This window comes from Carassius auratus, chromosome 3 (assembly GCF_003368295.1).
Source record: "Carassius auratus strain Wakin chromosome 3, ASM336829v1, whole genome shotgun sequence".
Lineage (NCBI taxonomy): Eukaryota > Metazoa > Chordata > Actinopteri > Cypriniformes > Cyprinidae > Carassius > Carassius auratus.
The window spans coordinates 26643259-26715347 of NC_039245.1; the positions used below are offsets into that span (position 1 = coordinate 26643259).

Below are 72089 nucleotides of genomic sequence, written 5' to 3' on the forward strand. Positions count from 1 at the left end.
AGTGATTTCAGATAGGCAGCCGCGAATATTTCATTTTCACACAAACAGTTCAAAAACATCTGAATTTAGCTCTTGGTGTGCTCTAATTGGTGAATTGTGTGATATCGCTGCAATACTTTATTTTAAATAGCTATAAAACAAGAATAAACTCGTTTTTTTCTGAGCTCATCATTCCACACGCTCCTGCTCAGAGCGGTGATTCATCTCTCGTGTTTCTCACGTATCACTGACCACACATCAATTATTAATGAGCCCTGACCTGATAATAATCATATATGTTGGTTTAGCTTGTCAGTGTGAATTAAATCCAAGTATTTATGTGTATTTTAACCGATTTAAAAGTGAAACCAAAAGACAGTCTCCTCCCTTTTTTAGTCCGGTAACTGCACCTGTAGGGGCGCATTTTCTCTGAGACAATGGAAGTCTAAGCACACACACTCAAACAGATGGACAGAGTGAGATGAGATGTCTGACAGTTTTTTAATTTTCTGTTATCCATACAGTGTTGTAAAGTCATGAAACTATGCATATTTACTCAGAATAACTTTTTTTCTGTATGAAAAAAGGTTTTGAAGTGTTTGGAATTTAAAAATGCAGGAAAATTAATAATTCCATCTTTATTGTCATTTAAAAAAATCCCCACGACAAAACCATCCAAGCTATCCAAAACCCATTCACAATTTAAGTTCCTCAATGTTTTTTCAACATGTACACCAAGTTTGGTGTGTATAGTGTTACTCTCCTCTGAGCAGTATGCATTAATTCACAGCTAAATGTAAAAAACAATCCACATTCAAATCAAAATAGCCGACTTCCTGTTGGTCGTAGCTGATGACTGTGAATTAGAAAGTTGTCCGTCTTGATAAGAACAATTTTTGTACTGAGTTTGGTGTCTGTAGCTAAAACTAACCCCCCCACTTTTGACAAAAGGTGGCGCTATAGAGTGCCTCTTCCACGCCCTCTTATGAAATTTTGCCAGTGTCTAGCTGTCACTAATACTGATATGTGTTCTGAGTTTGATGAAATTCTAAGCATGTTATATGCCTCAAAATCACCTGAGAAGTATTCCAGTTTGACATGTTGCCACGGCAACAATATTTTTAGATATCAATATCCCCCCAGCAGATTTATATCGGCTGTGTTTTAACATTATTCTGATGAAGTTTGAAGCAAATCGAGTAAAAATAAGATGCTGAATTCAAAGCATTTTGAAAATGACACACTTCCTGCTGCCACTTGGTGGCGCTATAACTTTGACTCCTAATAGTCACATATATGCGATCGACATCATACAATGAATAATCTGATGAAGTTTGATTAAAATTAGGAAATGTATGTGGATGGTATTAGACACTTCCTGTTTCTCATTTCTCGCCATAATTTCAAAGCCTCGCCACGAGCAAACCGTTTGAGATATCAAAAATCCCCTGGCAATTTTTCATCCCCAGTGTCTTGAGATCATGTTGACCGAGTTTGGCGGCAATCGTGTAAAAAACCTATGACAAGTATTTCAAATTCCAGAGCATGCGCTTTTTACAGTACTCTAAATAGCTGACTTCCTGTTGGGCGGAGCCTATGATATTCAATACGAAAGTTGTTCGGCACAATAAGATCTATATGTGTACTGAGTTTCATATGAATATTGGCAAGTATGTGTGAGCTATACATCAACATTTCTGACTGTGATCCAGGGGGCGCCGTAGAGCCCCTGTGCCACGCCCGGGTCCCAGCTTCTGCAGGCTCCTAAAGGCCACAGATTCCAAAGTGTGTGCAAATTTTCAAGAGTTTTTGAGTATGTTAAGGACCCCAAAAGCCCCCACAACTTTGACGAAAAATATGACTACTAAACCCAAAATAGCCAACTTCCTGTTGGGCGGAGGCTATGACATGCAGTACGAAAGTTGTTTGGTTTGATGTGATCTACATGTGTACCGAGTTTCGTGTGTCTATGTGCAAGTATGTATGATATATGGCCCTCAGTATTCCAGGGGGCGCTGTAGAGCCCCTGTGCCACGCCCGTGTATCAGTCTCTGCCCGGCCCTAATGGCCGCAGGTTCCAATGTGTGTGCCAATTTTCAAGACTTTTTAAGCATGTTAAGGACCCCAAAAGCCCCCGAAACCTTGGAAAAAAATTAGAAGAATAAATAATAATAATAATAATAACAAATAATCCTAAGGAAAACAATAGGGCTCTCGCCCTCCAGGCTTGAGCCCTAATAATAATAAAAAACAAAGCAGATACAAGAGGGTCCTCGCACCTCGGTGCTCGGGCCCTAATAAACAAAGCAGATACAAGAGGGTCCTCACACCATCGGTGCTCGGGCCCTAATAATAATAATAATAATAAACAGAGCAATTCCAAGAGGGTCCTCACACCATCGGTGCTCGGGCCCTAAAAACAAAGCAGATACAAGAGGGTCCTCGCACCTCGGTGCTCGGGCCCTAAATATAACTCTGACCGGATTTATCTGAAAGAAGAAAGTCAAATACACCTAGGATGACTTGAGGCTGAGTAATTTATGGGATAATTTTCATTTTTGGGTGAAGTAACTCTTTAAATTCATTGTATTTGTGACGACTGATGAATGATTGCACATCCATACGAACTTCTCCGCTCTGGCTAAACTCTATGTGCCTTAGTGGAAAACTCATGTCATACCATTTCAATAATCCCACTTTTACAACTCTTTCTGCACACTAGCAGCGCCAAACGAACCTGCAACTTTATGTTCTTCAAATACGGAGCAGTTCTCCAATCTACTATTGGTCGTGAGCCAATGTGTTGTGCTGGAATTGATGTGCAAACTAATTCAGAGCGATTTCTGATAACCACAGTGTTGACTCTATTCAGGGAAACCAACTTACCAAATAATATACCAACCTGGAGGAGGAGGAATGTAAAAAAAAAGGTCACAGCAATTTTAACCCCTTTCTGCATTGGTGACAAACCCGTTTAGCGACCTTGTTTCTCTATCATTTCATTTACCTGTCAATCCTTCATTGAGACAAACAGGAGCAAAGGTTACAAACGTACAGACAACAACTTTCATCTCTCCAGCGTGACTCCTCCTCTTAAGTTTGCAGACAAGAAATATACTCAAATAGATTATCAAATAACTAAAAAAGAAAGAAAGAAGAACCTGTGTCAGATAGATCACTCTTGTCCTACCTAAGACACAACTATTTAGTTAGAGCCAAGACACCAGACACTTACCAGCTTCTCCAGCTATGACAGGACACACTGATGCCACAGCAACACTTAGTGTAGGAAATGAATAACGTTGACGTGGAGGTAAGGAGTGGCTTGGTGAATGGACGGAAGGTACACAGAGTGAAAACAGGTACGGCGGGGATATTACAGCAATGAAGTGAAAGCAGTTAGCCAGTTTAAGAGATTTAGCACAATTCTCATGTTTAAAAAGCCCTAGTCTTATATATAGATAAGTGTGTTACTCCAACTGAAAGACTCTGTACTGAACCATAACCATGAATTTCAGTTCGTTAATGAATGTTTATCTGAAATGTTAATATTTAACACAGCTGAAAATCTGAAACACAACATTTTCTGAATCTACATGGAGGAAGGAAAGACTGTAAATGGTGTAAAGCTAAAATGACTTCATGAGGTTTGTGCTGTCAATCCAGTTTGTGAGCACCACTGACACTTTCCTATCTGGCCGTATTGTTGTAATTCACATACTCCATTTTACACTGTGTAGCCAGGGTAAATTACGCAGGTGTTTCCCAAGTTTTTAGCCACAAACACAAGCATATCAATGGTTTCTGGTTTAAGAAATGCTCTGTGGCATGACACTATGTTACCACAGGAAACTCAACAATTTTGTGTGCAATGCACAGCCTGTCTTGTGGGTGACAGTAAAGGAAAAAAAAATCATTGTGCCATGAAAATGTATTAATTTCATGTTCACATAGTGAAAAATAAACAAGTAGGGATAACTGCAGGCTGAATCAGTTGGGGTGGCAAAAGATTAGGGCGTGAATAAAGGTCTTTCTAATTGATTAGGGGTTAAGTGTTAGTTCAGTGTTACTACCCGTCTCGAAATAAACTATCCAAGTGTACGCTGTTGCTTATATAATTATCACACTACAATACAAAATGATTTGTCAAGTAAATGAAACACGATGAAACATTTGAGTTGAAAGTGTTACAGCTTACTTCTAAAGATGGCAGTGAAACATGACATGGTAAATACTGAATGAAAAATACTGAAAGCAGGTTAAGATGCATTTAACGTGGACCCTGCTTGCCTGCAAATGATCTACAAATGAAGAAAGGGAAATGAATATGAACATTAAAATTTATGTTGCCACCTCACTGTTCTCTCTAAAGGCAAAATGCAGTAACTACACCAACAACCTAACTGAGGAACTGGCTTCAAATTTATTTTAATTTTTGCATTTTGATTGATGTTATATGAATTATATGTCTCTTTATCTAAACAGTTCATTCAACCCAGCCGAAAAAGGAGTGGCACATGTGTATTCAGAAAGAGAATGTACTTAAATATTATTATTATTATTTTAATTATTATTATGCATCATATTAGTCTTAACAGTTTTGCAAAACATCTGTTGTCCCTTTGACTGTACACTTGTGTAAACCTCTTCCATAAAAGAAACTAGAAAATTAGGGGAGCACGATAAATATCGGCCGATAATTAATGTGCATCTCGTCAGTAAACTGGACACACTGGATTTGTGCAGCTTCTCAGTTAACAACGGCTCTGTGTAGTAACAGCTGCTCTATGTGAAATCACACTTTACTGACGAGATGCGCTTTAATTATCGGCCGATATTTATTGTGCACCCCTATAGAAATTTCTAATAGGCCTGTTCAGATTAGCATTTTACTGAAATAAAATACAACATTACTCTGATGTGCAATTAAATACACATGATTAGATTATTAACCCTTGTGCGGCCCTCATTTGGGAGTCACACTCAGGGTCTTCACGGTCATAAGTGACCGGACACCTAAAATGTAACTTTTTTGCCCCCCAGTAAAATCAGTGGAATATATTTTTATTCAATAATATTTTTTTCTTTTTTCTTTTGTATTTTGAGAAAATTTTAAGGTATTAATTCATATTTATGCAATAATTATGAACAATTTTTCTCATAGAAAATAGTACCTAATTTTTTTTTCTAATTTTTCTAAATTATTTTCAAATTAATGTTGTATTTCAGATTAAACCAGAGACTAGGCCTTTCAAATACATTTTTTTTGAAGATTTTTTAGCGCCACCTGGTCAGAGCAAAGAAAGAAAAACATGTAAGTGCATGGTGCAACCACTTATTACCAGTATAGGAATCTATAGAGAGGCTTGTGAATTCCCTTATTGTTTTTAGACATAATTGCTTACTCATATTAAGTAGTGGACTTGAATATATATTAATACATTCTAAAGAGTACTTTTTGTATATTTTTTTATATTTCTTCTGTTATAAATAATGATTTCATGCATTATTTGCATTAAAGTTTTTGCATTATGATTGCAATCAAACCTGAACATATTGTTCAGTGGCACAGAGCTCCTGCAAAAAAATAAAAAATAAGAATCCTCAGAATGGTGCAAAGGACCAAGTCTGAGTTTCTAAGTGCACTGACAAACCCAAGAGGCAGCGCTTGCTTCTCATCGCTGTTTTACAGACAGCAGGTCATAGGTGTGTGCGTGTGTGCGCGCGTGTGTGCGCGCGCGCGTGTGTGTGTATGTGATTATTTAGAGTGTCATACCTTCACTGCTGTTAGATTTTCTCTGCATTATGACTGAATTATTGAATGGATTTCACATTCTCAAAACTTTGCTCTGTGTTACAGACACAGTAGTTCATAGGTGTCTATGTGTAAGTATGTGTGTGTGTGTGTGTTTGTGTGTGTGATTGGATGTGTCAATATCACACTCTTGATGTTTTATAGTGTTATCCCTTCACTGCTGTGCACTTTTTTTCAGTTTTGTGATCGATTTGTAGATTGTGTACACAAATATTCTCTGAATTGTTGTATTTTTGTCTATTTCCCATTCATTTCCTATGGACGGTCATTTTTGACCGAAGACCATGAGTGTTACTATTTTTTTTACGCCCACTTAGACCGTTCGAATCATGCCCTCAATTTTTTTTGTGTGTTCACACCCCAAATGCCATGAAGGTCACCGCATTTCATATCATTCCTTCGGCAATACTGAATCTTGCATCCACTGATTCTGATGATCTCAAAGAAGTTATGGTGACAACAAAATTGCTAAATATGTATTTGTATTTCATTTTGTTTCCCATTCTTTGATCAGTGATCCACTGTTAACTGTCACTATTACACTGGTCTTTGTCCATAAATACCAATCAGTTTACTTAAGGAGCACATTTAACTTGGTCAATTAATTCTGAATCAGATGGCATGCTTTTGATTCATGCCTTTAAAAATGCCTATAAAATGTTTTTTAACAAAGTTCTAATTATAATAAATGTAAACAATCGCTGCATTATTCAGTAGAGTATAATATTGCTATTGACCTCTCTATATATTTAAATATTCCACAAATAATTACAAAGACTAGTATCTGTACCAATAACAAATCATGGATTCAATAATAAGAAACTGCTTAGGGCTCGTGAACTAATCTTTAGTCACGTGACGTAAACATTTAACGGAGGACCAATCGGACAGCGCTTCTTTCTACCTCTTTCATCTGGTATTTGTTACACAAATATATTATAATTATAAATAATTCTTATTCTCCATGTGTTCGGTCAAATACTTTGTCTAAAGGCGTTAAGCGTTATAGTATATTACACAAGAGTTAGTCTCTTGCACTACTGTTAACAGTCTCAGATCTTCGGTTACGAAAAGATCTCACACAAACAGAGGGCTAACTTATTCATCTGATGTCACATTTGCTTGGACTAGCTAACAGTGGCATGTCTAGAGAGCAACAGTGATTTTCTGCGTAAACCCGGTGCAGTGTTCTCACTGGTTCTCAATCCTGGTCCTGGAGAACCCCAACACTGCACATCTGAGACATCTCCCTGACGTGCAGTGCTGAGGGTTCTCCAGGACCAGGATTGGGAACCACTGCAGCTCAAAGTATTTATAAAGCGTACTAAACTTACAGTAGCGTGGAAAACAAGGTTCAAAATGAATCCGGGGCTGTTGATGATCAAACTGCGGCTTGTGAACTCTCATTCCTCACGGATCCATTCAGGCAGCTCTGCGCTGAGCATCCCACCCACTTCCGCAGTCGGGGGCGTGGTGCGCAGCGAATCAGACCTTTCCGCTCATACGTGCGTACATTTTACGCATACATTATAACTACGACAGCAATGAAAACATTGCATTTTACAGCAAGAGTGACCTATATTATCATTGCTAAAAAAAGTAATAAATTAGTACTTTAAACACAGCAGTGTTACAACCTTTTAAAAGAGGCTACATTAGTTGCTTTGAAATGATTTGTAACAAAGCGCTATACAAATAAACTTGAATCGAATTAAAAATAACATCTAAATTAAGAAATTATGTAAAATGTTAAGAGTCTAAGATGTGCACCAGGCTGTGCAATTATTATTGTTATTATTTTTACAGGAATAGTTAATAAAATCTGTAATTTACTCACCCTAAATCCTGTAGCAAACATGATTTGGCTTTCTTCTGCAGATTATACAAACTTTACTGTAATACTGTACCCCGTTGACTCTTTGAATTTTGAAAATTGAGACATCTTTATCTCTCTCCTTTTTTTTGTTGTTGTTGAAAATTCTCTTTTGTGAGTGTGTGTTTTGCAGTAGAAAGTCATACTATAGAGGGTGACTGAATAACCACAAAAATTAACCAATTAGCCCTTTATCATTCGATTTCAAACAGGATACAAGAAGACTGATATCAGTTAACACTGGAAAGAATCAAGTGTTTATTGTGCGGCATTTCCTTACAAAACCAGAATGTTGCAATACTTTCCTTTACAAAACAAACAGTTGCAAAGTAAATTAACAGAGACACAATGATCATGTGCTATTACAGAACTGTGTGAACAAAACTAGCATATTGAAAAGAGTTTCAGTTCGGATGATTATTTCTTCTAGTTTTTTTTTTATTCATTCAAGGGTAATGAAGAAAACGGTAAAAGTGGTCTAAAATAGTCGATGCAGAAATACACGAATAGAAATTCCTTCAGATCAAAGCCGATTGCTAGATATTCTTTTCAAAGATAAGGCACAATTTCAATAGTAAGAGGTAGAAATCTTCCAGTGAATTTGGCCTGACATAAAAGAACATTAAAAGCTAAACTGCTAGAAGTCATCCACAATATTACATTATATGATTGTTTAATACTTCAAAACTCAGGTGCTTAAAGTTTACAAAAAAATAAGGCTTATCCACAAAAAAGCCTACGGTCTGTCAAAAATGAAATTAAAGCACATTTACAGTAGTTTACTCATTTCTCACAACCTCAATCTCAGCATTCAACAGTTATCTTCATTAGACTCAAGACTGAAGTTAATAAAGCCTTTTGGCAATAGATTTAGTGCATACTTTTCATGTGATATATGGCAAAGCAGTGTTTTTAAGGAATCACTCAGTAATGTATTTGGCACAGAGTCTGTTCACTTTCTATTATCTGCATATGAAGAACTTCGTCTAGATTTTGGTTCTGTATATAGAAACAACTCTACTTTTAAGGCACGTCAGTTCTGTAGATTTTCATGCATTATCTGATTGTGCATTCGAAGACATTGGAATAAAGCAAATTCCATCGATTTCATAAAAACTGCAGCTGGTGTTAAATCTGTTTTTCAGAAACTAATTTGGAAAGAAAAAAAAAAAAAACCTAGCAAGATAATTCTGCAGATGTGCAAAGATCTTTTACAATTAGGGTCATGTTTAGAATTTGCATCAAAAACTAAATAAAAATAAATATGTTTTTCCAAACCTGAAAATACACACTAGCAAAGCATACCAAATCCCCGGTCACAATTCAAACTCTTATGAATAAGGAAAAAACACAGTCCACAGTGGCGAGCCTCTCAGAAGTGTTAAAATGCCTTCACCCTCAGTACTCTGGAGGCTTGTACTCTCCCTGTCCCGCAGAGCCGGCACTGAATGGGGACTGCTGGTAACCCTGTGGAGCACCAGCATATGCAGAAGGGTACGGGGAAGTTGGGTCACCCGCTGGATCATTGTAGCCCATGCCAATCTCGCCCATTCCTTGGCGGTATCGTTGGAATGCAAACACAGAAAGCGCGGCCTTGAGAAAAATGGTGAGACTTGTTTCAGTTTGATCAAACAGAAAGGAGATCATAATGCAGCAACAGGAAGTCTAACAATAAAGTGAGATGTGCTCACCCAGGTGACCGTGGAGAAGAAGGAAAAGGTCACCACAGCTCGAGCTGCATCAGCGATCACTGCGGTCTGAGTAGTGTAAGACCACTGATTGGCAAGGAAGCAGAAACACACAAACCACAGGAACGTCCACAGACCTGATAAAAAAAAAAATGAACCGAAAATGAACGTTCTTTCATCATTCACTCAATCCGACGTCATTCCAGAAACTCATAGTGCTTACCAGAGAAACCAAGATCAGCCAAGACGATGAATTTTCTCTCGTTGGCATTGCTTATCTGTGGGAAGTAGGCATCCAGCACAATAAAGACAACACAGGCCAGGAAAGCTAAAATCCCAATGCCAATGCCATAGCTGCAAGCACCGTCATTCTCATTGAACATGCATTTAGTGGCGTCTACATGTTGGTCGTTCATGTAGCCTTCAGAGAGGATGGTAGCAAACACCACTATGGAGAAGAGCTGTGACGGAAAGAAACAGACAACAGAAGAAGCTCTTTAACTAGGCATCCTCACAGGACTAAAAACACCAAAGAAACTGCTATCCAGGGGTGCGTTTCCCAAAACCATAGTTGCTAACTTGTTAGCAATAGTTGGTTGGCAATTGGAAATTGCACTGCAACCAACAAAGCTGCAAACTTAGTTAGCAACCATGGTTTTGGGAAACGCACCCCAGACCGTGTGTGTGTGTGTGTGTGTGTGTGTGTGTGTGTGTGTGTGTGAAAATGTGTTTCTTGAAATGTGTGCGAACACTATATTTCTTAAGAACATCAGTGTCTTTGCAGTAAATAATGAAATATAAAAGTATGCCAAACTGCTCTATCTGGGGTCATTGTAACTTAACAGTACTTTTGTAGTAAATGGTTAAGATTACATAAAGAAAGAAAGCAAGAAAGCAAGAAACGCAAACTAGCTGCACAAAGCTGTGTATTACAGAACTCTGCTATGTTCTCTTGATTTTAACCCTGTTGACAAGTCACATGATGCAGACCTCGAGATCAAACTCCCAAACTCCTGCTGCCATATGTCTGTGCTTCGCTGATTACGACGGCACAGCTCTGTTTTGCGTCTAAACTCTGTTCAGCTAACACAATTTGAGGCCAGTCAGAATAATACCACACACTTTGACCATCCTCATCGAGTAGGAGCACTAGCTCGATGAGCTAACGATGACTTAGCTCTCACCCAGCTGAGCAGCCGGACGATAGTCTGAGGTCGTTTCACAAAGCTCCAGATGTCAAAGGCTCCTCCGGCCAGCGATGCACCGTAAGCACTCTCCATGTCCGCTCTTGTGACTGTAGCCCCTCGTTATTATCGGTCAGCGCTTCGGCAGACTGTCCAGCTTCAGGATCTGCTGTTTACTTTCACAACTGTTTCCTGAAAGTGTTGCAGCACCACCCATCAGGGAAGTACACGTCACGTCAGAACCAACATTCACAGACCGGCAGTTATTACAATCATTATCAAACATAAACAGCCCTGTTTTTACACACGCCCTCTATCTATCTATCTATCTATCTATCTATCTATCTATCTATCTATCTATCTATCTATCTATCTATCTATCTATCTATCTATCTATCTGTCTGTCTGTCTGTCTGTCTGTCTGTCTGTCTGTCTGTCTGTCTGTCTGTCTGTCTGTCTATCTATCTGTCTGTCTGTCTGTCTGTCTATCTATCTATCTATCTATCTATCTATCTATCTATCTATCTATCTATCTATCTATGTCTGTCTCTCATATTAATAATTAATATAATACAGGCTGTCATTCTGTTGATCTAGTGCTCTAGATAAACTACACGTGGCTTGAGTAATCAGCAGCTGTCTGTTATATGCCATGGACATGTTTAAATATTAATGAGTGTTACGCTTTTCCAGTGTTGTGCTGTTTGTTGGTGTTTCAAGAGTTCAGCTCTGATCTAGGTGCAGAAGTAGGCCTTGTTGTTGTTTGAGGGGTGACCACGTGGCCTCAATCTGTAGAGAATTTAAACTTTTAACACCGAGATACTTTTTCATTTATATGTTTGTTTGTTTGTTTGTTGACCTTTTTTAATGATTCTCTCATAACTCTGGAGTACGTGTGTAAGCACCTATGAATATAGTCCTCTAGGTGGCGCTCTTAATCTGCTTTTAATTGAAAGGTTCGCCCAGAAATGAATGTTCATTATTTGAGTCATTCCTCGAACCAGGATTTGAGGCCCTCTGACCTTATTAAGTGTATTTTATCTATTGGGTCACCAAAATCTATTTATTTATTTTTTATCTTTTTGTATTAATTAAAATGTATTTTGTCATTTAATAAGGTCTAAAAACATGACATACATTTTATCTAAATATTACAAATTATCTGTTTTTATTTTATTAATTTTTTTCTCAGTGGACCCCACCTATTTTGCCATGTCCCTCATGGCCTCCTGTGAAAGTGTACTTGGGATATGAATAACACAATTCGAAAAAAGCCCATACATTTTTCCATTCTCATAAATAGTTATCTGTATTTTTTGGCTGGTAATGTTATTATTATTATTATTTGTTAAATTCATGATTATTCAATAAAATCATATTATTTAGTTCGGCACCTCAGTAACCCCTCAACCCTGTTACACAAATCATTCTCCCCCCATAAAAATAATGAACTGATCCTTATGTGACATCATTAATAGGAAGTGACACCATATAACTCAATATTGTGATTGTGAAGCTTAACGACTCAACCCCATTACATCAAATAAAGATAGAATACGGTAACTTGTGGAAATTATCTTTGTTATTTAACTATAATCATGATTTCTTAATATCATGTATATCATGTGCTCTCTTGTTATTCACTACATCAAATCACAACCCCGTTATTTATCAGATCATAACTGGGTTGTGAGATTGTGATGGGGTTGTGCTTTTAACACTTTGGTTCTGAAGTCATCCAGAAATTTAAATTAATTATTATATTTGATCAAGAATCTTATACCACATGTATATGTTGATTCTAGTAATCAGTGTTCAGTAATACCCCATAATGACAACATGAACAAAGTTTGTTTGAAATCTTTGCAAACTTAATAAAAAGAGAGAAAAAAAAAATCACATAAGTATTCACAGCCTTTGCTCAATACTTTGTTAAAGCACCTCTGGCATCAATTACAGCCTCAAGTCTTTTTGAGTATGATGCTACAAGCTTGGCACATGTATTTTTGGACAGTTTCTCCCATTCTCCTTTGCTAGACCTCTCAAGCTCAATCAGGTTGGATGGAGAGTGTCGCTGCGTCAGTTTTGAGATCTCTCCAGAGTTGTTCAGTCAGGTTCAAGTCTGAGCCATTCTGGGACATTCACACAGTTGTCTCATAGCCCCATTTTTGTTATCTTGGCTGGGTTCTTAGGGTTGTTGTCCTGTTGGAGGCGAACCTTCTGCACAGTCTGAGATTCTGAATAATTAGCATTAATGCTATCTCAATATTTTGGTGCACTGAGCTTTTTTTCTACTCTAACGAGTCCCTCAGTCCATATCGCTGAAAATCAGCCCCGCGGCATGTTGCTGCTAGCAGCACACTTTACTTTTGGAGAGCTGGTTTCCTTCAAACATGATGCTTGAAATTGAGGTTTATCAGACCAGAAAATCTTTCCTGAGGTAGTCTGATGGTTCTTTAGGTGCTTTTTTGCAAATCCCAAGTGTGTTTTCATGTGTCTTTACTATAGAGACTGTGTCTGTTCCCCGAACTAGAAAATACAAAAAATGTCCAAATCAATTCAAGATTAACAATTTAATTGATGTTCAACAGATAAAAAACAGATCCAATATGGATAAACAAATGATACAGCATTTCCGTAAATGATATGATCACTGATTATAATCTAGATGTGCTCTGTTTGACAGAAACCTGGCTAAAACTCGATCATTACATTATTTTGAGTCCAACCACCCAAGATTACTGTTATAAACATGAGCAGCGTCTAAAAGGCAAAGGGGGAGGTGTTGCTTCAATTTATAACAATGTTTTCAGGATTTCTGAGAGGGCAGGTTTCAAGTATAACCCGTTTGAAGTAATGGTGCTTCATATAACATTATCCAGAGAAACCAATGTTAATGATAAATCCCCTGTTATGTTTGTACTGGCTACTGTGTACATGCCTCCAGGGCACCATACAGACTTTGTAGTTTGGGGATTTTACATCCGAGTTAGTTCTGGCTGCAGATAAAGTTTTAATAGTTGGTGATTTTAATATCCATGTTGATAATAAAAAAGATGCACTGGGATCAACATTTATAGACATTCTGAACTCTATTGGTATTAGACAACATGTTTCAGGACCTACTCATTGTCAAAATCATACTCTAGATTTAATACTGTCACATGGAATTGATGTTGATAGTGTTGAAATTATGCAGCCAAGTGATGATATCTCAGATCATTGTTTAGTTTTGTGCAAACTTCATATAGCCAAAATTGTAAATTCTACTTCTTGTTACAAGTATCGAAGAACCATCACTTCTACCACAAAAGACTGCTTTTTAAGTTATCTTCTTGATGTATCCAAATTCCTTGATGATGTAACAGAAACTATGGACTCTCTCTTTTCTAGCACTTTAAATACAGTTGCTCCTTTACGCTTAAGAAAGGTTAAGGAAAACAGTTTGACACCATGGTATAATGAGCATACTCGCACCCTAAAGAGAGCAGCCCGAAAAATGGAGCGCAGCTGGAGGAAAACAAAACTAGAGGTATTTCGTATTGCTTGGCGGGAAAGTAACATATCCTACAGATACATATATATAACATATCCTAGCTAACTGCTAGATCTGGTTACTTTTCATCTCTTTTAGAAGAAACCAAACATAACCCCAGGTATTTATTCAATACAGTGGCTAAATTAACCAAAAATAAAGCATCAACAAGTGTTGACATTTGCCAAATTCACAGCAGTAATGACTTTATGAACTACTTTTAAAATCGATACTATTAGAGATAAAATTGTAACCATTCAGCCGTCAGCTACAGTATCACATCGGACAGTGCACTATAGACCCACTGAGGAACAGTTCATGCCACTCATTCTGTACTATAGGAGAGGAAGAATTGTATAAACTTGGTAAATCATCTAAACCAACAACATGTATGTTAGACCCTATACCATCTAAGCTCCTAAAAGAGGTGCAAAAAAAAACACAACTTGACCCCAAAGAACTAGTTAATTATGAACCATCTTGAATCTCCATTTTCTGTCCAAGATACTAGAAAAGGTGGTATCCTCACAATTATATTCTTTCTTAGAGAAATATGGTATCTGTATGGATTTCCAGTCCAGATTTAGATTGTATCATAGTACTGAGACTGCTCTCCTTAGAGTTACAAATGACCTGCTCTTATCATCTGGTCGTGGTTGTATCTCTCTATTAGTTTTATTGGATCTTAGTGCTGCCTTATTGATCACAACATCCTTTCGCATAGAATAGAAAACTTTGTTGGCATTAATGGAAGTGCATTAGCATGGTTTAAATTGTACTTGTATGATCGTCATCAATTCATAGCAGTGAATGAAGATGTATCATATCGATCACAAGTGCAGTATGGAGTACCTCAAGGCTCAGTACTAGGGCCGTTATTCTTCACACTTTACATGTTACCCTTGGGAGATATCATCAGGAATCATGGTGATAGCTTTCACTGTTATGCTGATGATACTCAGCTCTATATTTCTTTGCAGCCCGGTGAAACACACCAATTTGAAAAAGTCAATGCAAAGTCGATATGAAAAAAACTGGATGACGATTATTTTCTTTCTGCTAAACTTTGAAAAAACAGAGGTGTTAATTATAGGACCTAAAAACTCTGCTTGTAATAACCTAGAACACTGTCTAAGACTCGATGGCTGCTCTGTCAATTCTTCGTCATCAGTTAGGAACCTAGGTGTGCTATTTGATCGCAATCTTTCCTTAGAAAGCTATGTTTCTAGCATTTGTAAAACTGCATTTTTCCATCTCAAAAATATATCTAAATTACGGCCTATGCTCTCAATGTCAAATGCAGGAATGTTAATCCATGGATTTATGACTTCAAGGTTAGACCAGAGCCATATAGAGTGAGAGTTGCGACAACTCCATTGACTCCAATGGAACGCTTTTTTTACAGCAATGGCGGCTCGTGGAGCCTCTCAATAGTTCCCGGAAGTAGCAGCAAACCGATGCCGCGCCGTAGAGATGCAGCCTTACTGTCTATGGATGCAGCAGAACAAACCGTTCGCGACGCACTTTTAACAGGTAAGACGTTTAAATAATAAGATTGAATATTATCAGTACATCTTAATAACAATAAATTGCAAATTAAAACCTTCTAGTAGATTATCACTCATTAAATGAGTAGATTTAAGGTTTGTTATCAGATAACTAACAGATTAGGCTAGGATTGGCTGAATAAAGTTAGTAACGAACACCCTAATAATTGTAAAATCTGTTCTCATAATTCAGTTTCATCCATCGTGTTTGCAATTAGAAAAAAAGTAGTATAAACAAATTTTTTTGCAGGGTGGGGAAAGTTAGCTAACGTTACATAGCCTATTACGTTAGTTCAAGATAACGTGTGACAGCGGTGAGTGGAAGTGGTAAAAATGAGGTTATAAAGTTTGTTCCTTATTACACGTATTAAATTACTTAATAATAAAAGGCACCCTATTGATATACATTTAGAGTGAATTGAGTTTGCAAAAACATGGGTGGAGTGTTTTTAGTCATTGTGATTCATTTACTATTACCTGTCTATATTATATAATAATACTGTATTATATACTTAAACTTGTTAGTGTATAAAAGTAACATACTGTAACATTCTGTGGGTGCTGGTGGGTGGAGGATTAGTGGTGCCACTGAAGTGTTCTGGGATGGAGCATCAGTGAGGATGCAGGTCAGGAGAGCTGAGGGGACCTTTTTTTTTGATAGCTGAATTTTCATTATTTTTCTTAGTGCTGCCTTTGCATTGTTTGATTTTTTTTTTTTCTTGTCTCTTAAATTTTTTTAATAGACCCAGGTAACTGGCTGATGGTTCACAGGAATGCTGACTTGCTGCTGGTTGACTGGGCAGTGTCACCTGTCCCTGTCTCTCCTCTCTAGCCATGTCCTTTTTCTTCACTCTCACTTTCCTTTCTCTGAGTGTCCTCGTTCTTTTTTCCTCAACCTTTGAAACTGATCGAGGTAGAATACATGGTTTTGCTAATTTTAAATATTGAAAATATCACATCACTTTACTTCAACTAGTACGAGTTTGTACTTATTATATATGAATCACCTGAAATAAAATAGCTGTAATCAGTAGCCATTTCTTGTATGTTCACAGGTCTAGGGGTGCATCGTGGAGCAGGGCCCTCCACTTTTTGACCACAGGACGATGTACAAAGATTGTGGGAATAGCATCTGACCTCAGCCTACTCTTGAATTTTTTGGTCATGACAAATTGCTTTGCCGTAATTTGTCTGCATACTGACTTCAGTTTAGTTTACACACACACCTTTTTTTTGTCTACCCACATACAGTACATATCACATGTGGTTAAAAGCACAGTTATAGGTAACACTGATGACTCCCTGCAATGTCTCACCCTGAGTCTCTGCTCCCTGGGTTTTGCAAGGGTTTGCTTGTTCCTTATTTCTAGTAAAACATTGTCAATGTAAAAAAGTGCAAATAAATTTAAGTATAATTACCTAACAATTTTTTGTTGTTGTAATTTTTATTTGTATTTAGATTGCTCCTGCTGACTTGAGCCAACCATTATTTTCTCCTCTCTATGTCAGCGGGGAAGCCATACATTCGCACACCTTTCTCTGACTAAGTGGAGCATCCCCATGCAGCACAGCAAACCACGGTGGAGATTATGCAAGGACAACATTAAAGAAAGGACACATACAAAATGCTTGTCATGCTATTAAATTTATTAGAAATGTATTCATGAATTGCTGTAAATAGTTAATTGTATAATTACAATTTAAAATAACTGTTTTCTATTTTAAAATGGAATATACTCCTGTGATGCCAACCTGAATTTTCAGCATCATTACTTTTGAATGGCAGTGTACATGTTTATATACGAGTATGCTTAAGTTGTTTTAAACCTGAATATATTGTGTACATGAATAAGTATTGTAAGAATTATACTAGATATAATAGGTATATTATTTATAATACATAATTATATTACTATATGTAATTGTAAGAATTATAAACAGTAAGCTTCATTTTACATTTATTTAACATGCTAATTACTGCTGCTAACAGTTAATTGACCCATAGTGCGGTGTGAGCTGAAAATCACCCATCACTGGGTGTAGTCTCTGTACTACCTGAAAGTCATCAATATGACATGAGTTAACATTAGATCAGTGAAAAAATGGACAATATGTAACGTAAAAAGGCAACAGCAACCCGTGTTTATAAAACTTAACGTTAGCCTGAAATACGTTTTTAAAATAACGGTAATTGAACACTAATCCTCAAATATTACCCGATTTGATATTTTAAAAACAACATCGCTGTAACTACATAATCATGCTACATACATATGTCAGTGTGTTGTATAAATATATAAAATAAATGCATTTATTGACTCCTTATTACCAGAAATCGCAGTTCTGTCACTCTACTCTATCAGTTTGAATGGCCGCCAACGCACTTCCTGGAACTATTTGAAGTCTACACGAATCACGTGACAACCAAACATTTCGAACTTCCGTTGTCGCAACTCTCTCTCTATATGGCTCTGGGTTAGACTATTGTAATGCTTTATTGGGTGGTTGTTCTGCACGCTTGGTAAACAAACTACAGCTAGTCTAAAATGCAGCAGCAAGAGTTCTTACTAGAACCAGGAAGTATGACCATATTAGCCCGGTCCTGTCAACACTGCACTGCCTCCCTATCAAACATCATATAGATTCTAAAGTATTGTTTATTACTTATTAAGCCCTGAATGGTTTAGCACCTCAGTATTTGAACGAGCTACTGTTACATTATAGTCCTCCACATCTGCTGCGTTCTCAAAACTGTGTTCCCATTGACCTGGTCTCTACACAGTGTTCATTGCTCCCTACTCCCTGAACAGGGGAAATCTGTTGAAGTTTACTTCACTTCGGAACATTCATTCACGGATTTGCGCTGTGCAACATCTTCACACATGGAAAAGTGTGACATCATATACCTCTGTCAATAAATACAATTTAATTTCACACCTCGCACACTTCAATGCACTTTGAATGGAACGTATACATTCACTTCGAACTGGAATCATGGCGGAATATCCTGTGATGTTCACTTCGCAGGGCACTTACATTTCAATAGAACAAAGGTCTGGAGCCATAAGAGAAACATACTAAATGTGCAGAGCAGGGGGCACGAGGACTGGAATTGAGAATTTATTAAATTAGATAAGATTTCAACAAACTCCTTTCACATTGTCATTATGGTGTATTGTTTATAGAATTTTGTGGAAAATAATTTTATCCATTTTGGAACAAAATGTGGGAAAAGTGAAGTGCTGTGAATGCTTTCCGGATGCATTGTACAGGGGGGTGTTTTATGTTGATACAAAAAAACCAGAGCCTGTGTGCTTCATGTGCTTCTTCATGCAGAGATCTTTAAAGAAGTGTGGGCCAGATACTGAATGCCACAAAAGTTGTTTTATTTTGATGACCTGTTCAGTCAATTTATAATTTTCTAATGTATACTATGTTATTGTTGTTTTTCCTGCAGACGGGTAATAAAACTCAGTTCAATTGCAATTTATATCTGTTGTCTTTCTTGGTCACATAATGCAATACTGTGTTTAAAGAAAATCTAACAGTGAATCGGATTTAAAAAAAATAAAAAAAAACTATTTATATGTTAAGTTATATTTCTCTTCTCATCCCCATTACCCTAGTCTCAAACCCGTCACACCTACATTTTCATTAATTATTTTGTTAAGTTTATGAAAAGGTAATTTAATGTTTGTTGAACTCAGTCTGAAATGTTCAAAGCAATCATAAGAAAACCCTTCTGAAGTTCTGAAGTTAATCCACTTCTTTGATCAAAAATGTTGAGGTTGCTGTCACAAAAATTATATTTTAGGATTTAGGAAAAGTGTAAGATTTTAAGTAACTTATATTTGCAAATACTGTATTAGTGTGAGGGACATCTGATTAATTACAATTAAATGTTATGATCATATTCAGAGAGTCCATAACGGGGTTGAAGATTAATAGTGCCCATATCTTACAATAATGACCAATAATAATTGATTTGGAAAATATGTTTTTCAGGAAGTTGGCATTAATGCTGTGGGGTGTTCAGAAAAGTAATATATTTATATATAAAAAAAAAATCCAAATCATACCGGTTTCTTGGAATGATTCATTTGTTTACAGAGATTCATTTGTTTCATGTCTTACAAACCTGACTACATTTCACAAAATAAGATATTTAAAAAATGTCCAAGTCAACATTGGACCCTACTGGCTGTCACTGTATGGACTATGAAAAAAAATGAATGTACCTACCAAACTGATGATAGGAATTACATTTCAAGTTGCTTTAATACAGTGGACCCAAAAAGCATTGGAACAATTAAGCCACGCATTAAAAATATTTGTTTTACATACATAATATAAAAAAAAACTAATTTGTTTTAAATAAATATTAGCATAAGCACACTTTTCAATCAAATTATCTCACAAAATGAAGTTTGTTACGTTTCAAAATATGCCTATTTAATATTATCAGTGCACCCACTGTCCTGCTTTCAGAAACAGATGAAAGGTTGAGCTGCACAACACAGAGGATTTCATTCCAGAGCAAATGATGTAAGATACATGTTTTAAATCAGCTTTACAGCAGATGTTATATAAGGTGACACATTATCCACTCACACTTAATAAATGCTACTGACATCAAATTCATACTTAAAATGTATCTGTTGCATCTATGACACGGCCATGAGGTTTTGTGAGCTTGCTGCCGATACAAGTATATGTTCTCACTGTACCGTATGACTGAATCTGTTATAGCTGACTTTTCCAGATGAAGGCCGACTTACAGTGAGTTATCAGTCTCCATACCACGGTAATATCACATACTGTAGGCCTCTGTTTACAATATCACATACTGTACCACACTGTAATGTAGAACACCTGTCTCCCACCTGATGATGGATGCTGTCATTGAGTGTTTGTTTCTTCTGCTCTTTCCTGCTCTATTTTCACAAATTAGAAATATTACATTGCAGTCCAGTTGCTGTGAATGATAACTGTGAGGTTTATATGGATGAAACACTGGGTGAAGTAAAAGGGATACTTTGTGGTTTTCTGTTTTGTACTAACTGAGATTATACTGAAAGGTTTACTTTTCTTTTTTATTATCTGTTGTGCTAAGAGTGTTGTTCGTAACACTACGTATAGTACCAAAAATAGACAAAAAGAAGAAGGAAAAAAACCTTGCTAGACGTCAGCCTGTTGTTGTTTCTTCCTCTCAGCATGGTTACTGTGGTTTTTCCCCTTGTCTGTCAACGGTAAAATTGTTTCTGCTGAGTGCCAAAGTACCAGTCACCATTTCTTCATACGAAAGCTTTGTCCAGAGTATTTTCTTCTTAGACTGTGCTGATTAGGTGAGTATGGTTATTGGTGGTACTTTATCATTGAAGTCTGCTCTTTCTGTCTAAGATGAGTGTTGTTACAGTATTGTTCAAAATAATAGCAGTACAATGTGACTAACCAGAATAATCAAGGTTTTTCGTATATTTTTTTATTGCTACGTGGCAAACAAGTTACCAGTAGGTTCAGTAGATTCTCAGAAAACAAATGAGACCCAGTATTCATGATATGCACGCTCTTAAGGCTGTGCAATTGGGCAATTAGTTGAATTAGTTGAAAGGGGTGTGTTCAAAAAAATAGCAGTGTGGCATTCAATCACTGAGGTCATCAATTTTGTGAAGAAACAGGTGTGAATCAGGTGACCCCTATTTAAGGATGAAGCCAACACTTGTTGAACATGCATTTGAAAGCTGAGGAAAATGGGTCGTTCAAGACATTGTTCAGAAGAACAGCGTACTTTGATTAAAAAGTTGATTAGAGAGGGGAAAACCTATAAAGAGGTGCAAAAAATGATAGGCTGTTCAGCTAAAATGATCTCCAATGCCTTAAAATGGAGAGCAAAACCAGAGAGACGTGGAAGAAAACGGAAGACAACCATCAAAATGGATAGAAGAATAACCAGAATGGCAAAGGCTCAGCCAATGATCACCTCCAGGATGATCAAAGACAGTCTGGAGTTACCTGTAAGTACTGTGACAGTTAGAAGACGTCTGTGTGAAGCTAATCTATTTTCAAGAATCCCCCGCAAAGTCCCTCTGTTAAAAAAAAGGCATGTGCAGAAGAGGTTACAATTGGCCAAAGAACACATCAACTGGCCTAAAGAGAAATGGAGGAACATTTTGTGGACTGATGAGAGTAAAATTGTTCTTTTTGGGTCCAAGGGCCACAGGCAGTTTGTGAGACGACCCCCAAACTCTGAATTCAAGCCACAGTACACAGTGAAGACAGTGAAGCATGGAGGTGCAAGCATCATGATATGGGCATGTTTCTCCTACTATGGTGTTGGGCCTATTTATCGCATACCAGGGATCATGGATCAGTTTGCATATGTTAAAATACTTGAAGAGGTCATGTTGCCCTATGCTGAAGAGGACATGCCCTTGAAATGGTTGTTTCAACAAGACAATGACCCAAAACACACTAGTAAACGGGCAAAGTCTTGGTTCCAAACCAACAAAATTAATGTTATGGAGTGGCCAGCCCAATCTCCAGACCTTAATCCAATTGAGAACTTGTGGGGTGATATCAAAAATGCTGTTTCTGAAGCAAAACCAAGAAATGTGAATGAATTGTGGAATGTTGTTAAAGAATCATGGAGTGGAATAACAGCTGAGAGGTGCCACAAGTTGGTTGACTCCATGCCACACAGATGTCAAGCAGTTTTAAAAAAACTGTGGTCATACAACTAAATATTAGTTTAGTGATTCACAGGATTGCTAAATCCCAGAAAAAAAAAAAAATGTTTGTACAAAATAGTTTTGAGTTTGTACAGTCAAAGGTAGACACTGCTATTTTTTTGAACACACCCCTTTCAACTAATTGCCCAATTGCACAGCCTTAAGAGCGTGCATATCATGAATGCTGGGTCTTGTTTGTTTTCTGACAATCTACTGAACCTACTGGTAACTTGTTTGCCACGTAGCAATAAAAAATATACTAAAAACCTTGATTATTCTGGTTAGTCACATTGTACTGCTATTATTTTGAACAATACTGTAAATGGATAGCATGGGTTGATAGAAAAACTACAATTGGCTCTGAAAACTACCGTGATAGAGCTGAATACCCTTGTGGAAAAGAAGTACACTTTAGCATACTTTTTAAAAGAAAGTGTGTACTATGGAAAATATACTTTAAGAGAATATACTTGAACTGAATGTAATGATAAACACATTTAAATGTAATTTAAGTACTTTACATGTGTTACTATGTTAGACAAAACACACACACACACAAATAGGTGTACTTCTTTAAAGCATGACAAGAGATTTGTAATGATTGGAAGTGTATTATAAAGTTAACCGTTTAATTAGTCATTATCACACAGGACACTTGAAAGAGCACTGACTTAAGTGGCCTTTTATTTCATTAATATTGTATTATCCGTAGGTACAGTTTTCATTTATATATTCGTTTTTAAATATATTTATTTATACAATTAAACACACTTCTTCTTCTTTTTTTTTACAAGAATAGTTTTAACGTGAGAAATGGACAATTTCTAAGGGAACGTTTATTTTGTTATGGTATCTTCTGATGTTGATTTTGACATGAATGAGGCACTTTTTGTTTTCATGGTTTCTTCATGTGGTTTGTAATATGCTACATTTCTCTGGAACATAAATCCCAGGCACATATTGCCTCATAGTATGAAAGTTCATTCTTATACAGTCAGCTCTAGACAGTCTTGATGGCTGCGTCCCGGTTCATGGAGATGAATTCCAGTGAAGATGAACATGAAGACGTGATTGAGCTGGAAGCTATTAGGAGACCGTACAGACCAGTCAAACGTGGGTACACAGCATACAGACAGCCTGATGTGAATCACATAGGACAAAAATCACTTATTTTAAACTTAAATTCTCTCTCTCTCTCTCTCTCTCTCTCTCTCTCTCTCTCTATCTATCTATCTATCTATCTATCTATCTATCTATCTATATATCTCTATGATCCAACACGTGCAAACCGAGAAGACTCAGGAGCACAGCATTACCATGATCCCAGATACACCAGTGCCGTGCACAGAAATAACTGGTCCACTTCAACCCAGAGGGTCCTGTCTTCCATGCCTAGTCGCTCTATCAGTAAGATAATTATTTGATGCTGTTTTTCATGTAAATTTTCATGTAAATTTACAACGTACAAATGATGAGTAATGATGAAGTTGCAATTTAGTACATTTAAGATATATTTACATTTAAGTTAAATTAAAATTAAATCAAATTTTTGCATTAAGCAGATGCTTTTATTCAAAGCAATATATATATATATATATATATATATATATATATATATACACACACACACAAATTTTACTTTATTACAAAGTGAATTTTTTTATGTAATTGTAAAAAAAAAATCATCAAAATATTTTCTCATTCAGTACACTTAAGCTGCCTTTTATTTAATTAACATTTGCTATCTGCAAGTAATTTTTTTTACATTAAAATACACTTTTTAAATTTGAAATGCACTGTGGAAAATGTAAGTTTGAAGGAATTTTCTAATGTATTTATTTTTTACAAGTGTTTTACCTTTATTCTGAATTTCACACGGCATTGCATTGTGTTTTAGAGTTTTACAGAAATGCCGTAAAATTAATGGATAATGTCTCGATAGTGAGCCGCCAGTACTTCTGTTATCTTGCAGATGTACTTCTTAATGTACACTACTAAGCTCAAGCTCATTCAATACAATTACAATTAAGTTCTAGAAATTTCCTCTGAACTGACTTTTGCATTTTCTTTTGATCAGCTGATGAAAATCAGTTTTCAGTCTTTGTTCAAAGTCAGTTCTTCTCAAGTTCACATTGACCACTGTAAGAAAAAGTGATGAGGACATTGAAGATCTTGATGAAGATGTTTATTGCAGCATAGTGTAACGAGGAGTTTCAGAGTTGTTCGGATCCAAATGCAGTGCTTTATTTAAGAATGGTCAAACAGGCAGAATTCAGGAACGGCGTTGGGTATGTCAGGGATATGAAGAATCATAAACAGTAACAAGCTGAGATCAGGGCAAGCAGCAGAGAATCAGAGTCAGTTAAACAATCCAACATCAGACACGGGAAGAACAAACACAAGGAAAAACGCTCGAAAATGTCAGACAGGCTAAACAAGACTTCGCAATGTGGCTGTGTGTGAGTACTGTTTATATGTGTGTGTAAATGAGGTTCAGGTGTGTAATCAGATGCAGGTGTGTAATCAAATGTGGGTGTGTGTGGCAGTCCCAAGAATGAGGCAGGATGGGAAATGGAGTTTGAATGGAAATGGGATGGAAACAACAATGCAGAGTCCTGAGGGGAGTGCCCTCTATTGGATTATGGGCACTCCAGCCAATGATCATGACATAATCCCCCCACAAGGAGCAGCTTCCAGACTCTTCATACAGTCTAGGAGGCCAGTGGAGCAGAGGTGGAACAGGGGGAGGGACGGAGGGCCAGGGCCACGTGGAAGTGGAGAGGCTGGGGACAGGTATAGACCCAGAAGTGCCGGAAGCCAGGGTGGAGCAGGCGGAACTAGAAACCTTCAGGGTGGAGCAGACGAGACTGAAGCCCACCAGGGCGTAGCAGAGGATCACCACAGCCGAGCAGATGAGACAGAAGCCCACCAGGGCGTAGCAGAGGATCACCACAGCCAAGCATAAGAGACAGGAGCCCACCAGGGCGGAGCAGAGGATCACCACAGCCGAGCAGAAGAGACAGGAGCCCACCAGGGCGTAGCAGAGGATCACCACAGCCGAGCAGACGAGACTGAAGCCCACCAGGGCGTAGCAGAGGATCGCCACAGCCGAGCAGATGAGACAGAAGCCCACCAGGGCGGAGCAGAGGATCACCACAGCCAAGCATAAGAGACAGGAGCCCACCAGGGCGTAGCAGAGGATCACCACAGCCGAGCAGATGAGACAGAAGCCCACCAGGGCGTAGCAGAGGATCACCACAGCCAAGCATAAGAGACAGGAGCCCACCAGGGCGGAGCAGAGGATCACCACAGCCGAGCAGATGAGACAGAAGCCCACCAGGGCGGAGCAGAGGATCACCACAGCCGAGCAGATGAGACAGAAGCCCACCAGGGCGTAGCAGAGGATCACCACAGCCGAGCAGATGAGACAGAAGCCCACCAGGGCGGAGCAGAGGATCACCACAGCCAAGCATAAGAGACAGGAGCCCACCAGGGCGTAGCAGAGGATCACCACAGCCGAGCAGATGAGACAGAAGCCCACCAGGGCGTAGCAGAGGATCACCACAGCCAAGCATAAGAGACAGGAGCCCACCAGGGCGGAGCAGAGGATCACCACAGCCGAGCAGATGAGACAGAAGCCCACCAGGGCGTAGCAGAGGATCACCACAGCCGAGCAGATGAGACAGAAGCCCACCAGGGCGTAGCAGAGGATCACCACAGCCGAGCAGACGAGACTGAAGCCCACCAGGGCGTAGCAGAGGATCACCACAGCCGAGCAGATGAGACAGAAGCCCACCAGGGCGTAGCAGAGGATCACCACAGCCGAGCAGATGAGACAAAAGCCCACCAGGGCATAGCAGAGGATCACCACAGCCGAGCAGATGAGACAGAAGCCCACCAGGGCGTAGCAGAGGATTACCACAGCCAAGCATAAGAGACAGGAGCCCACCAGGGCGGAGCAGAGGATCACCACAGCCGAGCAGATGAGACAGAAGCCCACCAGGGTGGAGCAGAGGACCACCACGTTGGCTCTGGGAGTTCGGCTGAGACGTGACGAGGCTCTGGGAGTTTGGCTGAGATGTGACGAGGCTCTGGGAGTTTGGCTGAGATGTGACGAGGCTCTGGGAGTTCGGCTGAGACGTGACGAGGCTCTGGGAGTTCGGCTGAGACGTGACGAGGCTCTGGGAGTTCGGCTGAGACGTGACGAGGCTCTGGGAGTTCAGCTGTTTGGCTGAGATGTGACGAGGTTCTGGAAGTTCAGCTGAGACGTGACAAAGCTCTGGTAGATCCGTGGTGATTTGACTGGGTTCATGAAGATCAACTGTGACCTGACTTAGTTCATGAAGATCAACTGTGACTTGACTTAGTTCATGAAGATCAACTGTGACTTGACTTAACTCAGAGAGGTTAATGGTGACTTGACTTTGTTCATGAAGATCAATGGTGACTTCACTCTGCTCATGAAGATCATTGGTGACTTGACTTTGCTCATGAAGATCAACTGTGACTTGACTTTGTTTATGAAGATCAACTGTGACTTGACTTTGTTCCTGAAGATCAACTGTGACTTGACTAGTCTCTGGGAAATCAACAGGGACATGAATTGACTCATGAAGTTGAACTGTTGTTGTACTTGACTCTTGGGTGTTAGTGGTGACTTGACCTGACTCTGGACGGTTGAGGGTGACCTGACTTGACTCTGGAATGTCGACGGGGACCTGACTTGTCTCTGGAAATTCAATGGGGACCTGACTTGACTCTGGAAAGTCGATGGGGACCTGACTTGACCCTGGAAAGTCGATGGGGACCTGACTTGACTCTGGAAAGTCGACGGGGACCTGACTTGACTCTGGAAAGTCGACAGGGACCTGACTTGAATCTGGAAAGTCGACAGGGACCTAACTTGACTCTGGAAAGTCGACGGGGACCTGACTTGACTCTGGAAAGTCGACGGGGACCTGACTTGACTCTGGAAAGTCGACGGGGACCTGACTTGACTCTGGAAAGTCGATGGGGACCTGACTTGAATCTGGAAAGTTGACGGGGACCTAACTTGACTCTGGAAAGTTGACGGGGACCTGACTTGAATCTGAAAAGTCGACGGGGACCTGACTTGAATCTGGAAAGTCGACGGGGACCTAACTTGAATCTGGAAAGTCGACGGGGACCTAACTTGACTCTGGAAAGTTGACGGGGACTTGACTTGAATCTGGAAAGTCGACGGGGACCTAACTTGACTCTGGAATGTCGACGGGGACCTAACTTGACTCTGGAAAGTCGACAGGGACCTAACTTGACTCTGGGAGATCAGTTGCGGCTGCCATCTGGTGCAGTGGCGCTGGGCTGGCGACCATGATAGGATGAGTCTCAGGGGCGGTGGCCAATTTTGTGCAGTGGCACTGGGGTGGCGGCCATCTTGTGCATCTCGTCATACACATCACCCACAGTAAATGCGGAGCCACTTATTTGAAGTGCCAGATCAATATAAATTTCAAGGGTCCAATGAGGTTTGTTCAAAGGCATGAGTGAGCCAAGCGGCTTAGATAGGCCACTACGAAAAAATATCATCGGACATATCTCGTCCATGATAGATAAATGGGCCAACTCAACAAAGTCCCTCACATAATCCTTGATGCGCCGAATTCCTTGACGTAGACACATAATTTGGCCTACTGGGTTCATGACTGACCTGGATGTACTCATTAAAGCTACTGGATCTTGGTTTGGGGAAGTCTTCTGTAATGAGGAGTGTCAGAGTCATTCGGATCCAAATGCAGTGCTTTATTTAAGAATGGTCCAACTGGCATTTTGCATCAAACATCCCCATACTATAATTGGTCACCATTTGCTCAGGATGTGATCATCCCAAATGGTCTACAAATAACATAACTGTTGACTTTCTTCTTCTCTGTAATAATTAAGCCATTTTGGGAAATGAGCATGATCAAACATATTATGGAGCGGAAACTGGGTCAAGGCAGACTATAATTTCTTACACCACCAACATCGTCAACAAATGTTTAATGTCCATGTGCCTTTTGCACTAGTATATATATATAAAAAATGCCACTATTTATTTTATTTTCAAATGCAGTGGCATTTACACATTAATCTACACTTTATATTTTATGGTACTTGTAGTTTGTTACTTGTAATACAGCTATTGTACATTGAGGTACAGAAGAGCAGAGTCCTCTCCACTAACAATGTATTTATTATCTACAGTTTCCAGTGTATGGTGTTACATTTATGATCCTTTTTTGCTTTGTCTTTCCTCAGGATTTCATCAGTTGAATGCGTTCTCCCGATCCACAGGGACACGTAGAAGACAACCTCCTAGCGTTGTGTCCACCACTCACCGCTCTACAGAGCACGATATCTTTAGAGAGCAGGATGAATGTGAGAATGATGGTTTGCAGCAGTAAAACACTCACAGTGCCAACTATCTGAAGCAATCAGGGCTCATATTATGATTAATCAAAATTTTCTTGATATTTAAAGATAAAATAATTTGATGTACTGTAAAACATACTAACTCTTCCTCCTCAGTGACTAAGAAATTCTTACTGAAACTAAACTGCAAGAATGACTCATTCTATACTTCTCCAATTTAATTTAACACTTGTGGACATAAAAGTCTTACAGGCACAGCAACGATAAACAGGCTGTATACAGCGAGATAATGGATGCAGAAATCTTATTTTGACATTAGAAGTGGACCTCTGACACTTTGTTACTGTGTTCTGGTTCTAGTTACCCAAAAGGAAGAGCTGATAAACAAACTACAAGGTTTGTCTGCTGGTGAATGTGTGCGTTTGTTGCGTGAAATGCCCCTTAGTGTCTCAGAGAAACGTCAGATCAGGTGACTTTAAGACAGCATTAGTGCATCTTTTAAAAATGATGTTACCTGAGTGCAAAAATTCATTTGTTCTCTGTGTTAGAATGGTTAAATTCATTTTTTTATTCATCACAGTCTTTACGTAATCTTATCTAAATGTGTTTTCAGAGCTTTGGTCTTCTGTTGGGAGGCTGGACAGCCTCTCTATGCTAACAGATCCTTGTGCTGCCATCAGTTTAAAACTTGGTTGTTGAAGGTGAATGTCTGCTTTCATTTAAGGATATGTTTACATGACAACAGTGTAGTCGAAAATGGGTTTTAAAAAAATTTCATGTGTACATGACAACATTTGTTCAAAAGGTTTTTATTTACACATATCCACGAAAACAGCCAAAAACACTGTATTATGTATAGCAGGTCAATAGTTTGCACTGTCATCTTGTTAGTAAACATTACCTGTAGGGAAGTGACGATTATATGTTGTTTATGATGCGTCTCCGCTGTTGGTTGTAATATTGGTGAAGTAAATCCACACTTTGCTGAAGAAACGTTAGCAAACTCTTGAGGAACAACAACACTGGCATGTACTCCACCACTGTTGTGTATGTTTATTCACGACATTAAAAATCAACACGTACTGCGCATGTCTACATACCAAACACATACTACTCACTCGCATGACGTCACCGTTTCCAAAGATTCCGGTTTGGGGTGTTTACCATACTGTATAAAAACAGTGTTTACACAGAAACGATAACGATGCCATTTTCAAAAACTTACACTTTGAAACCCATTTAAAAATATATGAGTTTTCAGTCCCCAAAATGCTGTTGACGTGTAAATGAACAGATTAAACACATAAAGTGTTTAAAAAAACGCATACATTTAGCATAAATTAAGCATAAATTAATTATATTTAATTAATTATTATTATTATTATTTTTAACATGTGTGGGGGGGGGGTCATGTGTGGTTGCTCTCTGAATGTTGTCCATGACTAAATATTATGTCATTAATACTAAGTAAAAAGCTTAATAAAAATGCAATTAATGAAAGATCAAATCAGTAGATTTTAACATGCCAAAATTGTTATTACGTTTTCTCTCAAGATGGCTGATTTGATTCCTTCTTTGCTTTAGCAAAGTAAGGGAACACCAGTTTGTACCCAATTCAAAATACAAATCACCATTGAAAGTGACATTTTTCAGTTTTCCAGAGTTTAATACTGAAAGAAGCAGGTCTTGATCCATCAATCTGTATGCACTCTTGTTTTTGATCTGTAGGGTTTGTGTGGTTGGCGCTATGGTAGAGTCTCCTGGCAGAAACCCATAGAGCTCTGGCAGGGAGAGCTCAAAACCATCAGAGATCACTTCGGCAGCGGGGTTCTGTCTTATTTCATCTTCCTCAGAAGACTGTTACTTTACAACATCCTCCTCTTCCTAATCAATGGATTTTTCCTGGTCCTACCACAAATCCAATTCCACCAAAAGAAACACACTTCCTCTGATGAGCTCTGGATGCTTACTGGCACGGTAAGGGTGATACTAAATGTCTAATTTTAAATGTTGGTGCTTTTTATGAGGTTTTCCAGTCTTTGGAAATTTAAGATGAGCAACATTTATATCACTTCTACTCTTTAGTGAACGTTTTGTTTTTTGTCTTTGTTTCTCAACAGGGCATCCTCACAGACTCGGTCATGTTTTATGGCCACTATTCCAATGAAAACTGCCAAATGTGTCCAGAAAATTACGACATACCACTGGCATATATTTTTACTATCGGAGCAGGCATGTTTATCACATGTGTAATGCTGGTTTACAGGTTTGTCTGTTTTCCTTGTACACTGTGTTAATTCAGTATCACATCATTAGCTTGCCCTGTGATTAAGTCAGATTTTGTTTATCTTTTCAGTATGTCTAAATCAATCGGAAAGAGTTTCCATGTCTTCAAGACTTCTGGTAACCTAGCTTTAAAGGTTTTCTGCTCTTGGGATTTTAAAGTCAGCAAGAAACAGTCTGTTAAACTGCAGTCGACGAACATCTGCACTCAGCTGAAGGTTTGTTTCAATATAACTATTCATGTTAAAACTAATTCATGCTCCAAATAATTGCACGAAAAAAATGTCATAGACAATGCGTATGCTATTAAAGTGAGATCACATTTTATGTTTGCAGTCAAACATGTGATATGAATAACAGTGTGTAATGCAAATGTTTAAGGTTTAAATAGCATATGAAACTAACATGAGGTTAAATAAATATAGCTGAAGGCCGAAAATCTCCAAAAAAGGGGATGAAAGGGTGGAGAAACTCAAAAAAGACATAAATGACATAACTCATCCTATTAACCACAGTTAACAAGGAACTCTGATCAATGAACTAAAGTACACAATTAATATATGTTTCCATTCCTCCCAGAGAAGTTCTAGAAAACTATATATAGTATTGACTAATCAATAACTAATGTAGATCAAATGATCACATTTTAACCACTACTTTAGTATTTACTTATAAGTAATTTAATTTACTTATAAGTAATTTATAAGTAATTTAAGATTATGGCGAGTTGTTAATTATTACTACATTTTATCATTCCTTTTACAGAGCTTACGGTGTTTACAAAGCCATTCGTTGGTCGACTTTCTTTAAAAAAGTGTAAACACTGTCGCACTTTCAACACTGTTTTTAGTCTGATTTAGTAACATCAGTAAAACCACTGCTGTGAAAGTCTGATGAAGGACGACCTGTTTGTCCAACCAAGGGCAGACAGGGACCACTGTGTTTGGTCAGACTGAAGCAGGAATGACACACTTTAATAATACGTAACGTCACGGGCAATGCTTTGTTGACTTTCACAGTGACGCTTGGATTTGAGTCAGTGTTTGTGTTTTAGGAGATGCTGTCTGAGCTCAGCTGTAGCAAACAGAAGAGGAACTTGTGTTCAACTTGGAGCTGCTTACACTTTCTTATATGGTCCATTTGCATCTTTTGCATAGCTGGCTGCATGCTGGGTGTTTACTACTTGCCCCCTATGTTTGACCAGATCTCTTCCAAGGTAAGGGTTTTGGTCATCGTCTTGAATAGACAACAGGAAGGCAACCGGATGCGTAACACTTAGGAAATCACACAATTCATGACAGAAAACACTAGTCACATCCTGTTCAGTTATTTTATTGCCTCGTTACGATGCAAACAGCTTTATTTTCAGCTCACTGCATTTTCTGCTCGGCTGTACAGCAGTGTTGGGGAAAGTTACTTTTAAAAGTTATGCATTAAAATATTGTGTTACTCCCTAAAAGGTAACTAATTACATTAGTCAGTTTTTTTGGAGAGTAATGCGTTGCATTACTTTTGAAATTTGGGCGAGGCTTGCTTGTTCGATTTTAAAGGGATACTCCACCCCAAAATTACAAGTTTGTCATTAATCACTAACCCCCATGTCGTTCCAAACCCGTAAAAACTTGAAGAATAGGATGCAGGAGAAGAAATTCAACACTCTTCAGCAATAAAAAAAGCTTGCTTATTAGTGTGATTGAATTGCATCACTGTAATAAAATGGAATTAAATAAAGGATATTTGTGTATTTAATTATCGCAGGTTTGTGTCATATTCTGAGTTTGCATTTCACAGATTTTAATCAAACAGTGGACTCTTTTCAGAAAGCTGTCGGTTTGCTGATGCTGCCTTTGTTGGTGTCATGCATCAGTCACCTCCTGCCTGGTTTCTTCAACATGTTATCTGGGGCAGAGCATTACGAATCCCCGAGCACTCAGATCTACGTGTCCATTGTGAGGTCAGGAAAGCCATCACCATTTGTTCACTTACTTTTTATTCACTTCCTGTTTAATTCTGAACTACGTTATATTTCCTTTCAGTATAGCATGAAGCATTTTAACATGCTTAATTGTTATTGCCTTTAATGCAATGCTTTAAATAGCCCATTTATTATCTATCATGTGTGACATTATAATTTAGCATGACTCTTATCTTGAGAACTACTCCGAACCTTTCAGAAACATTTGTCTCTTTTAGTCACAAGAAAGTCGTCCAACCAAAGCATTAAGTTGCATCACTTACTAACACAAGCAGTTATTTTTATGATGATATGTATATGATTATATAGATTATGGCAAGAAAGTTTGTTACCTAAAAATGTTCAAATATGTACAGTATATACCAAAGTCCATTTAAGGTATTGTATAGCCTTTGGCAATACCCATGAATTTCCTGTTAAGTTTGTTGTAACATAACATCAATAAGTCTCTGAGTGCTCATCAAGATCTTTCGCTTTCTTTGTTCGTAGGAACCTGTTGTTGAAGGGTTGCATTTTTGGGGTATTGTGTTACCACTGGCTCGAGCAACTTTGTTGCAGGAGGAATGGATTAAATACACACCAGGTGACCAAAAACTTGAAATCTGATTTTTATTTTTTTTATTTTATTCTGAAACAATATGTTGTGATTATTTTGACAATAATAACAAAACAATCCTTACAGTTTGTTGATACATGTGTATGAGAATATTAGAACTTTTAATAAAAATAAAAAAAACTATTTTTCTTATTATAAAAAAGCATAAAATATCATAATATGTTTGCAGATGTTTAAGAAACATGCTAAGTAAACATACTGTAGCAAACAATGCTACAGTCAGTTATGTTCCTTTGAAAATGTGCGTTCCGGGCCTGAATATCTGTCTTTGTTTTGGTTTGTGAAACCCGCCCACTGCCAGTTCAACCCAATTGAATTTCAGCACCCCGGGTTGCCAGTTGGTGCAAAACACAGCGTATTTAATTTCATCCATCGCCATGTACGCTCATTCCTGTTTGTGTCATCAATCTGGCAACCTGCAAGTGCATAAGGTCTGAGGAGGAGGAGCCGGGTGAAAAATCCCTCTTCAATATTTTGAATTTGGACTGCAATACCTAGTTCAACCACTCAGAGTCAATACTACATACAGCAGATTTAAGAGATATAGCTTATATACTGTATCTATGAGATTATTAGTTGAATATCAATTGAAGCAAGTCTGTTTTCATTTGTGCTTACTTGCAGTGCTGGGAAACACTGGTTGGACAAGAGGTTTACCGTTTGGTTATAATGGACCTGCTATTTGCAATTTCATACATCATCTTAGTAGAGTTTGTGTGGGGGTAAGTTCTCACGTTTCCAGATGATAGCAGGGATGTTGAGCTTAGTTTGTTGACTCTTTCTTCCCCTTCAGGCTGTGTATTAGAAACATGACGTTCAGAAGAAGGAAACTAGAGTTTGATATCGCAGAAGATGTTCTGGAGCTCATCTACGGCCAAACCCTTGTGTGGTACTGTCCTCTCCTCCTCAAGAAGAAACATTGCATTGTGTTCAGCTGGCTTCTCACTAACAGTCATTTCTGTGTTCTCTTTGTAGGTTTGGTGTGCTGTTTTCACCGCTCTTGCCTGCAGTGCAAATTGGGAAACTGTTTCTACTGTTCTACTTCAAAAAGGTGAAGATCTTCTTAGTCTTTTATATAGGCTTCATTGGGTTGAAGTGGATGGAGAATACAGGATCGAGTTTAATGCTTTCAATGTAAAAGTCTAGTTCCTTCCAAAATGAAATTCTGTCATCATTTATTTACCATCATGCTGTTCTTGAGAAAAAGGAGAAAACATAAGCTGAATGTAGTGCTTAGTGATTGGGAGTTCTGGAATACTGCCAAAAATACACAAAAAGCATCACAAAAGTGGATTGTGTGACTGATGCACTGTTTTTGTTCAATCCAAGAGTGAGGTTGTTATTTACTCATTTGTCATGGTTGGTCACATGACATCCAAGAAACAATGACATCACATCAAACCTATTTTAAAGTATTTGAATTAGACACAAGTGTGAATGACCTCACCAGCAGATGGGGACATTATAAGTTTTTGTTGTTTGTTTGTTTTTTATCTTTTCTTCACACATACTGTAGATATGGTTCTTAAGATTAGGAACATAGCCAGTTAAATGAGCTACCTTTTTACAGTCACACAAATTTCTTTACAAACACATTTTTTTGCATATCTACATCTAAGTAGTACCTTGAGGATACATATTATACTCTAATATGCTGATATGCATCTTCTTGGGGCAGATAAGTTACAAAGTCCCAGTAAAAAAAAAGTTGCAAAAATTGAATTTTTAAATGTATAAGAAATGTTTTATTTACTACATATTTTTAGTATGTCCAATATGCTTGTCACCCCCTTTATAGACGAGTTTGATGAGGAACTTCCAACTGCCCCAGAAACCCTGGAGGACCACTCAGATGAGCACACTGTTCATCAAGCTCCTGTTTTTCCCCTCCTTCACTGGGGCCCTTGCATGTGTCATTTACACAATGTGGAGGTTTGTCTCTTCAGAGGACACATTGACACAAAGCATATGATGTCAGTCATATAGAGATGTTAAAGTGCGAGTGTGTTTGGTTCTCTCAGGGTCAGGCCCTCATCAGACTGCGGGCCCTTTAGAAACCTCCACAGCATGTTTCTGCTGAACCTGGTGGACAACCCTTTGTTCCTCTTCATCGCCTCGGGCCTGTTCCTGTGAGTAGTCCTCACTCATGGGTCACTCCTGGGTGCATCAGATCAGATTTAGGTCATTTCTTTAAATCGTCACCTCTGTCTCTTTCCAGCACCGTTATATACATTCACATGCAAGTTTTGGATGGCCAAAAGATGATCATCGTGAGGTTACAAAAACAAATAGACAATGTGAGTATAATGAGCTTTGTTGTTCTTTAACCATTTTGGTTTTCTAGGTCATGACGCACAGCCTAATGATTTCTTGTTTTCATCTCATTCTTAGGAGGGTGAAGATAAGAAGTTCCTTATAGCCAAACTTCAGGCCCTCAATGAGGCGAGCGCCACGAGTCCTCATCCGCAGTAAGGTGAGCTTACAGTCTTTCCTTTAGACTAGAAATTCTCCTTTTACTTTACTTTGTGCATTCAGGATGTCTGATGTTCAGATAAATGAATATTTGAAGACAAATTCCACAGCTTTTTTTAACGTGTTGCAATGGTTCACTTCCTTCTTGTGAACAGGGATGTTTTCCTTGACCTCGTCACCTGCTCATTTATTTCACCCCGGAAGGCTGAATTCTACAGAAATGAATTCGGAAGAATACACTGTGGGAACCCCCTCAAAAAAACCATACCTGAGGAACCAGTGCGTCAATGTTTTGGTTTGTCAGTCCTTCATGCCGTTGTTTAAAGGTTATATTTTGTATGGTTGAGGAAGAGCAACAGGCTATCAATATGCAGTGTTTCTTGTATCAGGTTAATTATGAGATTCACTTCAGTTTATCTATCTGCTATGTTTTGAACGTTTTAAATCAATAAATGAATGCAACATATCTGAATGACCATTAATTGCTCTTATTTTAAATTGCTATTAACTCTGTGAAATACATATGTCTGATTTGTCAAATGCAGCATTCCATGATGATAAGCTTTCCACAGTGCAAGTGTTTTGTGATGAAGATCGGCTGACTGAACATTACTCCTTATTTTAACTGGTGTATATCCCTCGGACAAAGACTGCTAAGGTCACTTGAGATTGTAATGTATGGGGTATTTTGTCTGAACCTGTCAAACTGAGATCTGCTGAACTGTGGTCACATGGTCCAGAGCTCAGTTTACCGTGTGATGTTTTGCATTCTTTGGGAGGAGTTGCTTAAATCTGACATACACCTTATTAAGGAGCTGTAAGAAACCACTTTGGTTAATTTGGCTCCCAACATCAGATCATATCAACTACAACAGTCGTTCAGAGAGGTATGTGCATGTGTCTCCTCTCGCAATCCAGCTGTTAACCATTACTTTTACATTTCCCACATCTGTTAATCATTAAATGAAGTGGTTAATTCTGTTGTTTTTGTGTAAATGCTCGTTTTATGGTTCTTGGTCATATACTGATTGTATATGTATTTGTTTCTATGTATTTTTTGGTGAAATGTACTAGAAATTTGTAAATCCTAACATTTCTTCTCTCTCTCTCTCTCTCTCTCTCTCTCTCTCTCTCTCTCTCTCTCTCTCTCTCTCTCTCTCTCTCTCTCTCTCTCTCTGTAGAGTTTATTCAACAATGCATCCCCCACAACGTTTTTACATCCACCTCCCAGAAAAATATGAAGATTTTAAAAAATGGGGTGAATGGGTAAGCAATGTCAGAGCTCATGTTTCCTGTCCTGCACGAATTGATTTGCAGGGACATTTTATACAAAAAAATTTAATATAATTAATGGTTTCTAATGAATTCTTCATTTGAGTAGCTTTTAATTATACAATTAAATCAACAAAAGAAAACTGGGTATAAATAAGACAGTTTGAACAGAAGAGTAATCTGATTGGCTGAACAGAAATTGACCACAATCACATTTGTTTTCCAATTGACAGAAGCTACAGACATATTTTATGACAGTGAAATCAATGGTACCTGTCAGGTATTATTATTTACATTTATGCATTTAGTAGACACTTTTATCCAAAGCGACTTACAGTGCATTCAGGCTAACAGTTTTTACATAACATGTGTTCCCTGGGAATCGAACCCACAACCTTGCGCTGCTAATGCAATGCTCCACCACTGAGTGCCTTTTTATAAACAATGGTTTACAGCGCCTTTATTTGCCACTGGCTTTTAAATCTGTTTTAGGTGCAAGTTTAACATAAGTGGTATTTGGAAACTGAATGGATGGAGGTTTGTGATTTGATCGATGTCTTGTCTACCTCTCTTCATAGGACCATGGGATTTTCATCACTGATTTGAATCCATTGGTGAAACAGGGCGAGCTTCACGACTACTTTGAAAAATTTGGGACAATTACAGAATGTGTAGTAAGTTATTATTACATATTATTAATAATAAATATGTTATTATTTTATTCTCATGTATTTATCGATATATATATAAATAGAAAACACTATTATAACAAGGTAATGTTTATTTTATTCTAATATAGTTATTATATTTTATTGTCATCTCACATGTTATGGATCTGCATGTTCTGTAATGTATTTCTATAATAAAAATACATATCTGATATTCCTATTATATAATTAGCATCAAACAAACAATATAATTATTTTACTCGATGAATAACCCAAAAAAAAAAAAAAGAAAAGAAAGAAAGAAAAGTGATTGCACAGCCATCAATTAAGTGGCGATATGCCCTAAGTAAAAAAAGTGACTCGTCAATTCATGGCTCTGTTGAGAATGTCTTAGCAAACAGTGAAAAATAGTTAAGTTAATGGTGACTAGTTGGGAGAGAGAGAGAGAGAGAGAGAGAGAGAGAGAGAACACATTTTAGTATGTTGGGTGAAACATTTAACCCAAACGTCCTAGCACAGGGTTTGTTTATTTTTGATCCAGTGGTGTTTTGCCAAATTGACCCAAATTGCATTGTTTTTAACCCAGCAATTTGTCTGTAGTTTACGCCTAACCTGATTTTACCAAGTGAGACATGTTCCTGGGACAACATCGTTGTTGACCCTGGAACAACATTGTGATTAACCAATCAGATTTGAAGAACCAGTTTATAGATTTTGTGAAGTTTATGCTTAAAATCAGTGTTTGGTGCTTGTACGTCAGTGTCATTCATCTATCATTTCCTCTGATTTTAGGGATTACTCATGGTTAAGGTTAGGTTTAGGTGTAGGGATATGGTTAAGAATATATTTTTGGAGTAAAATGTTGTTCCAGGGTCAACAAAATATGTTGACCTAGGAACACATCGGACTTGGCAAAATCAGGACGTGCGTAGTTTACTTAGTTAATCTCATGTTTTTCATGATCTTTACTGTAAACTTTGGCTCCTCTTGTAATTTATGAACTTTTCTCAATGAACAGTTCACAATCGACAAGTCATCGGGATGGCCAAAGGGTGTGGGCTTTGTGAGATATTCATCTTCAACACAGGCTAAAGCAGCCGAAAAGGCTGGGCCGCACTGTCTTGGAGGCTTTCCCTTAAAGATCAACAGAGTTATTACAGAAAAAGTAAGTCAATCTATAATTCCTACTAAAAAAAGACTAGCTTAGACTTCTGTGCTGGTTTGGTGCTGCTCATGAAGGGGAACCAGCATAGCCATGACCTTCACCAGCAAAAAAATGGTGCTTCTGATTAATCTGCAGTGTGTTTCCCAAAAGCATTATGGTTGCATATTCTGTTGTTACAGATAGTGTTCAGTGGAACTTGCAACCTTAGTTGGCTAACAGTGCTTGTGGGAAACGCACCCCTGGTTTACCAAAGGAGGCTTGCTAGTTAAGATAGACTAAAGTTGTGGTCACATTTACTGTTGCTCTGTGAAATTGTGTGTGCAAAATCCAGTTATTCCAGTGGTTTCACTCATATTCATGTTGGTCGCAAGAATTCGCTGTGTTGAGAAATAAAAACAGGCTTGTTTTGAAAGTGATTTTTGAGTGAGCTGTGCCTTTTACATCTCTACACTACTGAGAAGAGAAAGTCGATCTTTCTTTGCATGCAAAATTTTGTTAATGTGATCACACCCTAAGAAGGCATGGTTGGGACACCAGCATCCCATACCGAAGACCAGCATCCAAAACACAACATCGCCTACACTGATGAGCAGCAGGGCTGGTCTTTTCAACCCTAGAACTGTAGAAATCTATTCAATAATGTCCTTTAATCTCAATATGACAGTTGCTTGGTTTGGGACTGTTTGCGTTACTTCTTGTAATTCCAGGCTGTGTTGTCATGAAGTCAGGAAAAAGCAGTGACATGGCATTTCAAGTTTTAAGGTTTAACATTTTAAGATGATCGGCTCAAAACAGCCTGGTGGGAGAAGTGTACTGTCATGAGCAGATTGCATAGCATGCACTGCCATTGAGATGAATGAGAATGATAAAAGATTATTTTCTGCAGGTACTAAAGATCTCATTTTATGATTTGTAATAGAGAACACCTTGAACCCAGTCACAGCTCTCTCTCTCTCTCTCTCTCTCTTCTTCCAGTTAAATACTCCTCCATGCCAAGCCTTTCAGACAGACTGTGTGTGAACTAGAAGTGGAGTATAGGAGCACCGGAAGTGATTTACACTAAACCTCATCCTAACACAATGTGAACTAAACGTTTCTGCAGGATAAACCAGAGTATATTGTTAAATTTTGTACCTAGCATTCAGTTTGATTTAATGTCTGTATGCCCTACTGTAAATGATAACTTTTATATGTATTTCTCAAATGTTGAAGAGCATGCTTGGTGCATAATAACACTTTTGCATTAGGATTAATATTTTCCCGTGGAAAACATCTTTTATGTTATACTTGGATTAGCCTAGTTAATGTATAATTAAACTCTTTATTAACGAATAATTTTGTTTCAATTTGTGAAAATACCATGCTATCTGTTCTCATACAAACTATGTGAAAATAGCATAAATAGGCCATGGTTATAAATGCAACTACACAGATGCATTACATTATGTGGACCAAGGAGCACTAAAACATACATACACAATAAAAGATATTTCAGGACGAGATGCAACATTTTTCGTCAAATATTTATCCATCAAGAACACTTAAAGGGATACTCCACCCCAAAATGAAAAATGTGTTATTAATCACTTACCCCCATAAAAACCCGTAAAAGCTTTGTTCGTCTTCGGGACATACAGTATATGTATTTGAACACCACAAATAATCTCAGACCCTCTGAAAAGGAAGTGTGTCCATTATTGGTAATCTGTTCTTTTAAACTTTGCTGTGAGTTTGATTATAGTTACACTAATAAACCATGCTCATGGTATTTAGCCCTCTGTGAGATATCCATGATATTTTCTCACTGATGTCAAATTTCCTTTGCAGCTTCTTGACTTTTAATTTAGCTGAGGAGCCAGAAGATGGCGATGTAACCAAGTTCTGCTTGTGCCCGAACACCCTGGACTTCAGTTTGCATATTAGCACATGCTTCAGTCTTATTTTGATAGTGTATACGTGTTAAATGTATGATTGATAAAAAAACAAAAACAATGTCTCCGTGTTATTTAATTTGTGATCCGATGCTCATCGATCTCTTAAAGGTTCATATTGTTTAGCGGTTGAACTATGTGCATCCAGCATGTCCGGGGTCGATTGGGATGCCTGCTGGGTAACAGCGCTGTTATTGCCTCCTGGTGAAGAGGTCTGGACTCTGTAGGCCACCTGTGCTCTGCTCAGCAGCAGGTGCTCCCAGCATGCCTTGCCCCGCTCCCCATCAAAGCCTCTCAGAGCAGTTGGAATTGATTAAAGTAATAAGGGAGGCAGCAAAGACCCTCAGATGATGACGAGTGGCAGGAAAAAGAGGCACCCCCCTCCGGCCACTTTGAAGTTCCCCCCTTACCCTCGCTGTCCTGCAATGTGGTATAGTGGAAGGTGTCACAGAGGTGAGAGAGGGCACAGGGCGGAATGTGTGTGTGTGTGTGTGTGGAGAGTGTCAGCCTGTTAAAATTATTGTGACCACACGCATAGTTGTTCAGTTTTAGTGGAAGCATAACAGAACAAATTGGAACCAAAGAACATGACACAGGAAGAGAGCGGTGTGATCTTGAGTGTAAATAAACAAGACGTTGAGTCGCTCAAGGGGGCTCGGGGGCTTTCATCAAGGCACAGAGAAAGCTTTTTGCTCTGATAATTGCACTCTTGGAGTTAGTCGAACCTGCCGCCAGTGAGTTTCCAGTTGTGATGTTAAGGGGTTTGCTTGAATAGGTTTGTTATTGGATAAGCAAAGGAAAAGGCTGGTTGGATTCTGTTAGATCCTGTAGTTAAGGGAAACAGCAAGACATAAAGCTTGTAAGTTGGATACAAAAGCTTATTGGCTTCAGATAAAAACCTGTTTTGGGCTGTTTTGTGGTTTACAGGTCTGGAAAATGTATTTAACCATGGGAATTTGTGTATAGTGAAAATATACATTTGTTTCTAGTAATGTTCAGATTTAAATATTTAATAGGCTAGAAATTGTTTTTAGCGAATATGTTTATAAAATTGAGGAAATCCAGGTTGTGCTTTTTATGGAACATAAGGTGTATGCTTTATAAAATCATATATCTTTGCAGTTCACTTCAGACTTGATAATTAAACTTCATTACTCAAGGATTAATGCTTTTTATGCCATGGTCTGTCTGAATACTTGATTCTGATTGGCTGGCGGGTGTTGATTAAATTTGTGTAACTGCACAGGAAGTATCAGGTCAGTTCTATATTAATGCGCTTCCTATAAACATTGATGAACATAGAAACATCTAACAAGTTGTAAATGACTAATAACCGTAATTTTTATAGTTCTAGTCAAATATTGCAGCACAAATATTATTAACATATTTAACATGTGAATGCTGGCAAATGACCATGTCATAAGCGTGATAATCAACGGCTAGCTGTGCATTAAACCATTTGAATGCATTTTTCTTCGCCTGAACGTGCACCAAATCGTTCAATGCACAGCTAGCCATTGATTATTCCTTACATGTTAGATGTAATTTTCATTTTGTAATTATAATAACCCATATTTTATTATAAGTTTTGCATTAATTCGCAAAACGAGATGTTGTAGATGTTGTCCCTTTTCTTGCCATAGAAGGTTTGATGAAATGCTTCAGAAAGCGGCAGCTTTTGTCCCTGATGAAAAATGCTTAGGTTGCAAGTTGGAAATCTTTAAAAGGGTACATCAATGTAAACTTATGTCAATTTAATAGCAAAACATCTTTGTTTAATTACTTTGGGTGGTTCACTGTCTTTCAAGAACATCTTTGCTTATTTATATGAGTCACTGGGAGTTATTTCAAACAACTGATGTCTATTATAATATATATACATATATATATGCATATATATATATATATTATAGTTATTTCAAACAATGTGTCTGTCTCAGTGTTGATTATGCAGAACTAAAAACAAATTTCTTATTCCGGAAGAGATTTTTGTTTAACACCGCCCTTTATTTACAGCCATTTCATGCAGTCCTGATAATGGCGATTGTTTAAGGCTATGAAGTCACTAAACTCATACAATCACTTATTTATGGTAAACGTGTCTGTGGTGTTGAATATATTTCTATCTATTTCAGTTTTCTATATGATCATTGTAACCGCCTGTGTATCTCAGTGGAACAAATGAGCTCTGAAGGCAGCAATATTAAACATTTGAAAGCAGTTAAGACAAGAATGGAGGGGTGGGTTGAAAAGAGTAATGAGTTAAAGCTTTTCTTGATCCTACATTAAAGACTGGGAGTGTCAACAGCTATTCCAGACACTTTGGAGAAGCTCTTTCCCTGTGAGACACAGACGGATCCGTCTCCAGTTGGGCAGTAGAGTTTGGACGGGTGTACAGAAGTCTGTGGTTTGAGAGTAAGGCAGTGTGCTGGAGAAGATGTTATGAAGTTACTATGGTGTGGCATTCTGACACATAACACAGAGAACATCTTCATCACCTTATCATTTCTGACAAAAACATGAACTTCAGGAATACTTTCTTAAAAGAATGTTCTAAGTTAAGCTCATTAGTGATGTTGATTATTAAAAAATAAAATAATTTTGACTCCTCCCTCCCTCACATTTCTTCAAGTAAATCAGGCTTTGTTAAAGCACTATCATGAATCTTATGGGTTAACTGTTTGTTTAGGCAGGGTTCTGGGTTACTGACTTGAATGAATATCTTACCTTGTTTATCTACTTCACATGATCGCAGCATTGAAGCTGGAAAATTGGAAATGTTTTTTTTTTCACAGTTAGGGTATCTGCTTCACAAATAAGTTGTATTCATACTGTACATACTGTAACCAAAGCAAGAGCCAAAAATATCCATAATATTCAAATCAGTCAAATAGCCAACATTATTCATGATTTTATCACAATTCTTTGTCATGTTGGTTTTACTATTTTTCAAGTTGTCTGAGCATTACAGCCAAACTTTTTTCCCTATTATACAGAATAAAGCCTTTCAAGGTAACTAAAAATTAATAAAGAATGGCAGATATTTAGGCCTTATTTTTTAATAACAAAGATAAATAATGACAAAGATACACTTTACAACTACACATAATATACAAATAAAACAAACAGTGCTTCATTTTCAGCCACAATATGTGTATTTAGCAGGAGCATTCGAGAAATTGTATATGTTTTTATACGAGTCTACATGTAATCCTTGTGTGTTATTACAGTATTAGTGCAAAAGATAACTTAGTTCAATAAACAGGCACTGTTTGACAGGCTTTAGCACATGCACTTCGGGTGTATGTGGCGCTCAGATAAAGTCAGTCCAGCGCGCAATTGAAACATTTAAAAGCACATGCAAATAATGAGAGAGTAACTCTAGCACTGAGCTGGCCTCTGAGGAGCCTTCCTCCAAAACCTGGCTTGGCTTCACCAGGGAGCCTGGGGCTCTGTGTTTATGCTGATAAGGACTTACCGGGCAGCTTCAGACAGTAGGGCACTTTGCTGGGATCACTCCTAAGTGCTTTTGGCGCTTGGCTGTTTGTCTGGGGCTGAGGTCGGATCTCTGCTGTGCTCTACCTATTGGCTGGTGCTCTTGAAGTCATGGCGGAAAAGACTCTTCCGGAACAAGTGAGGTGGATGATCGGGTCACCGACCTTGGCTTGCAGCTTAGGAGGGGAAAAGGTGCACAAGAGTTGAACAATTAGGCTATTTCTGGAGCCGCTCTGGCCTTTCTTTGCTAGTAACCACTGTGCAAGTCCCACTAGATGCCCGAGGTGCATGCAGTAACAACAAGGCAATCCCCTTACATAACACCAGCCTCTAAGTGCCTGACCTTCAATTCGTTTTGGGGAGGCGTCTAAAAATAAAGAGCCCGCACTGACTTGAGTGACGTCAGAAGGTCAGGGGTTACTGGGGCGATGGGTAACCCAAATTAGAAGTGACTTGACTGGAGGTTAGCAGGGTACTCTATTTTTAGGTATTTCAACGGTTGAAAATACCACTGCAGAGGCCCTGTATGTACTTCTCCGAAGCTTAGCAGACCTAGTGCATCATAACGTCATGTGCTTCAGATCAGGAAAGGTGATGTTTGAAAAGGAGCAATTAATGAGTGAAATCTCTTTAGGAGCCTGCAGAGCTATGTGGAGTCACACCACAGTTTCATCGTTAGAGCTAAGGTCAGCGCTGCATTGTTTGAGAACTCATCACTATTTCCTGCATTCATATCATATCTCAGAATATAGTTTAATGGTGCGTTATTACAATTGTGCTAAATGGGGAAATTTACAGGAAATGTCTGTAAAGCTTCAAAAAGACAAATGTATCATAAAAGTGTTACATAGGTCTTAGCATTGTGTCAATAACAGATCACATTTTAAGCCTTAATTCAGCAGCTGAGTTGTGAATTCCTCTACTGATTCCAATTCATCCAAATTATTTTGATTAGTTATTGTTTCCATTAGTGTTCTTGTATGACTTTTTAGGCAAAAACACAGTTTTTATAGCATTCACTGCTCTCGACATGTCTGCCAAATGAAATCATTTCAATAGAACAGATATGTGAAAGTTGTGAAAGACTTTCGAGATGAACATTTATTCATTTGGCAGATGCTTTTATCCAAATTGACTTATAATGCATTCAGGGTATATATTTTGTTAACACGATTTTTTTTTTTTCGTTTTGTTGTTGTGGGAATCAAATCAATGACCTTTCAAAATCTATAGGCACATTGGAAAAATAGGGACATTTCTGCAAAAAGGAAGTTTTGTGCTTCCTGCATGTTTCGTGACACATGCCCTTTGAGTGGTGCTAAAAGTGCAGTTATTTGTTATTTAGAAGGTCTGAAACAGATGGGTTTGGTTTGAACCCATTTTACATTGCTTGTTGCACGTTGCAACACTTTTCAGGGAGTGGCACTAAAAGGTTAATGTACCACCTACACTAAACCCTACCCTAAACCCAACTGATAGTGCTAACAGAAGCAAACATGAGATAAAACCACATTTGCTTAGCAACTATATCATTTTAGCTTGCTTCTACAAGTCTACAAGTCTCTTTTATTGTGAGTTGTGTTTTATGGAGCTTGTACCCGACACACTGTAAGTGAAGTACTGTACCGGGTGTGCTACTAAGCAAGTTTACTATGCCAGAAAAGCCATATAAATGGAACTGGTTATGTAGCATAAATGTTAAACACCCTCTGTATCTTTCCCTCTGTTGAAGCTCTGTAATGGACTACAAATGCTAGGAGCCAAATGCCACTGGTTCTTGTCACCAGACTTCATAATTTGAGAACTGTAAGAGAATGCATTCCAGGAAGCAGAATTTTTTTTTTTTTTTTTTTTTTTTTTTTTGGTCTCCTACACACTTCATCCCTTCAAAGAGCTGACTCTGGAGGGTAAACCCTTCGAAGGTGTTAGGACACAGGGATGAGCACTTCAGAACGGAATGCACAAAGACAGAAACCGAGGATGGGTCTGCCTACTTTTACCAGACCAATCACATGTGGATTATATGAGGTCATTTTCCTAGACAAATTTATCTACCTGCTGAGCTGAAATGGCATTCCTGCCAGATGGCTTTATATATATATATATATATATATATATATATATGAATCTGAAATGATGACCATAAAAACTTGGGTATTTTGGAACTCTTAACTGTGAGTTACTGGGAATGTGAATACTTTACATTAATATTAGTGACCAATGTTTTGCCTTATTGTGGTTCGTAAGAGCACCTGTTGTGTAATTAAACTGTATGTAAAGATTTGTATTATTAAAGGAATACATAAAAACCTTGAAAGAATCTGAATGTTGAGTTTAGAAGGAAAAATTTAGGTGCTTAAAAGTGAGGCCTCTTTTTTTGCTCATGGCATGCGACCAAGGAGACCACTTTCACGTTTCTGTGGTAGGAAATCTAATAAAACAAAGAGTGAGCAGCCAAGGTGATTTACCAACCTGTCTTGACATCAGAGCTGAAATAAAGCAGGGCTGTTGGAAATAGGTTGGTTTGAGGGAGTAAGAAGGTTGAGCTGTTACTCACATGGTACATTCGACAGGTCCACAGAGCGGTGCAACATATGAACATCCATGAAGATATTTCCTTTGTGACGGAAGAAATGTCCCAACCTCAGACAGATATATTTGCGTATTTGTACTTGACAGACAGGAAATTAACTTGTGCACTGTAAAAATATCCTGTTAAATTTAGGGTATATACACATAGGTATTTAAGGTTCATACGGTATAATTTCATGCTCACAAACACAAAACACAATCTGGGTATCACGTGACCAAATACAAAATAATGTAATAAATGAAATCAAAACAAAATTATGTAATTAACATGGACCAAATAATGTGAAATTGTTTAATGTGCTTCCTGATAACAAGAAATACACACTAAAAAATGCTGCAGCAATTAGTTATATCAACTTAAAATTTGTTGCAATAACTGAAACATTCAACTTAACTCATTTTAAGTGAAGCATGAAACAACGCATTATTTTCTTATTTTAATGTTGAATGTCCTTTTGCTGTTTTTCACTGTAAATAAAGAGTAATTCATAGTTCTTATTTCCAGAAACCATAAAATGTAAAAATTTTCAAGTAAAAATACACCAAATTATTAGCAGGATTTTACAGCAGAGTTTTTAAGATCTTTGCAAAGATGCAAACATTTTTAGTGTAGATTTATTTTGAGCTGCTGTTACAGATGTGTGTATATCAGCTATGGGACAATGGCTTTGAATGTTACCCATTCAGCCAAACTTTTTGCAAATATTTGTTTTTATAAAATTAGTTTTACTTTTTAAGACACTTGTTTTTTAGTATTACAAGTATTACGTAATGTGAATATAGGCTAATTTGTTTTTGCAATGATGCCGTACTGTGGCAATGAAGTTTCGAATAATAAGATGCCATAATAATATAGGTATTTTGTTCACTGGACTATCCAACAGTAATTTATTTGATTTTCAAGCGATAATTACAGTATTATGTAATTACTAATACTGTGATGAAAGATTTTGGTCATGCTCCCCACCCCTAATTATTTCTACCACAGGCATAATGATGCTATAATGTGTCTAAAATAAATATATGTATACTATAATAATGTGATTATTTTCAGTCCTGTGGACATTTAACCAGATGAGGCAAGTCTATGTGAAAGGAAATAGTTAATGAACCAATAACCTTTGTATAAAGGCCCCGTCCTCCCTCATACTCGGCGTCCTCCTTGATCTGAGTGTGCTACTCCTTCCCAGACATGAAAAGTAAACCACTCCAAAAACAGCAGCAGTGCAGATCCAATCTCAATGAGCTGTAATTTAAAAAACGGCCTGCTGGAAAAACAGCAATAAATTTACAAAGCCTTCAAAGGAGCCGCCTGTGTGTTCACCTTTTTGTACATAAAACAAAAAGACTTTAGCAACTGGCTATGAAAAACATCTCACATCACGCTGGGACAGAGAACAAGATATAGAGAGACTTTGGACTTGGGGGGGTGGGGGATTTGGGGAGCTGTCAAGCACACAGCCCGATGTATTCAGGCATGCATCCATGAATGCTGCTGAGAAATTGAGAGGTACCCAACAGCTATCTCTGGATGTCAGTGTTGAGGAAGCTAATTGGAAACTGTAGAGTTCCAAACTACTCAAAATTGTAAAAAAGTAGCTTGGCTTAAAGCCCAAAGTTTTCTTTAATTTTGATGGCAATTGAAATCTTGTAACTGGAGTTGCGCATACTGTTGTTGATGTCAGGGTTGCTAGGTCTTTTTAACAAAACCAGCTCCATTGATCCTCAAAACAAGCTCGCTCAATCACAGCCAAAACTAGCCCAATCATGTTCTGGGGGTGGAGGGTTATCAAAATCATTCCAAAATCACGATCTGTGGGGTCAAAACCTCCTTCCAGGGGGTTCCACCTTAGTTGAAATGACGTTCACATGTGGGGATTTCACTTCCACTTGCAGACTAAAAAACAACCCACGACAGCACTATATAAGTAGTCCAATTACGGTATGGCGTGAACGCAGCATATCATGTTGTTGTTTCTTTGCAGTTTCCTACAGTTGAGGCCAGTGTTGCCATCTTGGGGACCAACTAATTACTACAAAACAATTCAAGTTCCACACACACGATTCACATGGTTAGCAACACCAGACTGTACCCACATACACTGATGACGAAACTCACATCAAGGACACTGTATATTAATATCTTAGTGTTCATGTGAAAACTGAACTTTGGGCTTAAGTCAAGCTACCCTTAAAACTACTTTTAAGTGTGCAGTGTTGAACCTTTTCATTTACATGAATGGTCTGAACAATCTGATTCAGTAAAATTATGAATAACACTGCAAAACTCTAGAAATGAGAGTGAGCTGTGTGATTATTGCCTCAGCTTAATACAATACAAATGCGCTACAGTTCACTTTTGGGGGTTTCAAAGTTTCGGCTAGACAAAAGGGAACTGGAGTGCTGCTGGTATCCCATGTGGTGCTCATGGAAGGGTAAACTGTTCACGAAAAAGAATTTTGAAAAAATCCAGGCACTCAAAATGCAAAAGCCTTTATTATTTAAAAGGGCTCAAGCATAAGACACCAATGCGGCCCATTGGACTTCATCAAAAAGTTTTTTTGTCTGTTGCGGAAGTACAGATGTTCCTCTCGTTGATAGCAGAGGAGGGGATCCAGCGAGAGCTTGATGGGGTGATATGGAATGACATTTCTTTTTAGGAGTGTGGCAATAGAGGTGACGCAACTATAGCGGCATGTGAATAATCCTGCCCACTCTGAAGCAATACTAAACTGCAGTGGAAATCCAAACCGAGCCGAGCAGTAACGTACTGAGCCATGCCGAGCCGAGTCGTACCACACAGTGGAAATGAAACCAAAAAATTGGATGGATATTGTCACGCTACACCACAACTTAGTAGAAATGCTACGATTTTTTAAACACATATAAGCTACTCTCACACTAAAATTCTAGTTAAGTTTGTAGCATCTTATTTACACCTGACTTATTGACATGGACAGGAGATGAGGGTATTTAAACAAGTCTGCATTCCCCATATATGGCAAAACAAAGTAGTTTGGCCCAGTCAACCACATCATGGTAGTGGTTTGAAGGTTCCCTTGAAAATGAGCGTAGTGTATCTGGTGAACCTTCCTACTCTCCTGGAAATTAGTGTGTCTTCACCTTTCTTTGGCAAGCAGATTCTGAGAGGATATCAATAGGAGTACGATTTCCTGAATGTATGACCGACTGCTCAGAAATAAAGGGCCAAATATCATCAGTACCCCTGTCGTCCAGTGAGCTATGACACAGGAACTCGGAGCACTGAGCTGTGGAGACTGAGCCATTCCATCAAACCATGCTCCTTTCATGCTAGTCCAGATTGTGGTGTTTAGTGTTCAGTACACTATAATACCAACAGTTACCCATACTAGCTCTAAAAGAATGAAGAATTTCATAAAGCAGCTTAGCCAGTGTTGATTTACCAATAAGAGAACAGATAACTGTGCGTTCACACCGCCAGCGTCGAGAGCGTCAAAGTGGCCGGAAGTCATTCATTTTCAATGTGAGCCGGCGTCGAGCAGCGGCGAGGAGCGGCGCGGCGCGACTTGGCCGTTGAGAGCGTCGAGGAGAGTTGAAATCAGGGCAACTTTATGGTAATGATCTATGACGCGGTTGGGCAGCAACCAATCGGAACGTAGAAGTCCACCGCTTGAGAGGATTCCAGAGAACGCAGCTCCGACCATTAGTTCCCAATCACAATGGACAGGTTGATTATTGCTGTTTCGCGTTTGCAATAATCTATGATGTGTCCCTGTTTACGTACAGGGACATAAAAAATAGATTAAAAGTGATACGTGGACCAAGGTGTCTGAGATTGTTCATTTTAAGTAAAGGATCTTAATATTTAGTCCACAACAATATTTAATGAGGTTAACTTATAACTTTACCCTCCTTGTGGTTAGTCTGCACGAGATCAACAAGCTGTTTGCTTTGCGGCCGCTTTAAATTCAAAATAAGCATTCGATCTACGTCAGAGCGTCTGAGCGCTCACGAATCTTTCTGCAGCGTCGTGAGCAGAGCGGCAAGAGCGATTTTTGACGCTCTAGACGCCGGCGGTGTGAACGCACAGTAACTTCAATGTCCGGTTCCAAAAGACATAGGTGACTTACAGGGTATGTAAGTCAGTATAGCAATATATTCTCTTAGCATTGTACAGTAATGTACATTAATTCTGAGGCTAAGAATTTGAGTAGCTGCTGACTTGGTGGCTTTATATCGTCTTCCTTGATCTCCTCTGATTGTGGAAATATTGCTACAATATTAAAAGGAAGTCAAGGCCCCTTAAAACAATGTTAAAACAAAACCATCTAAGAAGTCCTTCCCTTCTATGCATCTGTGATATTTAACTGGGAAACAAGACCTGTCCACTTACAGCTGAATAAACTACTTAAGTCGGTCATATACGGAGAAAGACATGGTCTCAGTGACGGGAAAACCTCAAATGTGGTAACAGAAGAAGAGATAGATAAACATAGTGTTTGAAGTCTTGTGGATCATAAAAGCTTATAACAAAGGTTTTGTTTTTGATTTTTTTCTGTAGAAACCGATCAGCTCATGTTGATACCATCTCTTGACAACATACTGCAGTTCCCAAGCACACTGTCTTGTTTTTTTGCCAATCACAGTCTGTCAATCTTTACTGTCCTGAAGTCAAACAATAGCTTAGTTTAAGGAACAGACCAAAAATTGTATGTAATTTCTTACTGATAATATGGAAAAATATCTCTTTATATCCATGATCAAATCAGTTATGATCGATCAATGTTTGTGAACTTGTGATAAATCATACCTGTGTATCTTTTATTTTCTTCAAGTTTTTTGTTAAATAAAAAAAAAGTAAAATCAACAAATATCTCTTTTTTCACTTTTGGAGGTTAACAGTCATAGTTTTCATTTTAATGTATGTCAAATACACTGTTAGGGAGAAGAAGAAAATAAGGCTAAAAGTGACCATTGAAGGTACTGATCATTTTCTGCCTAGACACTACTGTTAAGTTTACCGACTTTTCCTTTAACCTTAAAAAAAAACACAATACAATGTTCAATTTGAAGCTTTTTAGTCTGACCATTCCTTAAAAGATGAGCAGTCAAACTGTTTCCTCTTTGTCAAATGTAAATACACCCTAATAATCTTTTAGTGTGGCTTCACAGGCAAATATCCTGACTTTGGTCATTTGTTAACATCTTGTGACTGATTACTTTATTTCCAGCATGTTTAGAGGACAAGCCAGTGCACTCTTCAGTTTGTGGAGATAGTAGAACACATCGAGTGAACAGCAGATTAGAGGACGTCTGTAATGATTCAAACAAATCTCCATATTCATCGGGAAGAAGGAGGCGGGAACCGGCGCACAATCAAAAACACTTTAATATTCAAAGTAAATACAAAACAGCGCGTCAGCCCCTCACGGCGACTGACGCGCACAAATAAAAGCCAAAACATAAAATAATATCCCAGGCCTGGTCCTCTCTCATCCTTCACGGTCGTCGCTCCAGTTTTATATCCTTCCATCTCCTACGTGGGACTCGATACTAGCGGTGGGGCTCAGGTGTAGCTCATCTCCAATCACTACACCTGGCCTCACTCCTCGTTCCCACGCCTCTCGGCCCCGCCCCACTCGCCACAACGTCATACTTTGATCTGCTAATTACTGTGGAAAACGACCTGGCAAACCACCTTTTTTCATCATCTAGCTGCATTAGCAGACGTTCAGACTTTAAAAGGACATTTATTGAACCATAAATCTGTAAAAGCACTTTTAGTGGTATGGGGTTTTGTACTGTTGAAGTGCCAAATGATTTGTCATTTTTATGTAAATGCAATTGAATGCACACCTTGGAAGACAATGTGTTTTTTCTTTAATGTTGATATTCCATCTGTTGTGAATGCAAATAATCTTTCTTTTTAACAAAAATTCAAAATAATGTTTAACTCATCTGTATTACACTTTGAAGTTCTCCTTAAGAGGTCATATCTGCACCTTGATGATGACTTTAATTACCGTTCACACTGAGTAACTACAACTGAAACCCATGGAAGTGGCTCCAGGTTTAATGAGGTTGTCCCTAAAGTAACTCCCATGCCAGCTCTGCCAAAGGAGCACCAGCACCTCTAAAATCACCATCTGCTGTGCGTTCACATCACCTGCTTTTGTGTAGGAATGCATTTGTGTATATTACACCTACATGCAGTATATAAACACAACTCGCTCCCACTTGCATACAAAGAAAAGCAGCAAACAAAGAGCAAAAACTAACAAAGGCATCATGCAAGCCCCTTTTCAGATTTAAGATGGGACACATAGTTTAGTTTCACACCGAGTCCTTCGCCCCCCAAGGCCAGTTGGTTTTGCTTTGATTCTTTATTTTGCACCGTGTCCTCTCTTGTCTCTTAACCAGCTCCCCCGGCCTCAGGTCCAGCTGATGGAGGACTCTTTTGTCCAGTAGCACCCAGGCATCGACATCAAAGGATTCAGGCTACAACTAAAGAATTCCCCTAAAACTAAACTAATTAAAATCCAAAACAGAGTTCCCAAAGTGGTTAATGCAAAGGAGACAAGCCAGGAGTGAAAAAAGATCCATAATTGGCTGGTTGAACAATTTCAGGTTGAATGGACAAGAAGTTTGACTTGAGAGCAACAGAGAAAGGTTAACATTTCAGCGAACAATGATTTATATAATGCACTTTGTATATAATATAATGCATCTTGTATGGACTACACTACATGCAGGATCAACTGTGACCAGTGTTATGCATTACAAGTACAGAATCAGATTACCTTTTGAAGTAACTAGTAAAATAATGCTTTTAATTTACAAGTAAATATCGGAGTTATTTTTTTCAAATAAGTAATGCCAGTTCATTTGTTTTCCTATTGTTTGACTGACAGTTGTCCCATGCCCATGTTGAGAGAAATCGGGAGTAGGTGCAGAGGCATTATATGCTGTGTAAATGATGGTTAAACGTAGTTGATCATCAAATACATATTCAGTATATGGCTCCCAAACTCTAGAATAGCCTTCCTGATAATGTTCAGGGTTCAGACACACTCCCTTGTTTAAATCTAGATTAAAAACACATCTCTTTCGCCAAGCATTCAAACAATGTCTCTCTTAATATTAGTATTAGTGTAGTTGCATCTGATCAAATGCGCATTATTACTCTTTAGCTTGGGTTAAACTAATTAACTTTACTTACTACAGCTATGCTAATGATGTCTCTATTTGTTTCTCTGTTTTGTAACTAGGATTTACACAAGCTCCAGTCTGGATCCAGAACACCTGAGAAGAGATAATGCTGACCCTCAGAGGACCCCAGATGATGCTACCTTGAATCAACAAACAGAACTAACAAATATTGCTACAAGTGTGACTGCATCATATAATAATTGCTGTTAATAATGTTCATCCTCTGGCTGACTACGTCTTGTATTAATTTTTTCTAAAAATCCTGTCAAACGTGCACAAACTGAAAATCACCACCGATAAGCTACTACTAAACATTGTAGAAACGCAATTTTCTGTAAAGTTGCTTGTAACGATTTGCATTGTAAAAAGCGTTATACAAATAAACTTGAATTGAATTCCTCAAAATTAAAATATAAAAACAGTGAAAAGCAAGCTTAAAATATTACGCAAACATGTAATAATGTTAACACAAAAACCATATTCGTATTTAATCACATTTTATTTACTGGTGTCTGTGCTGCTTACCTTCAATGATCCACATCAACCAGAAGCAAAAATGACTCATTGTATCCGTTGGCTTTCATCTTCTTATTATTAATTTTTCTTTGGTTTCTTCCCCTCTCGAGTCTATGGCAGCACATAGAACCACTTGAGGGAAAGTTGTGAAATTTGGCGCATTGTTAGTAGACAGTCTCAACGTTAACCATAGCAAATTTGGAGTCTCTGATTCAAGCTTTATAGCGCCACCACTTGTCCAAATTTGCAATCATGTTTATGCTAATAATTTTTGAACCATAAGGCACAGAATTTATTTTTATTGTTCCCGGATTCCTTGGCTCATGCTTCAAATCATCCTAAACTTGCTTTAATTGCTCATTGTTGCAGTTGGTCTGATGCTCCATGCCATGCTTAGCTCCTCATTTTGCCATTGGAGTACTTGGCCCCATAATTGCTGCTTGCAGCTAAATTGTATTATTTATTTTTATCTTTTTTTGTGTTTGTGTAAAAGTCTACAATGGCAGCAAAGCTGAAAGGACTGGTTGAACTTTTTGAATTTACATTTCCTTCAGCCTGAGAACTATAACTTTTTTTCTATTACAGTATTTTACCAGATGAGAAAAAGTAACGCACAAGAAATGTAACGCGTTATTTTTAAGAGAAAGTAACTTAACTAAAGTAACGCAACTAGTTACTTTTTTAGTGAGTAGCAAACTTTGTAATGTGTTACTTTTAAAAAGTAACGTTCCCCAACACTGCCTTGAACATTCTGCTAAACATCTCATTTTGATGGATGATGGAATTTACATTTTTGAGTGTGCTGTCACTTTAATGACAGTCCCTGGATTACCAACTATAAATAGGGATCTTAAGATCTTTGAGATTTGTATGCTCTATATTTGACTCTGGCATTCTTCCTTGTAAAAGGAATCCATGTCTGTTGTCCGCCCATAGGGCTGGTTTCCCGCTCTAATGCTGGCACCAGGTTGCCAACCAATGTTGTGCAAGCCCTCTATTCAGTCCGACGACAGAGACGCTCCTCCATCCGGGCCCAGCTTGTAATTAAAAGTCCAGACCTCAAAGAGCACAACATTTCAATCTTAATGGTAGGCTTCTTTCCAAGGCCCTAGTTTAAGACTAACGCAGCACCCATAAACCAGTGATGTGGACAGAAAGGAAGAAAGATATTAAGACTACAAAGTGCTAGCGTCCCATCTCGGATTAGAGGTTTACTGTCCCTTTGTAGTACTAAGTGGTAGATGCACACAATCAAAAATAATAACTTAATTTGAGTCTCTCTTATTGTCTTGTCCTTCGCTCTATATTAAGACTGCACAACAATGTTCAAAAGCAGCGACAGGAAAATGTCTGGGAGAAAATTAATGCATTTCATGTTTAGAGAGCGTGTTGTGCGATTAAGGGAAGCCCACATCAAATGGCGCAGCTTCAGAAAACCACCACTTGAAAAACAAGGCGCTTCTTCTTTGTGGAGCTGTGGAGAAAAGAGGAGGTGTTGTTTTTAGAGAGGACCAAGCCCATGTTAACAGTTTCCTGGAGCAATATGAGTCAGGACACATGGACAAAACAGAGACTAGTTGACTAAAGAGCAGGCATGCAAATTTGCTCAAAGAGTTAAGCGAGTGTAATAAAGCCATCAGCAACTTGATGAGATCTTAAAACGTCAACGTCAAACGTCGCTTAAACATAACTAGGAGCATAACTTGGACACATAATCTTATAAAATGTATTCTGGGATCACTGACAGCAGTTTTTAACATCGTACAACCTGAGTTGTCATCTTTGTCTGCATCGTTACATTTGTGTGGCAAGGTGAGGACAAGTCCTGGAGTCGCTTATTCTCATCTCAATATCGTAGCCACATGTGTAAGGCTGTTTAATTTGTTTCTGACTGGAGGAATTCCATGAATCAGATCGTATCTTAAAAGCCAAAATTATTAGCATGTTGTTTTTCTCCTCTACAAACTGCACACAATTTCCCATTGAAAAAATAGGCTGATACACATGTACACACTTATAGTATGCCCCCGATGGGCCTTTAGGTGAGGAGATGGCAAGTTTATTTGAGTCAACCACATCATAGGAGAACCTAGGTCAGGACACACGATCACATGGAGGCTTTGAAAACGACCAAGCTCAAAGAAAGAGAGGTGGTAGGGGAAAGAGATGTGGAAAGGGAAAGTGTAGGGGAGAGTGGAAAAGATACGGCTTGAGAGAGGAGGAGCTTGAACTGAGGTTTGGAGAAACTGGCCCTCTGATTGCATCCTTGTACAAATAACAGTCTCTTAAGAGTAAAGCTGTTGTGTAGGAAGAGGAAGGCTTTTCTTTGGGAAAATTCTAATTTCATCTATATGGGGTATAACTTGGTGTGAGAGAGAATTAGAAAGGACACACTTTTATTAGAAAATTCGGTTTGGTGTGTACTCTTCAAAAACCTGCAGTGGTCATATAAGCTGCTTTCTTTGGCAGAAACTACGGTATGATACACAGGTCTCTTCTTATTTAAAGGGCATAGGAAAAATTATGTTTGTTTATATGTTTCAGTATATATTGCTGCAGGGATGAAATTTATTTTGGTAGGCCAAGCCAAAAGTTAGCACCCTGCATTTTTTTTCCATTGGCTTCTAGATTTTTGAGACCGATTTGTTCACCGTGATAATTTTCACAAATCAAGATCAAACTTTCAATCCTAAATACAAATGGCAGAAATAAAAAGACCCCAACCTCACTACAACTATGCATTCCAAAAATTATTTCAATCTTGAAAATATACTAGCTGAAAATGTTTTAGTAAATTAGCTTGATAGAGCTTGATTATAAACACAATGAGGCTGTGAAAGCAGTCTAGTAAGTAGATGAGTTTAATGTTCAGCATAAGGACATTAAATATCTGTTTATTAGGCCAGATAAGCTTGTTAGCAAACATCTTTTTTAATATACACTAAAAAATGTGTTGCGTGCGGTATTACTGGTGTATTTTATGTTGTAGAATAAACTGAGAAGTGCTGTTCCAGGACTCAAAGGGATGTTGACCATGTTTTAGTGTGCAAACCCATTATAAGCATCTGGGGACAGTGTCACGGTCAGGGATCCACTTTGAAGAGAGTAATTACTCTGGTGGTCCAGCTGAATGGTGGAAGATAAGCTTGAACGGAGGGACAAAACAAGGCCATGGTTCTTCTGGTATGTCTTTCATTCACCTTTTTTTTCAGCTTTGTCCTGTATTTATCTCACTCACACATCAACACTGCCCAAAGCATGAAGTAGGACCTCATTGGACAAACCAGATAAGTGAGTTCTATTTTTGGCCAGCTTGATCAAAGCTCTCTCAATTGTCCAACTCTCCACGCTGATGAGGTCACAGGCATCGGAAATGAGCATAAATGATCCACATTCCCTTTGAGCAGCTCACCCTAAGAGGGCATCAGTCAGGATCCGGACCCATTTAGAGTAAACTTCTCTGGCATCCTGAGATGAGGAGGCTTCGTCTCAGAAGAGATTGCAGTTCTCAGGATGCGGCTGTGCACCTGCTTCTTGAACTGTAGTAAATTCTAAGACAATGTGAGGAACCTCAGCTCTCTGTCTACTGTACATTTTTCAGTCCCTCTTATAACTGGCCTTTTCAATTTGAAGCATTTTTGTGTAATCTTTGCACTTCTACAGTATCTACTCATTTCAAAATTAAAGCTGCATTTTTGGTAAAAAAAATTATCCAAAATCAATTATTAAGTACATAAGCAAAAAGTATCCAAAACGATTTCTTACCTTATCTCGATTCATCATTATAGGATTGTAAAAATATTTTCGTATTTGAGTGATTTGAGTTGGTTGCTAAGTTTGCTGCTGTTCGTCTTTATATTATTATGTCACATCTGTGTGCATGAAGGAGTCCCGGCTAGTAGGTTATATCACGTGTGTGGATGCTGCAGATTTTTATTTTTATTTTTATTTGTGGTTAAAATAACAATTGCTTTCGATTACATTTGAATGATATGACAGAATGAGATTAGACTGTACAGTAAATTGAAATCTACAGAAAACACTAATACACACTAAGTACACAGTCACGCAATGTTGTTAACATTAACAATTTGAGAACAATGTAACAATAATAATTTGCACAGTTTGACGTGATCTGAGTTTGACGTGATCAGATTCGATCACCACTGTTTATTTACGATCACCACAATTTATTAATTTTTTTCTTTTTTCAATTGGTCAGAACAAAAATGGCAGACATGTTACTTGTTCAGATTCTTATTTTGGACATACTTCTAAGCAGTAGTCTCTGTAACTCCGAAGTACAGTGAATATCCACACTGGTGTTGACTGACAGCCAACACATACTACACCTCAAAACATTAGATTGATCCACACTGAGGAGCCACGCTGATGCACAACCGATGTAAAGAAGAAAATTCCTCAAATAACTGCAATTGCAGGTTTAAAACAGAGATGGCAACAAAGAGTCAAAACGTATGGACTGCAGCTTTATAAATGTTCACAGAGGAATGAAATAGGCTCTCATGAAGACCACCCACATAGAGAGCAGCAACATGACACTGACTGCCTGGTATTGACTATATAGAGACACTGTAGGGATTGAGGGGTTTTGTCCATGGCTTTGATGTCTTCACTGTTTGTATACGTTCAATGCAACTTTGCGAATATTTACATCCATGCACTGGCTCATGTGTCCATATGCCGTGGATCGTTCATGTGGAAGACATGCAAGTGTCTGCAAAGGCAGACAATTGCAAACAAAGAGGTGATTCTGGCATCTAATGATCCTGATAATGACAAGAAAACAGTCGGAGGAATGTTGCACTAAAAATAGCAACAAAACTTTTTCCATCCGTGTTTCCTATCCCAAGCTCCAAGAGGTAAACAGAGCTGGCAAAGTTTAGAGAGGCATGTTGTGATGGAAAATGAAGTCCCTTTCAACTCATCTTTGCAGACAACAAGTGTGCATTTACTAAAGTGCTTTCTTTGCGTACAGAACTGACCAATGGAAAGTATATGTTCGGCAAGTTTCACCCATTCTTTATTATTCTGTATAATACAGTTTCTGAGTAGAAAGGATTCGGTGTAAATGGTTGGGAGTACTTTGATTTAAACCTTTTTTTTTTTTTTGCAATATAATTAAATATAATAAAGCGCTAGAGATTATTGAGGAGGACTATGACAGGATACTTTCTATGCTGTCAAATTACTGATTTCTGTTATTAATTATACATCATAAGGTCCTTTGAAGATTTTTGAAGATCACTCCTCATTAGAAAGACAAGATGTCTGGTGGATGAAAAAAGGACGCATTATCCAAGAGAAAAACTGTTGTTCTTAGAAAATCAGTGGGTTCTGTCCTGTTGAATCATTATTAGTTTTCTGCTTCGTTTTTCAAGCAAAACATCAGGTCCTGACGTCATTGTATCATTGTCATTTCAAACGTACCCTTGGAAGCGGCACACAAGCTGTGATTGAACTCAGAAAGCTGCCCTGGAGCATTACTTTGAGGGAGAAACCACAGAACCACAGCTAATGCCTTGCAGTCCCCTACTGTCAACAGATTTTGACTCAGTGAAATACTTGAATATGATTGTCATTCCAAATTCTCTCTCAGCAGAAGCTTCGGCACTACTGACAAATGAGATGAGATTAAAGCAACAACTGCAGAAACAAATATGAGCTCAACTGTTTGCTTGACAACAAGCAAAGACACGGGAAGAGTCTGAGCACAGCTGCTTTAATATAAGAACAAACTTTGCTTTTGCCTTGAAGCAAGAGAATATCTTTGCACAACATCAAGTTGTGCTAGAGTTTGTTCTGCCATTACCTCAAAGAATGTGGAGTCAGCTGGGTTCTCTTTGGAGAAGTCTCTTTGTTGTCTCTCTTCATAAACGGTTACATGACATGAGGGGCAAGGTTAAAAGAATAGAGCTACAGTAGATGGACTTTTCAGGAGAACTTGGTCTGGAGATTCTCCTTTCATCCCTCACCACAAGCTGAAGAGACATATAAAAAGGTTTGTGCAAAAAGTTGCAATAGTTGTTTTTAATTCAACCAAAACCAATGTGAACGGTCTAATTACAGAAGAGTGAGCAACCCAGCCCTTTTTCAAATGACAGTATAGTAAGTTTGATGTTTTGTGTCCTTCATCCTGTTTTGTTTCTTTTTCTTTCCTTCATCTTGTGTGTTATAAAGAATGCCATTGACTCACTTGTGGTTTACATTTAGTCAAAGAGTGTGTCTCCTTCTGCACCCTCATGTTTCCACCCTTTTCCTGGCTTTGATCATCATAGAGACTAAACTGTCTGTCCCGTGGACTCATCCACCATGTGTCTGCTCAGTACCAATGTTATTTACACTTGCTCCTAGTAATCTCCATTGCATTTGCGTGTTTACCCACATTCCTGGATGAATAGGTCATTTTTTATTATCGTGCTAAAAATAGCCTTTAACATTTACTCTAAAATAAATGTCAATCATTACACTTCTGGGGGATCGAATTATAAGGAATTCAGTCAGCCATGACACCATTCTTTCCATTCAACCATCTCTCCCCAATACCTCCAACACCCACGATTAGTGGGCAGGATTTAATGAGCCGAATCAAAACAAAATGGTCATCATTCCTTATAAATTCTCCAATACTCCTGATGCATTATATGGTCCTGTCACCCTCTCCTCTGCTATCCTCATTAGAGACCATCCATCCATCAATTTTACAAATGGCTTTTCCTCTGTAGGATTGAAGGGATGCAGGGGCCTATCCCAGCATCTCGGGCCATAAGCCATTAGAGACCATTTTGGACTAAAACATTCTTTCACACCTTACAAGTCTTTGTGCATCCAGTTGACCTCTCGATCCTATCCTCTGCTCCCTTCTCAATGAAATACCCTTTCCCAAACTCCTTTGCCATTCATCTACAACCAGTAGATTTTCCAAGCAGTGCTGCGTACAGTAGATTTTTAAAAACCTACAACTCTCTTCATAACCAAAACCATGGAATGATCTGTTTTAATCCATAGTGGAAATAATATCACAAATATCAAGTTTTACTTGTGAATGCTTATCACTCTTGTCAGTCCTCCTCCTGGAGGGCCACTGTCCTGCAGAGTTTGTGTTGGGGCAAGTTGGAGCTAAACTCTGGAGGTTGTTCCCTCCAGAAGCAGGTTATGATACCACTGCATTACTAAAGCCCAAAGTGTACTTCGGCCATCCATGTTCCATGGCAGTCCACGCAATCCAATTTTCATCACCAGATTTGTCATATGGATGGTCTGCATAAAACAGCGCAGGCACAAGGTGAATGACAGAACGAGTCCACTAGGTTTATTTGAATGACTCCTATTACCACTAACAGCAATCGATTTCTTAGATTAGAACAGTGCTAATCTAGTAAATCGAATCCAAATTTGAATTTCCAGGATGCATAGATAAGACTTAAGCCCCTTTCACACTGCACGTGGGACCCGGCATATTGCCAGAACATTGCCGGGTCGCCTTCTGTGTGAAAGCAACCACGTCCCGGGATTGATTCCCGCATTGAACCCGGGTCTGGGACCTAGTAACATTGCGGGGTTCAACCCGGTACGAGCGCTGTGTGAACAAAAGCCAGATCTAATGCCGTGTCGAAGTGATGACGCGTGTTATCATGCAACTCTTTTACCGGCTGTTTTGAAGGAAGATCAACGTTCTCGACGAAAAAATATGTGCAAACTGTAATGATGCAGAGATCAGTTAATTCCTCACTTTCCGCGCTGACGCAGAGATCGTTTGATTGTTTCAATGAAAGTATAACGTGCCTAATGTTTTCGACTCGTACATTACACGTCACGCCCTGATGTCACGTGTCGTTACGGGATCTTTACGGGTTGTGTGTGAAAGCACACACATATCCCGTGTAATCACTGGCAGTGTGAAAGTGCAAAATCTAGCAACCCGGGAACGATTGCCGGAACACTTTACCCGTGTATTTGCCGGAATGACAGTGTGAAAGAGGCTTTACAAGCACACTGAGACTTTGACAGACTATGGGGCCTAGACCTCATTGTGGAATATTCTGATAAACCCCAATCACTGCAAGATTGAGCAAGGGACAAAGACATCAAAGTAGAATTACACAGGCTGTTTGATCTCTTTCCATTCCCCCCTCTTTTTAACATCACGCTGTACTGTTTACACTCTGTTCCTCGTTATTCTCTTCACCCATCAGACTCTCTTGGAATCCATCAGTGAAAATGAACATGACGTTTAAGATGATGTTGAAAATCTTTGGTTCCAGTTTCTAAGCATTAGGCAATATTGGTGTGTAATTCCTATTTTTATGCTAACAAGTGCATGCGACTGATGGATTTGAGATAGTAACACTTCACTGATTTAATAATCCTGCCAACCTGTGCTAGTGAGTGAAAAGTCATCACAGCATTTCTTATCGTCAAGCATTCAAGATCTCTTTTTTGAAGGGAATGGGACACTATGGGTTCACCTTACGGGAGCAAAGGTCTTTCCCCCCATCTGGCAGTTATAAGTGTGTTGAAGTGTGCATGTGCAATGTGTTTGTATAAATGTCTGTCCATATTTTTACCAAGGTATTGTATAATGTGTGTGTGTGAGTGAATGTGAAAGCTCAGTGAGACAGAGACACTTGTGCCTGTGGCGTCAGGGAGAGCTCGTGACTGCGCCTGTTTAACTCCGCTAACAGAACAACCATCCTCAAATGCAATCACGCAAGCCACAGATGGCCCACAGAACACAGACAGCCACACAGAAACTAACATGGAACCATAATAATCTGCCACCCCACAGCATAGACACATAAACCAGAGAGAATACGAACCTCACCCAAAACAGAACAATTGTGTTGTTTTCGCAACACCTCCCACCTGTTTCCAAGAAGTGGAAAAAGTCTTTGAAATTAATTCTGGGAAATGAATCAGAATCAGAATCTCTGATAGAAGGGGTAATTGGTTTGTCACTGAAAAACCTTAACTTGAACTCAAACATGTTCAATAATTTCACCTCTAATTCCATTGATATTCAGCGGAATTCAGTGGTTGTTGATATTTAAATTAATCATAATAAATACTGATATTTAATTTCTTGTCAAATATTGAGACATTTTAAGTTGGATTAAGGCTTTCTGTGGAGTTGATGTAAGAAATCATTGCAATTTCTATAAACTATTATAAGTACTATACTAAATTACAAGTATACTATATTTGACTTTTCCTGCTAGCTAGATATGCTGAAAAAGAATAAATAATATAATTATTTTCACTATACATATTATTTTAGTTTCAGCCGCAGATGTCACGTCCCTATTGATCGTTGGCTAAACATCAGATGCATATGGGACACAAAAGTGGAAGCACTTCAGGAGTGTCGAAGTTGTTATCGGATTGGTTGAATTCTACAGGATTTCCGGGAGACGTGTGTGTCGCATTTCTTAACGTTCTGCCTAGCCCTAGAAACAAAGATGCAGTGACGCCAAACCCCCTCATGAAAGAAGAACACCATCTTGTTTACAACTGTGACGACGAGCGCTTATCAGGATCAACCAAACACTGGAGTTTCAAAAATATGTGAAATATCCAAAGTTCGCGGCATAGAATCTTTCAAATATGTCCGTTTTACACACCAGTCTGTTATTCTGGCGACATTTCCACGCCTGATATGTGATGCTGAATGAAACGAACTGTGATTGGTTGTTTGACAAATCGGTCGGAATATTCACCACCTAAAAAAAACAATAGACAATACTACAAGAAGTATTAAAATAGTACACTTAGAAGAAAACTACTTGTACATTGATTTTAGTACACTTATGCAAGAAATCCTCTTACAAATAGTCAGAAGTTGACCACTTCAGTCACCCCAAAATGGATGTTAACATCAAGCGAAGCAGGGTTTAGATATAGGAACAACACCACCTCCTTTGGGTTCCTTTGCATCATTTGCAGCTAAAATACATCCTGTATTGTTGATGGCTGCGAGGAATGCTAAAAGAAGGACATAAGCATGACATAATTACTGCTTACTGAAGCATTTTTAACTGCACTATAATAGTATGTAACCCCAAATATAAGACGTCAGTTCCTAGCTGAAGAGTAAACGGTAATTACAATAATCTCTTGAAGCTTTTATCGCATAATACTGTTTGCCCAACATTGTAACGGTCATTATGTTTTCATTATTTCAAAGTCTTTATTCATTTATATCTGCATTCCTATCAATCTGCCTGCAGACCTTAAAAATATGAGAGGCTGCCTGTGGCATCAGAGATGCATATGATCTTCCCAAGTTGTTTCCTTTGCTTTGATGAATCCAACGCTGCTTGAAAATCAATAGAGTGGCTCTGGAGAGTGAGAGGTCAGAGTAAGTGCTCTTGAGTTGTTGCAGTCGCAGTGGTGTGATGGGAGCAGACTCAGGCCAGCATATAATGTGGCCCCTCACTTCAAAGGCCCAAAGAAAATACATAAATACAGAGTCATTAGGCGGATTGTTTTCTTAACTTAACATTTCAAACACATCGTCCACCATCATGTGTTGAATCTCCCCATCTACATTGCATAAAAAAGAGGCAAAAGAAGAACAAACTGTTTCCTTTGTTATAGGAAAGTCGTGGTATAGAGGTTAGAGAGTTTGACTCCTAACCTTAGGGTTGTGGGTTCAAATCTCGGGCTGGCGAGGTGCCCTTTGAGCAAGGCACAAAACCCCAACTGCTCCCTGGGCACCGCAGCATAAATAGCTGCCAACAGCTCCAGGTCTGTGTTCACTGCTGTGTGTGTGCACTTTGGATGGGTTAAATCCCGAGCACTATTTCTGAGTATGGGTCACCATACTTGGCTGAATGTCACTTCAGTTCATATGGCTCTGATTGTCCGCCTAACACTACAGGCCCTGGTATACTTTTTTTGTGCACATTTTAGCCTTTCAAAGTCTACTACACTCACTGTGAGTGCAGATGGACACATTTGGCACATGTGCACTATCTAGTGGACCTTTGAGTTTGACTGATAAATCTCTCGTACGTGCACTGTTATCACGGCAACAAACTTTTAAAGTGCATGGAAACATACTGTCAATCAAAACCCTTAAGACATTGGTTCATCTTTGGAGCACAAATGCAGATCTTTTAAGAAATCTGAAAGATTTCTGTCCCTCCATTGACAGTGTACACCACTACCAACTTGGCACTTCAGAATGTTCCTCACGAAGCTAATCCAAATAAATTGAGCAGTTTAATCCACATTTTCTGAAGAGACTCAATTGCTTTATATGATGAACAGATTTAATTTAGGCTTTTATACACATATCAACATTGATCAAGACACACATTATGTATGGCGAATGGAAGCATGCTTACTTGAGTTGTGAGAACCAGCACAGCACATTTGAGCTTCCATAAGAACGGATGACATTTTTTCTTGCATGTCAATCAAACACAGTTGAGCTTCGTAGTTTGATTATCAATGTAAATGTGTGAATAAAACATCCCATGCTTATTGGAAATTAGTGATTGTGGCGATGTTTATGCAACATGGATATTACGTACCTTACTGCACATTTGACCGCAGTTCAAATTTGGGAGACTTGCTAAAATGCTCTATTGTGTTGGAAAACAACAAATCACCTAAACAAAGCCCAACCCTAAACCTAACCGATAGTGTTAAAGGGGGGGTGAAATGCTCGTTTTCACTCAATATCCTGTTAATCTAGAGTACCTATAGAGCTACTGCATCCTTCATAACTCCAAAAAGTCTTTAGTTTTATTATATTCATAAGAGAAAGAGTCTGTACCGATTTTTCCCGGAAAAACACGACCGGCTGGAGGCGTGACATGTGGGCGGAGCTAAAGAATCATGAGCGCCAGTAGGCTTTTGCGTTGAGAGCATGTGGAAGCTGTGACATTACCTTAAGGAAAAAATCATCATCCAAAACAAACCATGGCTAACAGTCAGATTCAGCGTATATTTATGATCCAGAATCAGATCCAGAGGCTGAAATTTAACAAGAGCAGCATCAGCAACGACTCGATCCGAGCGGGGCTCGAACCCGGGTCTCTGGCATGGGAGGGGACGCACTAACAAGGAGGCAGAGATATTTGAAGCAGTTTTACTCACCGCATGCGGTTCCAACACACGATCGTGACCCTTTTTCGTTGGGACTGCATTATCCTTAAGAAATAAACGATGTGCAAATCCGGCATCAAACTCTACCTTGTTTGTAAAACAAGCATCTTCGAAATGCAGGGAACAAACACAAACACTTGCACAACTCTGTTCATGCTCTGTAAAAATAAACTCCATCCACTGGTCCCTTAATGCTGTTTTTCTTTTGGTAATCTGTGCATGGTTGTCTTGCCCTGGCAACCAAAAACACACTTCTTTTGTGACATTTCGCTCTCGCTCTGATCAGTGAAGTCTGTTGTGCTCTCTCTGCTCTGCTATACGGGAGCGCGCGCTCTTCCGGCAGAAGTGCCTCAGGACCCATATAAGGAAATTCCGCTCCATCTAACGTCACACAGAGCCATACTCGAAAAAAACTTTCAGAAACTTGTGACAAACCGGAAGGAGTATTTTGGGAACAAAAATACTCCTTCAAACGTACAACTTAATTTGAAAAAAACTCAGTATGCATGAAATAGCATTTCACCCCCCCCCCCCCTTATAGAAAGCAACAGTGATGTAACCATGCTTTTTTAACATCATTATGCGTAGTATTGTTGAACCGTAGATTCATGGGATTCATGGCAGAGTGTAGTTGCACAGACTGTTAATGGAGGGACACGAATCTCTCAGCTTTCATTAAAAGCATGTGTGTTACTGATAACAATATGCTACAAACTGTTGTTAAAAAGTAAAAACAATGAAGCAGTTCCACTTCTGGATTCTTATAGCTTAGTATCAGAAAGAGTGGACATGAAAAACCATCGAGCTACTGTAATTTTCTGGAGAAAATAAAATGAGTAACAAGACAGTAATATTAAAAGTGTTCAATAGTGAGCTATTCCCCAACACTGCGTAAAGAATGGTGGTTGGTCCTCAAGCATGCACACATCTGTGGGAAAGAGTGCCACAAGTCTGGAGTTCACCCAGCAAGTTGTAAATGTGGATTTTCGAGACAACATTATTAGTGTCACAGAGGAGTTTGTAAACCAAACAGCTGACACTGTGAACTCTAGATACAAGGGTGATGTTCCATGTAGACAGATTACCACTTCATTAAACCAACAAGGGCTTCAAACGGCAAAAGTCTCGTCAGCATGCATTCCCGTCAGAAAACGAACCACATCAATCAGAGTCTGTCTTGTTTTAACTTATTATAACTCCAAATGTTTACTGGAAGGAAATCGCCTCCTTTCCCCCCAATACTACAGTACATCGGTAATAAACATGTTTACGAGTCCAAGACAGAAACAAACTCTTAACATTCTCTTAAGCTATTTTTAGACATGAGAGTTGTAAAAGCATTGTTAAAAGACACATGAAGCAGAAAACCATTTTAAGAAGAAAGAAGAGCTTCCTAATTTTTTGAGTGGTTAGAGCATTAGAAAAAAAACTCACAAACCCGCTAGACAAATGGTTAAATGTTGTTGACCACAATTTGGAGTTTGATCAAAAAACTTATAATGAACCACTAGTATTGGAGCTGCATTTATGTGTTGCTTTCCATCTCTCTCTAGATATCCAACGCCGCATTTACAGCATTCATTCAAACAGCTAAAATTTGTGATGGAGAAACATCTGGAGTTTTTACACACTAAATAACATAAGGTGACATATTTATGGGTTTGAAATTCAAGAAGCAGTGTTATCGCCTCCTTAAGATGAATCGCTTGGTGAATTCCTCATTTAAATTAAAACGTCTGCTAGATCAATAAACGCACATGTACAATCTGTTAGTAGACTCATCAAATATCAGGCCTGTTAAATGTTCAAAACCATGGCAAATGGAATAATTTTATTTTGTTGTTGTTTTATCCTTCTATTTCACCAATATAAAATCCATTAAATAAAGGTTTTAGTGGTGAAAATGGTGATATTGGTCTTGACAGTACTTGGTATCAGATTGAAAGTGTCTGTTTTGATCATATGTTTGTGCAGAATTCACCACCACAGTGCCAGGGCATTGCTAAGGTGTTCTGAGTGTTTATAGTTTATTGTTTTGCAGTTGCTAAGGTGGCTCCGAATAGTATGCCAAGCAAAATCACAAGTCCAATTGCTTAGAAAAATAATAGCACATCTCTCATGATCTGAGGTAGTATTCATGTCTGAGGACAGAACGAGTAGCATGACGAGGGTTTGGGGATTTGTTCAAAACTCCAACACCTTCTTTTTTTGCAATAATAATAATAGTGATGCTCAGCTTAACAAGCACTTCTAAGAGTGGACAGACCTCCAAGATGTCAAGTGGCCAAAATCGAGTTCAGTTGACTAGTGAGGTGCCAAATTCAATTATCTGTCATCATTCACTCACCCTTAAAGATAGGGTAGAATTACTATCTATAGTAATTTTTGGATCCGCTTTCCAGTGCTGGAGAGGACTCAAGGAGCGGGAAAGGCCTGCGATCGGATGCCAGGTTTGCTTTGTTTTTTCTCAATAGGTGAGTAACATAGGTTTTTCATTGTTTCATAGAACTAATGTATGCTGGCTTTTGCTTGGATATGCTTTTGTGTCATGTTTGTTTGTTTGTTCATCTGCAATTGTATTGTCGTTCCCTTCAGCTATGATAAAGACACATTAATAAAGCCTGGAGCATCTAAAGCTACTCCCCTGTCTGTTTCAAGCATCAAGCTCCCAAAGTGTGTCCGAAAATTAAGATAATATGTTTACTACAGCAGATTCTGCCATAATTGTTGCCTGGGTTGTGTATGCATGTGTGAGGTAAAGCTATAAAAGCAGGGGCGAGACCCTTTTGGGGTAGGGGTGTGTTTTTGTTTTTGTTTTGTTTTTTGGTAATTTGAAATTACCAAATTTGAAAAAGAAAAACATTGGCTACCAGAGTTAATTTAACCCACCTTTAAATTGTTCTGAACCCGTATGACTATCGTTCTACCGTTGAACACAAAAGAAGACTCTGTATTTCAAAGAAAGTTGCCATTGACTTCCATTGTTCTTCTTTGGAAGTCAACTGTTTGGTTCCCAACATTCTTTGAAACATCTTCTTTTGTGTTCAACAGAATAAAGAAAGTCATACAGGCTTGGAACAACTTGATGGCGAGTAAATGATGGAAGTATTTTCATTTTTTGTTGAGCTATTCCTTAAAGGAAGAAACTGCTAATTGGTAAATGTTTACTCATTAGGGTAACAAACAAGTGAATATATTGTGTGCTGGGAAATCAGCTAAGCCTTAGTGTTTTTTCTGCTCAGATACAATCAGAATGGGGCAACATGCCAACAATAATGCAATGACACCTTTCTAGAGAAGAAACAGACCCTCGCTCACTTCAAAGAGTTCAGGAGTGCGTTCAAACATCGACTGGTAATGAAATACAACAAAGATTCATCGCTTTTCCATGACATGAAAGGAATCTCCAGCATAAAGGATACCTGACCTCACTGGGAATTGTTTGTCATGTTTTTCTTCAGAAATGCAGTTTGCTAAGCAGCTCTATCTGTAGCCTTGTTTGCTAATGTAGATATTGTTGTGCAATTTTACATTCAGCAGCACATGGTTACAATATATAAAAATATATTGTGTACATATTACAGACATATTACAGAGATCTTCTTGGAGCTGCACAAATATGTTAGTGAGAGATCAACTAAAGGATGGGAGAATAGAGACACATGACTTGAGGAAAAAAACGTTTTCTTTGTATCGATGGATAGGGCCCTGTGCTGTGAGAACTCCCCCTTGAGGTCACTCAGGGTACACTGAAAAAAAACTGCGTCTTTGGCTTGTTTTCTTGTATAATTATCCATACATACTTAAATCTACATGCATTTACTTTAGAAGCAAAAGCATATATTTTTTCTGAAAAATTTATAAAAGTTTTGTTAGTTTTCGCTTAAAATAAGAAGAAAAAGGGGAAAAGAAAAATTATCTTAATTCAAAGGATAAACAAGATTATGTTTCCTGCCCCATAGGCAAATATTTGTTTTCTTTTTTTTTAAGCACAACTAACAATTTTTATTTTATTTTTTTTCAGAAAAGAAGTCTTATATTGTATATATGAAGTCCTTTTGCTTCTCTGGTAAATGCAACTTCTTTAAGAATGTTTAGATATTTATGGAAAACAAGATAAAAACAAAGCAGAAAAATGTTTATGAATACAGTATGGAACAATGCATTTTTGAGTAAGAAGTGTGTTTTAGGTTCACTATGTAACAAAGCTGCTTTCAACTTGTAGGGAAAATTCAAGCTTTCTGCATAATTGTGTGACTTGCAGAATTTCTCGATGTGTAGACTGTTATTCCTTTTTTAGGCAGGGTCTTAAAACCATGCATGGATAGAAATTAGACACATAATAAATGACTCTGATGAACATCAAAGGAAAGGCATTATCAGCGTTATGTCTTTTAATGTTGCCTCAAGATTAGTGTAACAAATCCTCCACAAACACAACATTTCTAAATGTACCTTGAGAAATCCTGTGTTGTTATGTGCATCTGGCTCTGCTCGTCTGGTTCCCACTCGCTGCTGCAAGAAATCGAAGGAATGACAAAAGCATTTCTCAAATTACAACCCTGGCCATTTACTATTTCAGGACACACTAGTCAAACTCTTGTCAACACGTCTACATTTTTTTTTTACTTTCTCCCTGCATTAAAAAGCATGCTTCATCGTTCTGAAAGTACAGAGCAAAGGAATGACCATAATTGCAGTTTGGGACAGCAGGGTAGTGCCAGCCTGGGACCTTTAATCTGCACATCTTCATTTGTCTCTCCCTGGACAGTGTGGTATATTCTGTTCTCATTTAACACGACATGACGACGGTCATTTTCATAATGACCAAAAATACCAGTGGCGTGCTGTCTGTTCTCTCACTGTGCGCTCTCAATATCCACCACATACAGTAGCCCAAGATGTATTAATCATTGTAATGCCTTCATAACAGAGAGGAAATTTCCAGCTGGCGCTCTGACTGAAGCCTGTGAGCTCACAGATGCTTCATAAAGGCATTCAAGGTAAAGAATGCTGCTGATTGCACTTGCTTCCTG

At 38.4% G+C, this 72089-nt stretch overlaps 2 protein-coding genes across 2 annotated transcripts; one reads left to right on the top strand and one right to left on the bottom strand.

Annotated features, from left to right (window-relative positions):
• Positions 1–7897: 7897 nt before the first annotated feature.
• Positions 7898–10758, bottom strand: LOC113052919 (synaptogyrin-2-like). The gene is made up of 4 exons (XM_026217402.1): positions 10540–10758; positions 9579–9816; positions 9359–9492; positions 7898–9260 (listed from the first exon to the last, which is right to left on the bottom strand). The coding sequence occupies exons 1-4, from the start codon at positions 10633–10635 to the stop codon at positions 9066–9068; spliced, it is 663 nt and encodes a 220-aa protein (XP_026073187.1). The 5' UTR covers positions 10636–10758; the 3' UTR covers positions 7898–9065.
• An 18768-nt stretch (positions 10759–29526) lies between these two features.
• On the top strand, positions 29527–40598 carry LOC113054519 (transmembrane channel-like protein 6). The gene is made up of 19 exons (XM_026220131.1): positions 29527–29547; positions 30471–30719; positions 30863–31008; positions 31099–31243; positions 32080–32241; positions 32846–32979; positions 33490–33583; positions 34241–34338; positions 34410–34505; positions 34592–34667; positions 35415–35548; positions 35638–35745; positions 35835–35913; positions 36008–36089; positions 36244–36975; positions 37270–37354; positions 37939–38034; positions 39047–39193; positions 40169–40598. The coding sequence occupies exons 1-14, from the start codon at positions 29527–29529 to the stop codon at positions 36086–36088; spliced, it is 1623 nt and encodes a 540-aa protein (XP_026075916.1). The 3' UTR covers position 36089; positions 36244–36975; positions 37270–37354; positions 37939–38034; positions 39047–39193; positions 40169–40598.
• Positions 40599–72089: the final 31491 nt, after the last annotated feature.

Coding starts and splice junctions, on each gene's coding strand:
- LOC113052919 (XM_026217402.1), bottom strand. CDS start 10,635: ATGGAGAGTGCTTACGGTGCATCGCTGGCCGGAGGAGCCTTTGACATC. Junction 9,817..10,539: donor TCGTCCGGCTGCTCAGCTGG/GTGAGAGCTAAG, acceptor TTTCCGTCACAG/CTCTTCTCCATAGTGGTGTT. Junction 9,493..9,578: donor GGCTGATCTTGGTTTCTCTG/GTAAGCACTATG, acceptor TTTTTTTATCAG/GTCTGTGGACGTTCCTGTGG.
- LOC113054519 (XM_026220131.1), top strand. CDS start 29,527: ATGACAACATTTGTTCAAAAG. Junction 33,584..34,240: donor ATGGATTAAATACACACCAG/GTGACCAAAAAC, acceptor GCTTACTTGCAG/TGCTGGGAAACACTGGTTGG. Junction 35,746..35,834: donor ATCGCCTCGGGCCTGTTCCT/GTGAGTAGTCCT, acceptor GTCTCTTTCCAG/CACCGTTATATACATTCACA.